Raw genomic sequence first — 60,948 nt, 5'->3', positions numbered from 1 at the left:
AGGACCCGCAGGTTGCTCCCTGTGGTAGCAGCAAAAAGCCCCCCAAATGTCTGTCCTGGGGTACAGACAGGTGAGGCAGCCCCGTCACTGCGCAGACACCCACGGGACTCGTCACCAGAGCCACTATCGGCTTGGCAATTAAGGACGTGGGAGAGGAGCCCACGTCACGCAAGCACTCATGTCTACCCTGGACAAAGAAATAAACATTGGCTGTTTTTCTCCCCATTTAAATAGCTAAAAGCACCGCTAACAGTTTATTTCTTTGCGTCCAGCCTGTACTAAGTTTAAAGAAAGAAGCAGCTTCTGTTGAGGAGGTGGAAGATGCTGTCAGCAGAAACACCGTGCCTAGAATGCGAGCAGGGAAGACAGCGATGCTGCGAAATAAAGCTTTTACAGCCGCTTCATATCAGTTGGCCCGGGCTCCAAGGGTCAGACACCCAGCTGGAAGATTGAATTTCCTCCTTGATAGCCTTGCCCAGCTCAATCTTGCCATCCTGACTTGGCTCCAGAGAAAGCCTCTTATTAAAGGCACAGAGAAGCAATAGCTTCTCGGCCAAAAACTAGGAGTTAAAGCAATCTAGTGAAAAAAAAAAAACTGTGCTTGGGAACAAGAACGTTTCAGAAGATTGCTTTTATTTCTCATTGTCACTCGTGTCTTGGCAAAGGGCCTCTACAGAGGCAAAAGAGTCTCAGCACTGAGGTAGGACATAGCTCAAACACCATCCCCAGAAGCTGGAGATCATAGCCTTGACTCACCCTAAAGGCATCGCAGAAAGGGCACCAGGTAAGAGGACAAGGAGGATTTTTGCTCTAGGGTTAGTTTGTCACATAGCCCAGGAGCCACTGGCTTTGGCTAGCATTTGACAACTGATTCTGGACCTTGAATGGAAGAAGACATACTCTGCCTTTGAATAATGAGGCTTGCAGAGAGAAAACCCACCCTGCCTATAGGGACTCTGTCATAGCAGTGGGGTTGCTTCTTGATTCCCATCCCTCTTTCCACCCTGCAGGCCCTACTTGCACGCTCTGCCTTGCTGGGATGGGAAGCTCAGCCATTCATCCAGCACCAGGAGAAGATGGGGATTGATTTCACAAGCTGGTGGACACACTGAGGACGTCACAGTTACATGTGGGCACATTTTATTCTCTGGATGCACTTGCGCATTGTTTCTGCTCAACAGCCAAAGCTTTATTGATTCAAAACCATTTCCCTTCTCCCCCACCCCCAGCATGTTTTATTTATTTATTATTATTATTTTTTTAATTTTTGTATATGTACCCCTTTTCCCACCCCTCAACTGCTCGTCCACTTCTGATTTGAGTAATATCTCTGCTTGGAGTCTGTTTTCTCAGAAGAAGCTAACTGACAATTCATTCAAATTTTTTTTTTTCTCCCAAGAACCATATAAATTACATGCAAAACATTGTACATAGAGATTAATATCAAAATGCAATACAGATCAGGTGCACTTTAAGCTGGACTCTAGGATATGGCAAACACACCAGGGTACATATTGCTTTGAAACCACCATTTTTTTTAATGTCATGCATACCACATAATATTCAGTCTTTTGTTTTGTATTTTTTCTGTTTTTTATACAAAAATACCAGTGCTTATTATACTAGTTACTGGAAAAGAAAAAAAAAATCAGATCTGTGTGCCCTCTTCAAATCAAAATTTTGTTGTGAGAGCACTGGATAAATATATATACACACACAAATGTTGGTTTAATACTGTATATATATATATATATATATATATATTTTAAGGGGAGGAAATAAACTAAAGGCAGTTTTAGCCATGGGCTTCTTTGAAGGAAATTTGATTTTTTTTTATTTTTTTTTTTCTGTTGAGCAGGAAGATATCAGAGACAGGCCAGAGAGACCAGCCAGCCTCAGTAGCAGGGGGCAGCCTAGGCAAAGAGATGCTGGAGAGGAACAGCTATGTGCCAAGAATGATGCTGGCACTGCCCCCCAACCTCCCTGGCTGGGGCAGGACCAGAGGAGCATCCCCCTCATCATCATGCACCACTGCTCGGGAGATTTGGGGCTGCAGGAGTGCAGTTTACAGGTTGCGTGCTCCAGGGGCTGATGAACTTGTAGGAGCTGGACACGGGTGAGGAACATTGCGGGTACAAGCATCCTTCCCCCCGAGAGGTACAGAAGCCTGCAGGGATTATTCTTTGAGGTCCCTGCAGTTATGCAAGGGCTATGGAGGGCAACAGGAGCTGGCAACAGCATTGTGGAGGCGTGCTTCTTGGATTCGGGATGGGGATTTCCCATTAACCCCAACATCTTGTCACCACAAGAAGCATTTCTGAAGGGGCTCAGCACTACAGGACGTCTACTCCTTGGCTGGGGAAAGCCAAAGGCTGCCCATGCTAAAAGGTGGTTTAGTTTTTTTCCTTCTTGAGATTGTTTTAATTTCTTTTATTTTAAGCTTATTGCACAAAACCTTTGAAAATTAAGTATAATCCCTGTGCAAATCAAAGAAAACCTAATCACAGAATGCAAATGCCTAAAAATGCCTGTTCAGCAATGCACACAGGACGTGATGTAATGTCTTTGGTACCAACCTGCCAATTTATTTCACAGAAAACCACCACCACCAGAGACCCTACTGTTATTAAGAACTGGATGCAAAATTATGTTCAGAGTGTTTTAATAACAAAGCATTCCAAGGCAAGTTAACACAGATCACAGGGTATGACTTCGGTTCCTGTCTGGCATGGCACTCTCCCCCGTGCACACTCGTGGCAGTTCAAACAAAGCAAAAAATAAAAATAAAAAATAAAAAAAAATCTCCCCCTCTTTCAAGGCATGTTGCAGAGAGTCCCCAGAAGTTCATGCTGCCGACCATGCCTCTCCACGTAGAGCACCAATCTCCCCCAAACTGTTTTTATAATGTCCTCAATAACTTAACCCAATAGTCAGCTGCTGCCAGTATATCACTGAAACTAAATAGAAAAAAAAAAAATACTTTACAGAAAAGATGTATGCACAATAAACGCTTATATTTTAAGCAACCAGCCATACCAACATAATTTATATAAAAAAACATTTGTCTTGTCCAACTAACGTCTAGTAGAAAGATGGCTGCTCAGAGAAAAGGAAGCTGACTGGCAGCCGGTCGCCGATACACGGAATTTGTTACCTGTCACCAAACTGCCGTCACGCGTCGTCGCGGACGCGGGACTCGAGATTTTATTTATTTTATTTTTTTTTCTTTAAACAAAATACATATGGCTGACGTAAAAATATCAGTTTTTGATCTAAAGAAAACTATATATATATTTTTTTTTTGCATAATATTTATATATAATTATTTTCCCCCTCCTAAACATGGAAACTAGAACAACAAAAATAGATCAGCTAATGAACAACCAGACCCTTGCGGCAACCCACCAGTCACAGATTTCTGGGAGCGACTTTAAGAGCCTCCAAAGTTGGCTTTTTGTTGTTTTTCATTGGTTTAAGGTTGTTTTTTGTTTTTGTTTTTTTAAGCAGGTTTGAGGTAATAAAAAAAATATCAAAAGGAAAAAAAACAAAACAGTGCCCCCCCCAAGTATTTAATAAATATTTATGTAAGCTTGTAAGAACATCATATTTTAATATTTTTTTTCTTTTTTCTTTTTTTTTTTTTTTTGCAAGTATTTAAAATAGAAAAAAAAAAAAAGTGATCTTTTGAGCTATGTCCCCAAACCCCACGGCCACCCCTCTCTTACACCACTGGTGCACCCCCAGGCAAGCAGCACCCCCCTGTCCTGCCCCTGCCCAAGGCATTTTTTTTGGCTCGCGTGCAGGAGGAAGGGGAGGCCAGCGATGGGTTTTTGTCTGCGCGGGCAGGGGCCTCGAGGTGCCTCGAGACTTGAATTTGCAATTGAGAGGGGGGCAGTGGTGGCAATTTCTCCTTGCTGTTGGCAGTGTACGGAGCCCAGCCTTCACCCTCCCCTTGCCAGCACCGGGGAGGGACGGGTGGGTCGGTGCTGGGCTGGGCAACGAAACAAAGACACTTGGTTTTTGCTGTTGTCGTTTAAGGAACACTTATTTCTTGGCAAAGTACTGGGCCCTCGCGTGGCAGGCGGTGCTGCAGGCAGTGCTCGGAGAAGGCACGGGAGATTCTGCTGTGCGTTCTTAAAGGAAAGGAAAAAAGAAGAAACCAGCCAGCCCCCCCCCCTCTCGTGGGCACCTCTGCTTACGGGGACAGAGGCCGGGCAAAGACGACATCGTACAGCCAGTTATGATCGGGTTCTCTCTGCTTCCAACCAACCCAAACCCAACAGGACGAGGGACAGAAGGCTGCAGAGCTGTTTCCAGCCCTAACCACCCAAAGCCACTAACCAGGGGTGAACCCATGGGGGAAAAAAAAAACTAAGCCTGAGCAAAGCCAACTCCTGCCTCCTGCTCTGCCCCCTTCTTGGCTTTGCAAGAGGGTCGGGGCAGAGCCAACGTGCCCAGCACCCCGGGACCTCTGCTCAGACCCCGAGGCTCTCACCCTGGGGAGAAACAGGTACAGGAGATCGAGGCGAGGCAGGATGCGGGGTGAAGAGATGATCTTCAAAAAAAATAATAATAATAAAATGAAAATAAAGCAGCAAATGAGGCGTGCAGCACCCCTGGGAGCCCTGCGGCCAGCCAGCCAGCCTGCCAGCTCCGCAAGGGAGCCCCTTCCCTGGCAATCACGGGTTCTCCCATGGGCCGTGGAGACCCCCTCCCTTCCAGGGGCCAAGCAGACAGCCTGATTTGTCCCTTCCATCAGCCAAAAGCTGGCCCAGCCGTAGCAGCAATAACCTGCTGCTCATCCTCCTACCGCTTGGGAAGGGATGCGCGGAGCTGGTGGGCGCCGCTGGAGCATCCTCGGGGGCTCCTCGGCACTTCGCTGCAGCTTGGCACTCCGAGGCTGGAGGATTATTTAGCCCAGCTGAGCACACAAGCCAGAACAGGAAGAAAAAAAAAATAATAAACACAAAAAAACCCTCTGCTCCCAACAGCAGGGGCTGCTAAAGCTTTCCAGGGCTCTTGCCAAAAGTTTCACAGCCGCTCGCGAGCAGAAGAGATGCGTTTCGTAGGATTCCCCAGGAAAGAGCCCTGCTGCTCACCACCACCGTTCTTCACCCCCTTTACACTGCCAGCTCACCTGCACCTAACTTGGTAGAAAAAAATAAAAATAAAACCAGAATCTTTCCTGGCCAGCAAGGTTCCAGCCGAGTCCCTTTCACTCCTTGTCTACCCGTCACTGCTTTGGAAACAGAGAGAATCGTGTGCGCACGCAGAGGAGGAGCTGTAAAGGCTAGGTACCATTTTTTTCAAGGTGGAAGACTGGTGTACATCCCTGCATCTATCAACCTGCGAGTAAACACCTTCCTCCTGGCTGTTTGTTTGCTTTTTTATTATTTTTTTTTCTTTTCAACTTGTCGCACTACAGTGCTAACTCCCCCGCTTCCCGCTGTGAAGTTCCTTGGGGGCAAATCCCACAAGCAAAGAACAAACCCCAACATTAGAAGAAAACCTTAAAAACCACAAGTGGAAAAAAAAAATAAAAAGTCAGAAGTGCAGCCCACAGCCCTCGGGCAGGGAGCGTGCATGTAAGACTACAACAATTTGAACTTTTCTTTGAACATGCATTTTCTCAAAGTGAAAACCCCCCTCACGGACGCATGGAGCCCAACTCCTGGAGAGGAAAATGACCTGGCTGTTTCACTTGGGCGAGTACCACTGAAAAATCAGGGATGAAGATGCACAAAATTTTGGCGTAGCCCCTCTCCCGACACCCAGCATTGTGGTACTCCGGTTCCCACAGCTAAATAATCGTTAAAAAAAAATAATAAGAAAAAAAAAAAACACAAAACCCCCCAAAATGATATACGTATGAGCAGTTTGACACGAAGTGACCGCAGTGTGTGATCAGTTACTGGTGCCAACATCACACAGGGCGCGGGGCGAAGGTGGAGGAGGAGGAGGAGGAGGAGGAGGGGGTCGAAGTTCTAAGGTCAAACCGATGTCTCCAAGCTGTGTAAGGGGCTTTCGGGCTCCGGGAAGGTGACCTCGGTTTGATCGCTGTCCACTGCATTGTTATTTCTGTTGAGGGCTGTCGATCCACCCAGGCTATCCCCACCTCGCTTTTTGAGTCCGTCGGTCTCGGGGTCGTCTTCGGCACTGTCAAGGAATGGTGTTCGAGGCTCGTCTTCCTCCAGGATGAACTCCGGGTGAGTCATGAAGTTATGGATGGAGCTTCTGGACTCGGGTTTCTCGAGGCCTTCGTACAAGGAGCTACGGAACGCATTCACCACTTTGATCTGCCGGGAGGCGAGGGCGCAGAGCGTGGGGGGGAGGACAAAAAAAAGAGGGGTTAGTAGTGGCTACGAGAGGCCCGAGCTCCCAGGAGAAACTAAAAAAAAATAAAAGACGATGAAACAAAAAAGGACGACAACAACAACAACGTCACCACCACTGAACACACAGCTAAGTCAAAATGAGAGATCTATGGTGAACTAGGAGGGCCAACATGGATCAGACTCAGGCACTAGGTGTGTGATGGGGAATCAACCGACTATGGGGCGACTTCAGAAGCTGCAAGAAAAGACATAAAAAAAAATAAAAATAAAATAAAATAAAAAAACAGATCACTTCGAATGAATGGAAGCCAAAATGCATTAGTTGTCATTACGTGTGCGCACGCGTATCTGTGTGTATCAACGAGGACAAAAAAAAAAGTGGAACTACGACTCAAAAAAAAGAGGTGGGTTAGACAAAGAGTGGGATCGCTTCAAGGCAAAAACTCTACCGTGGGAGCAACGCGTGTGCTTGCTTCGCTTTTTTAGTCCTACAGAAAGGAACGGGCTTTAAAAAGGCGTCACCGGCTTTTCAAGCCCACGTGCAGCAGCAGGTCCAGGTGGGTGCCACGAGCAGCAGAACGGGCCCCAGCCAAGCATGCAGGAAGGAAGCCAAATGCCCACGAGCTTCCCCGCACTGCTGCCACCCGCATCCCGGGCTGGAGCTCTGTGTCCTGCCCTGCAACGTGCCCGAGGACCCGGCGGTTCCCAAAGGCAGCTGTTTCGGTGGATGCTCTGCACGGAAAACAACCCCAAACCTTGCCAGGACCTCTCGCTGCTCCCGTGAGCAGCCAGGGGGGCTGTCAGCACTGCCAAAAGCCAGGCTCGGGGCACGGCAAGCGGGAGATCCAGAGCCCAGGTTGGGCAGCCAGGCTGCGGCCGTGCCGCCTGCGTAGCACCAGGAGGGAGAAATCTGGAAGCCAGCCGGGACGGAGGCCACCGTGGGATCCGCTGCTCCTCCAGAAACCCAGCCTTGGAAAAAAAAAAAAAACCTCTTCCAGCCCTCCCTCTGTAGCTGGGTCGCAGCCGTTGGGTCGGATGGGTGCCGAGGGGGCAGAAGGCAGCGATGCTCGGGGCTGATGTCGCCCCCAGGCAGCAGCGTGCAGGGGCTGGGGTGCATGGGGCGAGCAGCGCGGGCACAGAAGTGCTCCAGCCCCCCGCGGGTGACTCGGGGCTGCCGTCACTGGAAGATGTCAAAAGGCATCACCGAACGAGAGCGTTGCCATCTGCGGGCTTTCCAAGCGGAGCTGACAAACCGAGCTGAAGGCTTCCAAGCCTGGAAGGACCTGGTGAAGTCGCAGGGCTTTGCCTTTTGCTGCAAAGCCGGGAGCTGCCCAGCACGGAGCGCTCTCCAAAGCATCTCTTGGGTCACTCCGCTGCATCTTCCGCTGATCTTCCCTGCTGCCTCTCCCCAGAGGGCCCCATCAGCTCACACCAGCACCCTCCGGGCTCGTGGCACCCTCCCAGCCACCAGGGAACTGCCTTGAAGTCGGTAACACCTCCCTGGAGCAGCAGCAGCCCTGCTCTGTCCGTCTCCTGCCCCACGGAAGGAGCCCTGGTAGCCACAGGCCACCTCCACCTGCTCTCCATACACGTCCCCTGCCTGCTCTCACGGTGGCACTGTTGGCTCTGAAGCTCGGGCACAAAGAGGAGAGCCACAGGTCGCATCGATGGGATGCTCTCCGCAGCCTCCCCACCACTCAGCCGGCAGCCGAGGGAGCAGAGAGCGCAGGGCTGCCAGGAGAATGATTCAAGGATCCTCTTATAAGCTGTTGAGGCTGAAAATACTCGTGTGTGCTGCCACTTCTTCGGGAACGGGCTGCAGAGCTGGTGAACAGAGGCACCCCTTGTCCCGGGGAGCTGAGCCGGGTTAAGCAGTCGGCCTTGGTTGGATGCTAGGAGGGAAATCGCCACGCGGCACAGCCAGCGAGGGCCTCCTGGGGTCTGTGGTCTCAGCACAAACAGCACCCCCAGAAGCAAAGCAGAGAAGTTACTCCGAGATGAGTCCTGTGCCTGAAACCCTGGGGATTTTACCTGCAGGATGCTCCAGGGCTCCCCTCCCATGGGGGTGCCCTTCTGAGCCCGCTCTGGGTCAGTGCGGCAGTGCCACCCCATGCTGGGGTGTCCCAGGGGTGCAGCACACCTTCTGGGAACAAAGCAGCCAGCTCCAGCACCCACACGAGCTGTGTGGGACACCCCCGAGGAGATAAGGGTAGCTCTGTGATGCTGGAGCACCAGCTGGCTGCGGGAAGGGAAGGTTGGCGTGGCTGGGAACGGGAATTCGCAGCTGCTTCCTGCACTAGGATCTCCCGCAGCAAGATCCTGGATAAATCCAGGATTTAGGGTGAGTGCACAGGACAAGACAGACCACTGAGCACTGCCTCGTGGTGATGGCGGTGACCTGTCACTTCGTCTGCATCCCAAGAGCAGCAACAACTGCCCAAAGCACCGACTGCTCAGAGGCAGCGTGCAGAACCACCCGAACCACACGCAGCCACAGCCTGAGCAGGATAAGGGGAGCCCTGGTGCCCCACGACGAGGTGGCGAGCCCAGTACAAGCTCCAGCAGAGCAAGGAGCAGCCTCTCAGACACCCTCCAACACCACTTCAAGCGCTGGCGAGCCCGGACCCTGCCTACCACATCACTGCCTGCTGCTCCACAACAGCGTCTGCTCCACCTCTCCCCAGATATTTTGATTTAAGCAGCTCCCTCAAACCGATGCACAATCAATTCAGGTGTCCCCTCATCAAAGGAGCTTGGTGTAACCTCTGAGCTTGGAATAAATCCTCGTTTTACACCAGCACTGCGAAGAGCTGGGCAAAAGCCACTGCCCAAAAGGGAGGTGGGAATTGGGTCCTCTGCACGATGCCAGCATCGGCTCCGCCACCGACCCAGGGCTTGCTGGGCCCAGCTGCCTCAAACCAGGTCCCAAAGTCCCAAAGAGGCACGGGTTTAGCTCTGCTGACCACCTCCTGGAGCCAGTCCTGAGATTTCCCTCTCCTCCGACGCCCCCCAGCCCCACACACGAGGCTGCCAAGGTCCAGCCCCGGGGAGCTCAGCCGGGAGGCAGCGGGATGCCGACAATCTGCGGGGAGGGAAGAGGAGCGCAGAGGGAGGGCAGGAAAGCAGCAGAGGGCGTAGAGAAAAGTCCAGATAGAGAACAGGGGGAAGGCTCAGCAGCCTGGGTTAGCCTTTGGTAAGGTCGGTTGTTGCCTGGAAGGACACGTGCCATCCGAGTTATCCACCCACCCCCCGCTGCAGAGCCCGGGGGGGAGCATCAATCCGCAGACTGCAAAGAAATCTGCATTTGGATTTTCTCCCCCCAACCCTCCCCTGCCCTGAGACCCCCCCTCTAAGGGGTTTTCTGCCGAACAGAGTCCCGGCGGTGCAGAGCTGCAGTCAGGAACAGGAGGCAGCTGCAGAGCTGCAGGAGCACGGGGGGGTTGAACACCGCCAAACTCAGGCATCGGTGGCGGCTGAACAGAGAGAAAACAAAAAATCACCCCAAATTCCCTCTTCTCTCCCACGCTGCGTAACCAGCGGGGACCGGGAGCTATTCAAAAAAGTCGCCGAGGGTATTGCTTTAGTAAGAGAACGAGGAAAATGACTGTGCAATAAAAAAAAAGCCAATTATCCGGGAAAGACACGCTACCTACTCCCAGCCTGGCACAGCCCTGCGGAGAGAACCCGGCTCCCGTGCTCGTGAGCCACCTCTGCTGCTCACAGGGAACAGGGAGAGGGCACCACATCGCAGGGCTGGGATCAGGGCTCGGGGCTTTGATCAGCTCGGGGCTGGGACCCCAAAGGGGTCCTGCTGGGCCCAGCCACGTTTTCTGTCTCCGTTTGCATGCGCAAAGTGGCGGGCGCAGAAAGGAGCGGCCAGCCGGGCCCCGCCGAGCTGCTGCGCGGGGCAGCGATGCTCCGGGGACACCGGGGGGACAAAGGGAGCCCCCTCCGTGGTGTCCCCGCAGAGCTGTGACCTCTTCGGTGTGCTCCTTGCCACGGCAGCGTTGGATTTACGCGGAGCTGTGGCGCGTGCGCTCCGGCGCCGTCCTGCCCGGGGCTTGCTGCAGCCTCGAGGCAGGGCTCTGGGGGGGTCCCCAGGGTGCGCAGCGAGACCCCAGCCTCGGCACGGGGACCTCAGCCCTGTCCCAAACGGCATGCAGGTTAACCCACAGCACACGGGGGCTGCTTGCTTCCAAGCCAGCTCCGATCCGGGGGGCTCGGCCGCAGCTGAGCCGCGGTGACCGCACTGCCGAACCCCCCCGATCGTGGCAGGAGCCCACAAACCTCTCCTGGCACTCGTGCAAAAAAAGGCAGGGAGCATGCAGGCGGCCCCTGGCCGCAGCCCAGCCGGCCCTCAGGAGCGTGCTGACTGCTGTGGGAAGGGTCCGAGAGGTTGCTTTGCTCTCAAAAGGGATTTTAGGGTTTCGGTAAAGCAACTTCTCCACCAGCCCCCCGGGGACACAGCGCTCCCTTCTCACAGCAAGGCTCTGAGCTGCTGAGAAAGGCTCTTTCAACAAGAACCCCCCCAAATTTTGCACCCCTCGGGAGGGCGGACCCATAGGTCAATCCTGCAAAGGAGGAGAAGAGGTGAAAGAGGAGGAAGCAACGAGGAATGGGGTGGGGACGGACCTGAAGGTACCATCGGCTCGTTCAAGGTGCAACGGCGTAAAAAATCCAATTTGTTTTTTAAAGGCTCTCCCGCCCCATCCTTCACTTTAGAGATCAGCGCGTCAGTCAAGGGCCAGAGGGAGAGAGAACAGGCTGGGGGAGGCTGTGCAGGTGCTCGCTGTGGTTATTAGAAGTCATGCATTGTAATAGACTATCACTCACTGCCCGCAGGAGGAGATGCAGCAGCAGCAGCAACAGCAGAAGTGGTGGGAGTGGAATTGACGGAGGAAAGAGCTACATGGGTTGGGCTAGAAACATTTTTTACATCGTGGTGCTGGCTCACGATGGAAGGCTGTCTCCTGAGGGCTCCCTGCAAAGAGGAGGCGCCGGTCTGGAATGTGTAAACTACGTCCATCTGCAAAGAATCAGAGAGTGAGATAGCGTCGCCCCGGGCAGAGACAGGGAGAGGGGTCGGGGACAGAGGGGAGCGGGGTTCGGGCAGGCACACAGGGACAGGAAGGAAGAAGGAGGGATGGAGAAGGGGGAAGGAAGGAGGAGAGCCCCCCGCCCACGCTCCCGCAAACCCGCAGGGGTTCGGTGGGTGGCTGGGAGCAGAGGGGAGGCGGGCTCCGGCCCCGGCAGGTGCGAGAGGTGCGGGGTCGATCCCCAAAAGTGCGGGGTTTGTCCCAGCACCGAGAGAGGTGCGGTGGGGTGGGGAGCACCCCGGGTTACCCCGACAGTCTGCAGGAGGAGCAGAGAGAGGCAGAGGGCAGGCAGAAGTGGGAGCTGGCAGCCGGCGGGCTGGAAACTGCACTGGGAGAGCGTTTGGGGTCCCCTCAGCCCTACGGGGCCGCGGCGGGCACCCAGGGTTGGGGCTGTGCCCGAAGGCATCGCAGCCTCCCAGCCAGGGCTGCAGAGGGCTCAGGGGGGAGCTGGCAGGGAAACAGCGAGGCAGCACCCCCAGGGGGGCTGCGGGCACCCTCCAGGGACCGAGCAGGGTCGCTGCCACCCCAAAAACTCTTTCCCCCGGGCTGTGCCCAGCCCCACAGCTCCCCTGGGGAAGGGCCAGGGTAAATCACCCCGGAGATGCTTCGCGTCCTGCTTCGCTCCTTGCCCAGCCCGACCTCCATCCCCAGCGGGGTGCTCGGCCCCGGCACACCTCGAGGAACGGCCCCGCACTCCTCCTTCAGCCCCGCTGACCGGGGGGCACGAGCCCGTGCGATGCTCGGGTGTGACCTGCTGCTGCTCTGCCCAAATTCAGGGCACCGCGGCCACGAGAGAGATGCTGAAGCAGCACCAGGACTCGCCAACAGCCGCAACGTCCAGGAGCATTTTTTTTTCCCCCCACATATTCTAATAGCCACAGCTCGTGGGAGCCACCACGGCTACAGGAGGGAGACCCCAGAGCCTGCGGGTCCGCGTTCGTACCTACCAGCACACCTGGATTGCCCCCCAAAGCCCGCGGCTCCCCGGGGAGCCAGCTGGGGGGAGCAGGCAGCTCAGCCCCCACCTCGAGATCCTCAAGGTGGTGTATCCCAGAGGAGAAGCCAACACGGCACAAGGCAGCTGCCCTGCTAGCTCTGGTCCCCGTGCCCGGGGCATTTTGGGTGGCCCGAGTTGTTTTAGGGCTGAAGAAAGAGGAATGAAGGGCGATGCAGCCCTGCGTGCCCGCAGAGATGGGACTTAAACAGCTTTGTGCCAAGGGGCAGCTCTGCCCCAGGCCTCGAGGGGAAAAAGGGAGCTCTCCCTGCCTCGAGCTGCCAACCATCCGGGTGGAAAAAACAAAAAACAAAACACCCTTTGGGGAAAAAAACAACTGGTGTAAAAAAAAATCACACATCTTAACCAATCCTCGTCCTTGCGCCTCTGCGGCAGGGCTGAGAGCACCAGGCAAGGAGCCAGGGGAGCTGGCAGGGAGGGATGGCAAAAGCCCCCGCGGGCAGAGGGAGGTGATGCTTGCTCACAGCAGGGGGATCTGCTGGGAAGCTGGCAGCACCCAGCACGGCCAGGAGAACCGAGGGGAACCTGAGCTCCAAGATTTGGGGGAGCTCAGAGACTGCAGCTGGCTCTTGAGAGCCCTGGCAGCCTCCTGGCATGGGGTGCAAGCCTTCCCCAGGCAGCTCAGGCTCTGCCCAAGCCCGATGAGAGCTTGCATGACTCTGGAGCAAGAGCCAGCCCTGCTGCAAGCCCCCCGAGCAGGGCAGGAAGGCGCTGGGTGCGCCACGATGCAGCCCCATGGGGCCGATCCCCAGCAGGCTCCAGCGCTGACCCGCTGCTGAGCGAGGTGCCTGCAGGCAGGGGGCTGCAGGACGCCCCCATCTGTGTAAGAACAGCCCCCCGTACCTCCCCCTACCCCAAGCCATCCCAGCAGGCCAGGCCGTCCCGGTTTGCCAAAAACCAGGGCAGACCCCAAAAAGGCACAGGTGGTGGGAGGAGTCTAGCCCAGGAGGCGATGGCATCCTCCGAGCAGCAGCCGTCGCCTCTTTCCAGAGGGAGCCCCTGGAGAGAAAGAAAGAGAAAGAGAGAAAGAGAGAGAAGAAAGCCCCCCGAGGAGCCCCCGCCCCGCAGTACCTGCGTCTGTATCCTGTTGAGACCCCTGAACCACAGGATCTGCCCCCGCCGCAGCTCCATCTCCGCGTGGTCGATCTCATCCACGTCCTCGGGCAGCTCCTCCTCCGGGATCTCCTCCTTGGTGATGCCGTGGCCGGCTTCCTTCAGGAACTTCAGGTGGCTGGTCGGGACGGTGCAGATCAGCTGGGAGGGGGGAGAGCAGAGAGAGCAGGGCTCAGCCCGCAGGCTGGGGCAGCACGGAGCCCCCAGCCAGCAGCGTTCCCCCGGGGAGCAGCCCTGCAGCGAGCTGCCAGGACTCAGCGCGGAGATGCCAGCCCCAGGACAAGCAGGGTGGGAACAAGGAGTCTTATCACACCGAGGAGGAGGAGAAGGATGCTGGTTTTAGGATGGAGCATCATCTCCTGCCCCAGTGCTGAATAAATGCTGGGGGGAAGCAGGGCGGTGAGGCAGAGAGAAAGGAAAGGCAGAGGGAAAGGCCAGCAGGCTGGGCTGGGATCCCGTCCAGGCACGGAGGAACGGGGTGGATTGATTTTTTACAGAGGCTGGCTCTTACCTGGCCCCAGAGGAGCTCTCCCACTCCGATAAAAATACACCAGAACCACTGGCTCAGGGTGAGCCCAGAGCAGCTGAAGGGCTTCCCACCGAACTCCACAATGATGATCTGCGGCACAGGGGAGAACAAGTCACACGCCGGGAGCTCAGAGGGCTGCAACGTTCAGCCACGGGTAGAAAAGGTCCTCCAGAACCCCACAAATCCCCTTCCCGGGGATGAAAACTGGGGCAAGGACCTCGTATCTACGCTAGCAAAGACACCAGAGGTGTGCTGCCAGCCCTGGCACCTCCCGACACACTCTAGACCCTAGACGCCAGGTTGTGTCACCAAGAAGCTGCTAGAGAATAAGGGGATAGAAGGGGAATAAGGGGGCTACGGGGAGGGACAGCAGCACCCATGGGTCCTCCCAGCCCCCCCCACCCTTCCCCTTTCCTTAAATCTGACCCCACGGCCTCACCTGGGCTGCAAAAGTCCCCAGCACCACCGTGCAGAAGATGGGGTTGCGATAGATGGCCTCGAAGACGTTCCTCTCCCCGTGGATCTTGCGCGCGTTGATCTCGTTGAAGAGCTGCATCATGACGAAGGTGTTGAAGACGATGGTGTAGTGCTCGGTGGGCGGCGAGTGGAGCGGGGCGTTGCGGCCGCTGTCGATGTCAAACAGCTTCTCCCCTAAGCAGGCGAGGGGTTTTCGGGGTGGGGGCGGGCAAGGAAAAGAAGATGAGATCCCGTTCCTTACCTCTGCTCGGCCTCAACAGAATTAGGATCCCAGTTCTCAGCGTAAAACCTCTGTCATCACCCGTCTGCTTCCCATCCCGTCAGCTCCGTGGTGGCCAACGTGGGGTCCCCAACACCACCACCGAGGGTGCGGTGGCTGCCCGCCCTTTTTATCCCCACCCCAGTTTGCTCGGGGTCTCGAAGCTCACCCACAAAAAGCAGCGTGAAAATGATGGTGAGCTGGTAGACGGCGTGCCCCAGGATGTTCTTCATCATGGTGCGGGAGATGAGCGGCTTGTTGCGGCCGTAGGGCTTGCGGAGCAGCAAGGACTCGGAGGGGGGCTCGGTGGCCAGGGCTAAGGAGGCAAAGGTGTCCATGATCAGGTTCACCCACAGCATCTGCACGGCCTTCAGGGGGGAGTCCTGCAGGGAGAGGAGGGAGAAACGTGTCACACCACCAAAACCTGCCCCGTTTTCGGGCCTTTTTGCTCCCCGTGCCCGGCCCGGCAGCCCCGTACCTGCGTGATGCAGGCGCCCGTGAAAGCCACGATGACGGCCACCACGTTGACGGTCAGCTGGAACTGCAGGAACTTGGAGATGCTGTCGTAGACGTTGCGGCCCCACATCACCGCCTTGACGATGCTGGTGAAGTTGTCGTCCGTCAGGATGATGTCCGAAGCCTCCTTGGCCACGTCGGTGCCTGCGATGCCCTTGAGGGCCGGGGAGGAAGCGGCAGGGATGAGGCACGGGGCCAACTCTGTGTGCTCCATCTGCCCGGCTCCACGATGCTGCTTCTTCCCCAAAAACAGCCCCGAGAGAAGACCCCACCGCAGCCAGGAGCTGGTGCCAGCCCTGCCTTTTGCTCCCAGTCCTTGCTCCATGCAGCAAACCGAGCGTGGAGGCTCCTGAGCAGCACAGCCTTCAGGGACAGGCACGGCTCAGCTCCAAACTGGGGCTCTGGGTCAGTGCAGCGTGTCACCCTGAGCTGTCAGTGCTCCTGATGGGTGACACTGCAGCAAGCAGCCCCACAGCCCCCCAAAAGTCACTGCAGTGTCTCAACACGGTGAGATTTGCTCTGTAGGAGCTGGGCACGCTGCATTTCTTACTGCCCGTACAGGGAGGCGCTCGCTTGGCACTGCGCACACCCAGTGGTGCCCTGCAAGGAGCCCTTTCCCTGACCTCGAGAAGCTTCCTGGAGGTTTGCAAAACCTGCCTGAGAGGGGAACCCCCGGCTTGTGCAGGGCAGGAGCTTCAAAGGGAAGCTGCACGGAGTCACAGCGAGCTCCAGGGCACTGCTGGACCTCCCAGCTCAGCACCCTGGGCCACTGTGGGCAGGACCCTGGTGCTCCACAAGCACTGTGTCACCTTGAGTTTGCCACCATCCCCACAGCTGGGGCAGAGAAGCCAGGCTACTGGAGGATTGTTTTCCAGCAATTGTTCGCTAAAGTCCTAGAAACTTCCTGAGAGTTCAATCAAACCTCCCTAGACGGTTTCTTCTTCTTTTCTAAGCTACCAAGGAAGATTTGGAAGAGTTTCATCACTCCCCAGGTAATTCGAGTGTTCAGAACAACCAAGCAGGACGTCAGTTTCTCTGCCCAGAAAGCAAAACCACCCCCGAAGCAGGGAGCACCCAGTGGCGATCCCACTGCAGTCCCTACCATGGCAAACCCAACGTCGGCTTTCTTCAGCGCTGGGCCATCGTTGGTCCCATCCCCGGTGACGGCCACGACCTGCCTCTGGTCACCGACGGTGCTGTCGATGATTCCTGCATGGGGGACAAGCAGAGTGGGGAAAGTCAGCTCCAAGGGCAGCCTCCAGCACTGGTTACGCTGCAAAATCACCCAGGCAGGGCAGACCGAGAGGCTTTGGGGAAGGGAGGCAGCCACAGGGGGCTGCTGTGCACCCACCTTTGACGAGCGTGTGCTTATCCGTCGGGGAGGAGCGGGCCAGCACGCGCAGCTTGGGCCAGATCTTGTCCAGCTGCTCCTGTTCCACCTGCAGGACACGGATGTGAGCAGGGCAGGGACCCCCAGACCCCCCTTTTCTGCCCCACCAGAGAGCACCAACCCCAAAACCCCTCGCCTCGAGGCACCCCGCTTCCCCCGAGAGGCCCCCCGAGGAGCCCACCTCGCCCTTCTCGTTGCGGATGAGCCGGTTGAACTCCTTCCCCTCCAGGCACAAGAAGTCCTCCCCCGGCAGCAGGATGCCGCACTTGGTGGCGATGGCGCGGGCGGTGTTGATGTTGTCCCCTGTCACCATGCGGACGGTGATGCCCGCGCGCTGGCACTTCAGGATGGCATCGGGCACCTGGGGACGAGCACAGAAAGAGGGTGGGCGGGCAGGGCAGGGCCACGCAGCCCCTCTGCTGCTGTCCCCAAGTGTCCCCCCCTCCCCAAATGGATCCGGGCAGGGTCTCGGTGCAGCCACGAGCCATTTAACAGCCACCTGATGCTCAGCTGGGTGCTCAGCTTGGGGACCAGCTGCCGAACCTAAAGCTGCCCCCCACGAAACCAGCTGAGCTGTTTATCCCTGGGGGTACGGAGAAGCCCCCAGGGACCAGAGCATCCCTCAGAGCAGCTCCCCGGGCAGGGTAACCTCATTGCTCTCTCCACATCATGCTGTGGAGCCGGGTGCCAAGGCACGGCCAAGACAATCCGTCAAAACGGGGGGCATCCCCCCTCCCAAACAACCCCACACTGCTCCGGCAGCACGTTGCTGCCCTAATGGGTTTATCTATTACGGAGCAGTGGGGGAAGAGGATATTAGTGAGGAATTAGCAAATCGAATCACAGCCTCCAGAGCCGGCGCAGACGGGGCATCTGTAATGCAATTCCCAGGCCCAGATACTTGAACATCTAATAAGGAAAGATGCAAGCAAGGCAGGAGCGCGGGGGCAAGCTCCGAAATGTAATCAAGAGGCAGGTAGCGGAGGGTTTATTGCATTAGGCCAGCTGCCTGCCCGGCACCCCCGTGGCAGATGGGGGCAGCGAGATGCAAGGAGGAGGGAGAAAAATTGGCTAGATCAGTCCTGCCCTCTCCAACACCCTCGTCACTCCTGCCTGGCATCAACATGGATTGCACATGGAAGGAGTCAGGCTTGTGCACAGACCCCTGCACCCGTAAAGGAGCAGGGTTTGGGGGAAGCAGGATGCCACCAGGTCCTTCTGTTCGGGTGTGGGAGGGAAATGCCAGCACGCAGCATCCTGGGGCAATTCGGGGATGGACGTGCAGGAGATGCTCGTGCTTCCCTCTGGGCCTCACGATCCTGAGGGACATGGAAAAGGGCTCCTAGCCCAGGAATGGGGCTGGGAGAAGGACAGTGAGGGAGCTTTGGTACCTCTGGCCGCACAGGGTCCTCTATCCCGACCACGGCGATGCAGGTCAGCTCGGACAGGATCTCGTTCTCGCTGTCCCAGTCGGGCTCGGCATCGGCGGGGAAGTCGCGGAAGGCCAGGCAGATGGTCCGCAGCCCGTGGCACGCCATGGGCTCGATCACCTTCTTCACCATCTCGTCCCGGTCCTTTGACTTGAACACCCGGGGGTCACCGTTCTTGTCCAGGATCCTGGTGCACCTACGTGGGACCAGGACAAGAGGGTGAGGGAGATGGGCAGTGGCACGTTGCCCTGCTCGGTGATCCCCCTCCCTGCCACCCATTGTCTCTGCCTGTAAAATGGGCGCATCCCCCAACCCAGGGCAGCCTACAGCTCTACCAAAACCACGCTACCAAGACCCCAAGACCCAACATTTCACCCACAGCACCTCCAGCTCAGCCCCTTCCTCCACGGTCCACAAGAGCTGGGACTTTTCACCCTCAACACCCTCCCCCACAAAAAGCTCCATGGCGCACTGAGAGCCCGAAGCCCCCCGGGGCTGGTGGGACTGGGAGAGGACCCGAAAAGCAAGGAGGGGCCGGTTACTTGCGGAGGATGATCTCGGAGGCTCCCTTGCTGTACATGCGGAAGCCGCCGTTGCCGTTCTTCAGCACCGTGCTCATGGACTTGCGCACCGAGTTGAAGGTGTAGACCTTGTAGAGCTTCTCCTCCGGCACCTCGTTGCGCACCGCCTGGTAATCCTGCTTCAGGTCCAGCACGAAACCCAGCAGGGCGCACTCCGTCTTGTTCCCCACTTGTCGGGGTAGCCCCCCTTCCTTCTCTGGGGGCTGGAGGGGAAGAAAGGGAAAGAAAACACAACGTCAAACCTGGGTACGGCAGGATGGGAGCTGTAGGGTTGGCCAACAGTGCTGGGAAGTCAAGGCTTCGGCTCTCCAAGAGCCTGCTCACCAGGATTTTGGACGTGTAGGCAGAGTTGATGGCGACACCGTTGACGATGAGGTCCAGGATCTTGGGCAGGATGGCTTCGGGGTCGGGGATCTGGCGGTAGTGGGTGTCCCCCACGTAGGCCTGCACCACGGTCATGCGGTTCATGGTGAGCGTGCCCGTCTTGTCCGAGCAGATGGCGGTGGCGTTCCCCATGGTCTCGCACGCGTCGAGGTGTCTCACCAGGTTGTTGTCCTTCATCATTTTCTGCAGCAGGCAGCAGAGCCGGCGAGGTTAGAGCCAGAAGACCGAATTTCCCCCATAAAGCCCTCTACATCCCACCCCAGAGGTCTCACCTTCACGGAGTAGGCCAGGGAGATGGTGACGGCCAGCGGGAGCCCCTCAGGCACGGCCACCACCAACACGGTGACGCCGATGATGAAGAACTTGACGAAGTACTGGATGTAAATGGGGGTGCACTCCGCCAGCCAGGGCCGGCCCTGCACCCCGAAGGTGTCGATGACGAAGTACAGCACCAAGATGATGACCGTGATGGCCGACATGATCAGCCCTGGGGGAAAAAAGGGGCAGAGCAGGAGGTGAGGGGACACAGGGGAGGCAGGGGACGGCCCCTTCTCACCCCAAAATTTCCAGGGAGAGCTGCTCACCTGCCTTCCCGATCTGGACCGCCAGGCGCGTCAGCTTCCCTTGCAGCACAGACTTCTCCTTCTTGGGCACCTTCACCTTCTTCTTCTCCTTCTCCTCGTTTTCCACCCCTTCCTGGCTCTTCAGGGGTTGGATCTCTAAGGCCACACCATCCTGAGTTTTAGCTACAGCCCCAGGGCAAAATAAGACACCACGTGTGAGTAGGAGAGAGACCAGAAGACCTGCAGGACACCACTGAGAAAGATGGTGGTGGGAGAGAGAGAGAGAGAGAGAAAACCCAGAGCACAAAACCATTCCCTACGACACACACCATTCCCTACGACACACACATCCGAGCACATGGAAACCTCGTGGCCTGGGGCCCTGTCGCCTCCCTGTCGCTCAGTCTTTGCCATCTACCTCTCGCCCCAGCCCCACGGATGAAGGGTCCTTGGAGCTGATGGTGGCCAGGGGCCAGGCAGGACCATTTCTCATGGTTTTGCTGCACAAAACCCCTTGGCCAGGCCATGGGCAGGAGGTCTCCAATCCCTCCACGGGCTGCTTTGTGCCCTGTAGCACACGGGGAGCACGTTGGGCTGGCCCCATAGCAGCTCCCATGCACTGGCAGACCCTGTCCCAGCGGGGACAAGCTTGGGAAGTGGCTTCCCTCTGCTCTGAGCCCCTCTTCGGTGCCTTAACGCCTTTTTAATGCCCTTTGGGGGCTCAGCAGGAATCCTTTCACAGGGGAGCTGGAGGGGTGAGATGGAAGGGGACGGTTAGGCGGTCGGATGGAGTTTGAAGAGGAGTGAGCCAGCTCCCGTAACCCAGCCCTGAGCCGTCCGTCACGGTTTTAGGACACGTTTTTAGGACCCAAGACAGCTGTTACAGCTTGGCCCGACTCCCTGCCCTCATCCAGCTGAGGGTCTGGAGACCCAGGTCGGCTGGGAGTTGTGGAGCAGGATGGGGAGAGAAGAAGATGCCAACCCCTGCGAGGCTGCTGGGGCTGGGGGCGCAGCGGGGGCCCCCCAAGTGTCCCAGGACCTGTCCCCTCAATGGTCCGAGACAGCCCCGAGCTGCCCCGTGTCTGCCACCTCCTTATGCCAGCCCCCGACACGGACAGAACAAGCACCCGGACACAGTCTGACGGGAAGGAGGGCAACTCAAACTGCTGAGAGGAGAGAGAGAGAGAGAGAGAGAAAGAGAGAGAAAGAGGTGGAGAGAGAGGTGCAGAAATGGGCTTCCTCCACAGCCTGCAAAGAACAGGGTGAGAAACACTGGCGAGAGACGCTCACGGAGTCGAGGCCATGGGAGGAGAGGGTGCAACCGTCCCGCGGGCCGGGTCCCAGGGGGTGGCTTATCCCGGGAGGACGCGATGCGCCCACCTCTCTCCCCGAGCCGTGCCCAACCACAAAGCCCGCAGCAGGGCAGCTCCTGGGAGGCACGAAGGTTCAGAGCCACCAGGTCACGCCAACGTGGACACGGATGCTCTGCCAATGATCCGGGCTGCTGGGAAGAGCCCCGTCCTCCCTGCACGAAGACTTTTTGGCCACGGGGAAGCCAGCCTGCATTGTCCCCGCCGCGCCCAGTGCCGCGAGGCCCTGCCGGAGCCACGGGACCGTTGCACCCTCTCCCAGGACAACGAGGCGAGAGTCCCGCCGGAGCAGCAAAGAGCACAGACTCATGAGAAGAAGGAAGGAAGGAAGGAAGGAAGGAGGAATGCTCGGTAGTTAGTGTGGTGCTGGTTCAAAGGATGGAGAGGCTGGTTACCTTTGTTGCGATTTTCGGGGGCTCCGGTTTTTTTACCTGTTCAAAGAGAGAAAGGGTGCAGGGCTGAGCACACGGAGCCGCAGCCGGTGAGGGGACAGGATGGGACGGGCCAGCCCCGCTCCGAGGGGCCGCACGCTGCTCCGGCAGCATCCGTGCAGGGGGCTCAGCACCACTGCTGTCACCCTTGGGTGCCAAGTGTGGGACCCCAGCCAGCTGGCCTCACTGGAGGCCATCCTGCGCCCCAGCACGAGGAGGGTCTGGAGCTCCCCAGCTCCCCCAGCACCCCATCCCCATATGTCAAGCACCCCCTACAACTCCCACCAGCACCCCACGGGGTGCTGGGGTGTCTCAGGCCTTTGGGCAGAAGCCACAAGCAGAGCTCGATGGGTGCCCAGCATGTGCTGAGCGCTCCAGCCCCCCTGCTGCCACCAGATCCAACGGGGACGCACAGACTTACCCCCCCTACAATGGGCAGCACTACAAGGGGTAGAGCCCCACATGTCTGTGGTGGGCACTGTCCCCATATCGGGATCCCCAGCGTGCCTCCACAACACCAGAAGCCCTGTGCTTCTGTAATTTATACAAGCAGAGCGTGATAAAGGGATTTACACACCACACCTGGTTTCTCCTCTCCCCCAGGTACCACAATGAAGCTCTCCCTTCCTCAATTTTACTCCCAAACCAAGGGCTGCAAGGCCCCAGCACGTGGCACGGAGCTGGGTTTGCTGTGGGGCTGAGTGCCAGAGCTTGGGGACAAGGAAAACCCCAAGCACTGTGCCCGGGTCCCAGGCAAGCTGCTGCTCAGCTCCGCCAGCAGCCGCTCCCCACGCTCCCACCTCCGAGCTGGGCTGAACCTCAGCTTCCCCAGCCCGACTCACACCAACGCTGGCTTTGAAGCCTTTGTGGCTGAGGAGGGCTGGCACGGAGCAGCGAGACGTGAGAGCAGGAAAGCATTCGAGTCCCAGCATGATCGGGAACAGCTCAGCCTGCCCGGCTGCTCTCCTCTCCTCCACCCAGCAGGGCGCAAACCCCTCCTCGCCCTCTTCTTCCATCCCCTGTGCTTCCATCTCCTGCCCAGGGAGCTCAGCAGAGATCTTCAGCCAAGTTTCCAAGGCTCTGGACAGGCTGCTGACACCCTGCGGGCACTCACCTTCCCACCACGGGGTGGCAACGAGCACCGTGCCACTTTGGGGCAGCACTGGCGGCCCTTTTCCCCGTGACCCCACAACCCTCCAACTGCAGGCTGCAGCTGGCAGGAGAAGAGAGCTGGAGCTGTGACCAAAAAGAGCTGGAGAGCCGAGGTCTGGGTGCATGAGGGGCTTTCCCCTCGCAGCACGTCCCACGCTGTCCCAACAGCTTGCCATACTGCCCGGGTCAGGCACACTAAAGCCCAACCGCATCCCTTCGGTGGTTTGTTGGGCACTGGTGGATGCTCCCCAGGGGAGGGAGAAAGGCAATAGGAGGGAGGAAGTGGGTTCAGTAATCTCCTTACCTTTCTTCACCTTCTTCTCCTCATCTCCTTCTCCTGCCCCCAAGAGAGTGAAGATGATTCCCGTCTGGGAGTTGATCCCCACGGCGGTCACCACCATCCGCCCAGAGCCCTCCATCACGTGGGTACCTGGCACGCAGGGAGGCACAGTGAAGCAGGACACCAGCACGGGGCTCCATCGCCCCCAAAACACCAGGACCAGGCAGAGACCCCTTCCCCATGGCAGCACAAAGCCCCCACACCAGCCGGGGTTTTCTCCCTGGGGCATCTCCCCCCAGGGCTGCCAGCCCCAGCAGCAATGGGGCGCCTGGGACATGGGATCTGCCCAGATGGGGACACACTGGAAAGGTCCCCGTGCCGTTCCCATGTCTCTCATGGTTGCCAAAGAGATGGTCAGGATCCCGTCCCGATCAATTCAGCAATTCGCAGTGTGATGCCAACAGGTTTGGGACTTCGAACCATGCCAAAACCTCAGGCTTTTTGCTCTGGTGCCAACACGAGTTGGGTTTTCTGCCCAGAAGCCTCACCTGACAGCAGCATGGGGTCTTTATCGAGAGACTTCTTGACCTGGTCAGACTCCCCGGTCAGCGAGCTCTCATCTATTTTCAGGTCATTCCCTTGGATCAGGATCCCATCTGCTGGCAAGAGGTCACCTAGGAGAGGAGCAAAGACAGGGGTCGGTCCCAGCCCGGCCAGCCACAGCTTGCCCTGTGTCTCAGGAGGACTCAGGTGTTAGCAAAAGGACTCAAAATTCAGTCTCAGACCAAGCTTAGAGGTAGGAGAAGCAAAGGGAGAGTATTCAAGAGTGACATCTAATGGCTCTAAAATATTCACATGCAAAGCATTAGTTTTGAGGTCTTTCAATTGCATGGTGCTTCCTCATATTTGATTTGATGGAATCAACACCACGCCTTCCCAAAGCCTCAATACACCAAACTGTTACACAAACATCCACCTGCAGAGGTGGGAAAAAGCTCTATGTGAAAATAAACACCACACAGGAAAAAAAACACAACTCATTCCTGATGGGAGCTGCAGGGAACAAGTGAGCCAGGAGCAGGACCTCCTCTAGCCCGAGGGCTACATCATTTAGGTCTTCCCAAAGACACCTCGCTAGGGAGATGCTCACCAACAAGGACACGGTTGTGGGTTGTTTGGGGCCAGCAGATTGCTGAAACAAGTCCCTAATGTGGGCTGGCGAGCGGTGAGCGGAGCCCCGTCACCCAAACGGAGCATCTCCCATCGTCTGAGAGGAACGACCGCGCCGCCCGCGCCCCTCACTCACCGTATTTGATCTGCGCGATGTCTCCCACCACGATCTCGGCCACGGGGATCTGAATCACCTGCCCCTTGCGGATGACCGTGAACTTCTGCTCCTGCTCGATGCGGCTCTGGAGGCCCCGGAATTGCTTCTCCTTGCTCCAGTCGTTGAAGGCGGTCACCAGCACCACGATGATGACCGAGAACAAGATGGCCGCCCCTTCGATCCAGCCGGCCTGCGACTCGCCCTCGTCCTCCACGCCGCCCGACGACTGCCCGCACACTGCATTTTGGGGGAAAAAATAAAACCTTTTGTACAACAGAATGCTTGGTGGCTTCTGAGAAACATTCACAGAGGACAGCCGGGGTGCTCCCTGAGGTTCAGAGGGGAAATGAGGGGACATTTCTCCTCAGACAGAGCGGGCAGGTGTTGGGACGGGTTGCCCAGGGAGGTGGTGGAGTCACCGTCCCTGGGGGGGCTCCAGGAGAGGTTGGGGCTGGTGCTTGGGGACACGGCTCAGTGGGGACAGTGGTGGCAGGGCAGGGGGTGGTTGATCTTGGAGGGCTTCTCCAACCTTAATGATCCCAGGATCACTCACAAGAGCACTGGTTTGGGGGAGTTACCAAAGGACACCTTGTCCCAAAGCAAAGAAGCAGCCACATGGGATTTGGGAAGCCACCAGGCCATACAGACCCCCTACCCCATGAGCGTCCCTTGGGGAACAGGGAGGAGCAGGGAGAAGCCACCATCAAAGGGGACAGCAGGAGCAGCACGGCTCCGAGGCACCACCAGCATGGGGGGACCCACAAGGGGGAGATTTCATCCCAAAACCCATCAGGGACTCACGTTCATTGTCACCGCCCGGGGGGTGGTAGAAGGACAGGCCCAGGGAGATTATGGCTGCTATTTCCAAGATGATCAGCGTGACGTCCTGCAGTGCCTCCCACACTAACTGCAGGAACGTCTTGGCCTTCTTGGGGGGAATGAAGTTCTGGCCGAACACCTGCCTCCTCTTCTCCAGGTCGGTCGGGTTCCCGGACAGACCTGGGGATGGGACGCCGAGAAATGAGACCGAGCCACAGCGCTGCCTCCACGTCCCCACCGAACGGCTCCAGTGCTGCAGAGGGGCGCAGAGCCCAGATTTTGCTCCTGCCACCCCTCATGGCGAGGGACACGAGGGACACCCGGGGCGGGCACGGAGCCGCCGCTCCCCGGTGCCGCAGTTAATGCCAGTTGGCGCTGGCCGGCTTGTTTACACGCTGCAGCAAATTAACCGTAAATCTGGCACCGCCAGCGGCGCTCGGAGCTGTCAGAGCCACCTGATGCCTCTCTGCTGCCAGCTCAGGGAAGGGGAAGCAGCGGGGAGCAACACAGGAACGTCTCCGGCCCCCCCAGAGGACACCGAGACCCTCAGTGGATGGGGGACGGTGCGACCTGGGGGCTGCTCCTGCATTGAGATGGGTGGTGGGAGCTAGGGAAGGAATAGGACAGCCCGGATCTATCGGGGGAATCGGGTTTTGGGGGGGCTGAACCCCTTCCTGTGGGTTGCAGGGGGTGGGGGAGCGCAGCAGCCTCCCAGCAGGCGGCAATGGGGCGAGCACTCGGCCCCGCTGCCTCCCCGTGCACTAAAGAGCTGCAGTGGGGGGGGGGACGAGGCGAGAGCAGCCCCCCCAGCCCAGCACCACCTTAATGCAGCCCTGCACCAAGCCCCTGCGTTTTCCACCTTAAGAGCAGCCCGGGGCTGCTGCCAGCTCCCGAAATGCACCGGGCAGGGGCTGTAACGCCCGGCCCTGGGGCACCCATGGGTGCCTGGAGCAGCCTGGCAGCGCCACGGCCCCACCCCGGGGGCCACTTCCCCACAGGGCAGCCCGGCTGGAGGCAGCAGCAGGATGCGCCCCGCTTCCCCCCGCCCTGACGAAACCCCGCAGAGCAGCCCGTGCATCCCCACCCAGCCCTAATCCCGGGATCTCCCGGCCCCCGTGGCCTCCCCGAGATGGAAAATCTCGCTCAGCATCGCTCAGCCTGACTCACGCCGGCGTCACGGCACGGGATGCCACCGAGGGCGCACACGTGGCTCCTCCAAACCCACCTGGGAGCACCTCCAGGATCTATCCCCCCCCCCTCTAATTACCCCTGCCTCTCATGGGGTGATGAGGGTGGGGTGGGTTTTAGTTTATCTGGAGGGGTTGCAGAGGGCAAGAGGCCAGCAGCTGACTGCTTCTCGCTGGGGCCACAGCGGGGTCTGGATGGGACCTCGTAGGGGGGCAGCAGGTGAAGAATTTGGGGGTGGAGGCCACAAAGTACAGCAGGAGGACAGCCGTACTTCTCCAGCCTGAAACAGGGACCCCAGGGTGAACCTCCCCGCCTGGCCTCCACCTCTCTGCGGAGGCTTCTCCTACGACCCCCCCACCACTCACCCATTACCCTCCTTTTTAGGATCTAGATCTTTGGTTAGGGGAGATGCTGGAGAGCCCCCTGCCAAAATCACTTGTGCAAGGGGAGATCTCACCCTATGAGGTGGAAGCCCCCAGGTTGCACATCCTGCCCTAAAACCTGGCCAGGGCGTCCCACCCGGTCATTATTGGGGCTGGGTGTAGCGCCGGGCTCGCAGCTCCCTTCTTTTGGGGTTTCCCTCGCTGGGCACTATCACACCCCACATCAGGCTCCTTGTGGAGCACGGAGAGGCAAACCCAGCACGGCAGGAGCCGAGCAGTGCTTTGGGCTTTCACTTTTCCTAATAATAGCCCAGCTCATAGGAAATAACCTCTCTCTGCTCTCTGGGCTCAGTAGGACGGGGTTTGGGATTTGGGTCACCTCCAAATCAACAGCTGTATGCAGAGCAGGGGCTCAGGCCTGAATTGATCCCAAATCGGGGCCAAACGGTGTCCTTTCAGTACTTGAGCTCCCAGATCAGGGCAGGTTTGGGTTTGCTTCCCTCCCCGCCCCGCTCCCCTCCCGCCCCCAAAAGCGCGCTCACCTTTTGGCACGGCCAAGCGCATTGTTTTGCGGTCAGGACTTGGTATTTCCACCGGGACTCCCCCCCCTTCTCTAATGACATCCCGGGATTGTCTCCCCTTCCCGGTCCCGCTCACAGCTGGGAAACGCGCTAACCCCAGCGACAACGGGGCCGAGGGGCAGCCACGTCCCCATCCCACGTCCCCATCCCGGTGCTGGGAACAAGGGGTTTCTCCCCCCGTGCCCCTTTTAGCACCACGGAGGGGACGCATCGCTGTGCAGAGACAGCCAACGAAGCCCCATGCTGAGAGTCACAGCACCTGGCCCTACTTGCTTATGGGGGGGCTCCAAAAATGCCACCCCTGCAAACGGGGAGGAGAGGTCACGTCCTTCCAGCCAAGCCCCCCAAAACATCAGCCAGCACCCCAAAAAGAGAGCACCAAACTGGCCACCGCTCAAACCTCTGATGCTCAGCAGGACCCAAACCCAGGCTTCCAGCTCACACTGAAGAAGCCCTAAAACTACGGGGCCGTGGGCACCTCCCCGTCCCCATCAGCGCTTTGGGGATGTTCTGCCTGTCCTTTGGCCAGGATGCCCGCACCACACGCAAGATCCCCACACCACCAGCTGCCGCCCAACCTTCACACCCCCTTCCCCCACATCCCATGCGAATTATCCAACAGGGGAGAGGTTGGGGCAGCAGCAGGGCTGGGAGAGGAGCCCCACACCCCCTCACACCCCACCAGCCCCCCTATTTCCACCCAGAGGCACGGAACCACATCCCCAGGACCCACATAGGACACCCAGCACGACGGAACCGCGCTTGGAGCTCCGCCACGAGCGACTGGAGCCCGACAGCTCCAGCCACGAGCTCCCAAAAACGTCCCAGCTCCCCGCTTACCTTCGACGGGCGACGTCTTCAGCCTCTTGCAGACGTTGTGCACGCCGCCGTAGGAGTCGTTGAGCCGGGCGACCGCCTCGGCGCTCCGCAGCTCCATGAGGTTCCTGAGCTCCCCCACGGAGCACCCGAAATCCCCCTCATGGTTGCCTTCGGTGAAGGAGTTCCCGGGGTGGTGATCGGCCACGTTGTTCGTCATCTCGCCCCGGCCGGGCAGCGGCGCCGAGGGGCGCCGGGACGCAAGGGCCAGCCACGAGGCTGTGGATTTTTGGGGAGGGAGCTGGGGACGGCCCGGCGGGGGTCCCTGGGGGGCTGCCCGGGTGCAGCAGTGCCTCTAGCCGAGCCCTTCTCCTCCGGATGCAGGTGTAAACAGGATGCGCATGTTACCGCGGAGGCAACCTTAGCAACGCCCGGCGTGCATCTCCCGCGGCAGGAGGAAGGCTCCCTGGATACCACAGCAACTGGAGCTGGGGGAAAAAAAAAATAATAAATAAATAAATAAAAAAAAAAGGATGGGAAGAGGAGGAGGGCGTCATCGGGGGGGGTCCGCGGCCGGACGCACGCAGCCCCCGCGGGATGGGTACGGGGAGGAAGAGGAGGCGGCGTGGTTGGGAGGCGCGCGGCGGCACCGCGGGCTCACCCGGCTGTGCTAAAGAAAATAGCAAAAAAAAACCACAGCTCTGCCCCAAAACCCTAAGGTTTGGCTTTTCTGGAGAAAAAAAAAAATAAAAAAATAAAAAAAATGGTGAAAGCTGAGCTCGGCCCAGCCCGTAGGGCAGGAAGGGCGGCCAGGTGGTTCTCCGCTCAGCCCACAGCTGGCCGGCCCCGAAAATGCTCCCATTGAGCTGGGGTTAAAAATACAGCTCGGCAGTGGAAAACAGCTGCTTCCGCCCCGCCGGCCCGGGGAGGCAGCGCCTGGTAACGGCGCTGGCAACAGGTAAGCAAAAAAGCATCCCGAGGCAGCCGACAGAAGGGGGCTCGCGGCACCCAGCAGGCTTCTGAGCGCCGAGAGATCCGTCAGGAAAGTGCTAAACCCCGCGGGTTTCTATGAAATAAAGGGTTTTTTGCGTTAATGGCACCTGCTCGGCTCTCCCTCCATGCTCTGCTCGAGCTCTCGCAGCGCAGCCTGCGAGGAGCCGGATCCCCCAACATCCCCAAATGCTGCCAGCCCCACTGCAAGGGTGGGAGAACCCCCCAAAAAAATCTATGGGATCAGGCAGAGATGTGAGTATCCCCCTTCCCCAGGGCTTAGGGTCCCACGGCAGCACCAGGAGCAGGAGGGAGCAGTGCTGGTGGCCACTGGGGACACGGAGGGACACGGAGGGATTGAAGGACTGGGGAGCTGAGGACTCCCTGTGCCAGAGGCACCACGCACCAGCCAGAGGTGGAAATGGGATGGGGACGCTGCCGTCCCCATACGGAGCCTTGCCTCTGCCCCCTGACCCCACAAAGCAGGGAGCGAGCTGGACCAGCAGCATCCTTGACGGCGGATGCAATTAAGCAGGCTCCTGCTGATCAACAGGAAAAAAAAAAAAGATAATTCCCCCCCACCTCGGTGCGCTAATTTTCCCCCTCTTTCACCGTCACTGATGTCTTCTGAAGGGAGCCGAGAGGCGAAGAGAAAGGTGGCTAATTAATATGGTGATGGCCTAGCCCGTAATTAGCCCTGAAAGAGCCACGGGGCACCCATCGTTACCTGCCCGGGGGGGCGGCGAGCTCCTGCCCGCTGCAACCCCAGCCCCAAGACTCGCTCTGGTGACCAAGGAGAACGCAGGGACCTGGCGGGGGGGTGCTCTTTGAGCACCCCCTGGTCCCAGCTTGGGGACAGAGCACGGTCCCATGTCCCAGACCCGTTCCTGGCCCATTTCTGCCCCATCCTGCTGGCACGGGACAGGCTCCTTGGCTGGGCAGGCTCGGTCCCTGGCAAGCGGAGAGCTGCGCTGAAGCCTCGCTAAGACCTAGCACTAATGAGTGCCTAACGACTCCCGCAGCATTCAGCAGCCTGTCCTAGCTCACTAATTAGTTTCCCGAGCCTCCAGGCACTGCGGAGGGAGACGGGGGGCTCTCCGAAGGCCCCCGTGGGGACAGCGAGGGAGGCAGAGGTTACGGGGCTCTGTGCACCCCGCAGAGCGACAACCACAACCAGGGACACAAGCAGGGAGCCCGAAGGAGCAGCCAGCAGCCGTGTCACCTCCCGCTGTCCCCACGCAGACAAGGACCTCGGCGGTGGCAGCGGGCAAGGACGCGGCTCCCGGCGCGCGGCGGCACGCGGGGAGGACGGGGCAGGGAGCGGAGGGAGCAGGCGGGGAGGAGGCAGCGGCTGCCAGGGAGCCGTGAAGCCGATGCAGTGCTGCAGACGAACCTGCCCGGAATAATAAAACGGCTGCATTACACCTCCGGCCCGGCCTGCCTGCGCCGGGGCCAGCACGGCCTTGGGTGCGCGCCGGCGTGACCGTCCCGCGCCGCGGTGGCCACCGGTGTGAGCAGAGGAGCCCTCCCGGCCCTAAACACGAGGGGAAAAGGGAAGCAGGGTGCTCAGAGAGGGACAAGGATGTAGGGTTTGGATCCCGTCCCGCAGGCACCGGTGGTGTGAGCAGCCTAGGCGGTGCTCCCAGCCCCCTAAAAAAATCACACGGCGCATCCGCGGCGATGCTGCTCACGTGCCGGGGGCTCGCGGCTTCCCTCCCCGGGGAGAAAAAGCCAAGCTGGAGGGAAAATCAGCCGGGCACGTCCTGCGTGACACCTCCAAAGCAAGCCCCGAGAGGGCTCGCTGCGACACCTGCTCGGGCAGCTGTTGCAGGGCCGACCGAGAGCAGCACGCACACGGGGATGCGCCTGCAAACCCGCTCGGGAACCCCAATTCCCCAGCAGCAGCCCTGGAGTTGCCGCGCCACGGGATGCCACCACGGGTTCCCAGCTCTCCTGGGACTCCACCGCGTCCCCGCGCTGCAGATTGAGGCGAATCCTCCCTGTTTTGGAGCAGGCAGACAGCGAGCCCAGCGCCATGCACCTGGCAGCCGACCCGACCAAGCTCAGCTGTTGGTTTTTATTTTTTTTTTTAGTTAAACCCACAAATAACGGAGAAATCAGCGCCCCCGGCTCAGCACCCTCCCGCTCTCCTCTGCATTTTGCTCCAGAAAGCCCCAAAAATCTCCCTTCCGTGGGAAAGAAAACCAAACCCATTTGCCTCCCAGGGGTGAGCAGAGCCACAAACCCCAGCCCGGCCGGGCAGGATGAGGCCCCCGAGCAAACCTCAGCCCCTTTGATGGGGTTCCTGCCCCCCACCCCAAGCACCTGCCCTGCTGCCCCGGCCCCGAGCCATGCCACGGGGGCCGTCTCCTCCCCAGCTTTCGGCTGCTGGAGGTTGCCATGGCAAAGCCAATGGAAAGCTGTGCCAGGGATGCTGCTTACGGTGCCAAATGGGGAGCAAAAAAGGAAAAAAATATGATATTTTTTTAAAAAAAGCATCCAGGAACTGCTCTCCCCAGCTCTGCTCCCACCACGCGCGGACCCTGTTGAGCCAAGGAGCTGCTGGAGAGGAGAAAAGTCGGTGGGAGAGGGGTGAGGGGTGGGCTCTGCCGGGCTGCAGCCCCTCGTGGTGGGGATGGAGCAGGAGCAGGAGCTCGGGGAGTGCGCTGGGAGCCCCGCACACAGGGACAGACAACGGGGACACTCAGCAGGCAGCTCCGTGCGACGCACCCTGCCTGCCTCCAACAGATCCTAAAGCTCAGGGCTGGAGCTGCTCTTGGCCAGCATAGGGGGGGGCTCGGGGAGGGCACAACCCCCCCAACCCCGCCTGACTCCCACCGTGGGGCCCCCCTGGCCAAATCGCCGTGCCCTGGGCAAGCAGCAGCCCCCCCGGGCATTTCTCTGCCCCCCCCAAAAAACACTTGGAGCAGCCCCGCAGCCCCGTGCCCACCCCACACCGTCCCCATTTCCCCCCTCCCCAAGAAGGAAGCGGGGGGCCGGGGGAGCCCCAGGGCAGGGGCGCGGGGCCCCTCCCCGCACACTCACCAAATCGCAATGTGCAGATGGCAGCGGCACGGCTCGGCTCGGCTCCTCGTTCCCAGCAACACCCATGGGGAGCCTTCCCCTCGCCCAGCGCCGCGCTTAACCCCTCCGGCACCGGCAGCACCGGACACCCACGAGGAAACCGGAGCGGCTCCGGGCGAGATCTTGCCCCCGGTGCATTCCCTCTCCTCGGGGGGAGAGGCTCCTAAATCGCCGAGCTGGCTCGTGGCTGCAAACGGCACGCTCCAGGGGCACGGGGCACGGATCCCAAAGGGGATCCATGCAGCCCCCAGAGGATTTGCACCCTCTCGGGACCGAGGGATTCAGCCCAGGGTCAGGGCTCCCAGCAGGCAGCCAAGGTCACGGCGTGGGAAGCTGAGCCCTCCGCCCTGATGCCACGGAGAGAGGCCAAACACCGTGCGATGGGGTTAGAGAAGAGGATGAAAAAAAACCCAAAAACACCCCTGGGCAGAGCCCGCCAGGCTCGCACTCACCCATCACCCGGGCAGCTCCATCGCTGCGCCAGCGCCCACGCAACGAGGGCACAGGACCCGCTCCGACCGCTCCTGCTCCCCAATAACACCGGGATCGGGCTCTCCTCGCTCCTTCCCCGGAGCTGGGGGTGCCCCAACATCACCCCCCCTGCCACGGGGCACCCCAACGGGATGTCACCTCCCTGCTGTCACCTCCCTGCTGCCACCTCCCACCGCAGCATCCGCTTCCTTCGCCGAGGAGCCCCAGGGGAGGGGACGGTGACATTCGATGGCTGCGGGGCACCCGCCAGCAGGAAACCCCCCCAGGGCCACCCAACCTGCAGCTGCCTGACGCGTGGGAGGCTCTGGGCACCCCAGGGTGCTCGCACGGGGATGTCCCCGGCAGCTGGGGAAACGCAAGAGCCTAAAGGCAGGGGAGAGCCCGGCCGTTTGGGGAGACCCCGATGATTTGGGGAGACCCCTTGTGCCCTTCGCACCCAGGGGGAGGAAGCCCCCAGGCTTCATCTTGTAGGAAGGGGGGGACCTGAGCACGTCAAATCCCCAATTCCCACACGGAGCAGGCTCCCACACAACCACCACGCACGCACCAGGACGATGCCAAGTGCCTGGGTAGGGGATTTGGATGGGTCGGGGCTCACGTCCCCAAAAGCCACCAACCCCTGGGGGTTCACATGTGAGCCACCAGCTGCTCCCCACTTCCACAGAGCCCAGATCCCCTCCCACACCCAGCCCAGACAGAGCTGACCCCAACCCCATCACCCCCACCCAGACACCCACAAATCCGCACGGATTTGGGGGCGACGGAAAGGGCGCAGCACCCGCGGGGGACACAAACCACGCAACCATGACCCCGGTGGATGCAGCAGCAGTGTCCCACCTGAGCAGCCTCACACCATCACACATCCTCCTCCTCCTCAGCCTCCCACAGGGCTGCAGGGACCGAAAAGCAGCACGCTGGAGGGATGGGACAGTGCCTGAGCCACGAGGTTAAGACCCAAGGGGAAGGAGAAGGGCGCAGGCGAGGGGGCAGCGAGGTGCAACCTGCTGCAGGAGCGCAGCCGCTTGGTGCATGCCCCCGCAGGGAGCACGAGCAGCTGGCAGCAGCCCACTAATTACAGCTGCTGCTCACATTTGCTCCTATTTCGCCTCTTGTTCACCAAGGCAGGAAAACTGGTTTGTTGCACGCCCAAGGCACCCATCGCCTCTTGCAAAAGAAGCGGCGAAGAGGCAGGAGAGCACCGGACGCGCTGCGGCACCGCAGGACAAGCTTGGACGCAGCTCCCCCCCCCAGCACAGCGCCCCAAAATCCAAAATCCCAGCCCCGGAGCCGGCCCCGGGGTTCCCACATGGGGCATCCATGTGCCGAAGCCACCGGCGCGTGGCCGGAGCAGGAGCCTCTGAGCTGGGGGCTCAGGAATCTGCCCGCGCCCCCGGGCTTCCCCTCGCCACCAAGGGCAGAGGAATTTCAGGGGGGTGGAAAAAAAAAAAAAAAAAAAGAAAGAAAGAAAGAAAAAAAAACCTCGGAGGGAGTCTCCAGGCGAGCTGTCAAGGGGAATGTTTCCATCTAAGGCCTTGGTATTTCTCTCCCGGCGCCTGCACTAAATCACCCGGGCTCCTCTCATTATTCTTTTGTGCTTTACAAGGTAGCGCAGCCGTCGGGCAGGGGGAGGAATGCAGGAGGAGGCACGAGGCGAGCCCCAGCCTCTGCTGCACAAAAATACCTGGAGCCCCCTCGGGCCGGGCGCCTTCAGAGGGTGCCGCAGCCCCAGGTGCATCCAAGGGAGGGGAGATGCTGGGGCTGGGGGCCACAAGGGGCTGAGATGTGGGAGCTGGTGGTGCCCGACCTCGCCGCGTGGTGCAGAGCCCCAGCCTTCATCCCCTGCTCCTCCCAGCTCAGCACTGGGAAACTGGTTCCTCCTGCCCCAGCATCGCAGGCACCACGGGCGGTGATAAGGCAGCAGCCGGCCAACTATTGGGCAACTGGGCAACTTCACTCAAGCTTTTTTTTATATATTTTTTTCCCTCCCCTTCTCCTCCGAACCCAGTTGGATCCGCTGGGCAATTCCCCTCGTGGCGAGGGGAGCAGGGAGCACAGCTCTGCCCCGTCCTGGCACCCCGCAGCACCTCCGTTCTCAGGGCTCCATCTCTGCTCCCCCACAGCCATGGATCCGCCGCCCCGCAGACCTGGCCCTGGGTTTTTGGGTCACCCCACATCCCTCGGCCTCCAGGGAACCTGCAAAGCCCACGGGGATGCTCGGAGGCCGGGCTCTCGAAGCGCTGATGCAGGGAGCATCGCTCGGAAGCGGACATCAGCACCGGCTGGGCTGGAGGAGACACGCTTTGGAGGAAAGGGCACAGGCCACGAGGACGGGGTTAAAGCACAACACAAGACAGGGGGAGCCCAGAGCCCTTCCCTAAGGGACGGGGTGCTCCCTGCCCCGCAGCTGTTTGTAGGGGCAGCGGCAACCCCAAACCTTGGCACCGCAACCAGAACCAGGCTCCTGGACCAGCTCCATCCCCGCTGTCCCCCCTGTTTCGCCCTGCTTCCCATCAGATTTGGCCCAAATACCCATTTGGCCCAAACACCCATCAGATGTGGCCACCAGGCACACATCTGAGCCAGCCTGCACCGAGTCCCGGGCTCCCTTCGGCTCCCCCACCCAGCCTGGGGACGCCACAGGTTTGGGAACTTGCTGGGCTCTGACTGCCACAGCCCCACAAACCAGAGCTCCCCGTGGCTTCAACACGCCTCATTCCCAGGAACAGCACCCCTGCGTGCAGGAAGGGATTAATTACGGCCCGTTAATCAGCATGGCAACGTCCTGGACGGGGCTGGACCTTGCCCCCCTGCACCATACAGGGGTGGGGAAACTGAGGCAGCGAGGTGCCGGGGGGGCTGCAGCCCTCCGCCAGCCCCCAGCCGGGAGGAGATCCCGGCAGTCCCGACTCCCACCTTTCCGCACCCTCTTCAGGGAGAGGAGAAACAGCTCGGCTTAAAATAAAATGAAGTAGCAGGCAGGCACCGACCCACGGAGACCGAGGGCGTCTCGCAGGCAAAACAACACCCGGAGAAGCAGAGAGCGAGCGGCCGGGGCGCATGGGTACAGCCACGGTATTTTTAGCAGGATTACACAGGGAGAGGGGATTCCTACCCTGAACATCCCCGGGGGCTTAAAATAGGCCCCGCCACTTCCTCCAGCAGCAGCCGGGAGGAGCATCGGCTGCGTTTGCTGTCACCCGTGGGGTTGGCGAGCGCCCCACCGGCCCTATACACCCCAGAACCCACAGGGGACGTCCACAGCCGGGCTTCCCTTTGGGATGGGTTTGTTTCCCTCCCCTGCATGTAGCTGGGGGCTCTGTATCACCAGGGGGGTGAGGCTGAGCCCCCTGTCCCACCGCAGGGTGTCCCTGGGGAGCGATGCTGGCGGCGGGTGTGCAGCACTAACCTCTCCGCCGGCGCGACGAGCCGCTTCCTCGGCGAAAAGAGAGAGCACGTGCAAAGAAAATAAGAAACAGCGATCAAATCCCTCCTGGTCACAGCAAGGGAAACTGAGGCAGGGGGCGCAGAGCGTGTTTGACACCTGGACTGGATGCCCAGGGTCTCCCCAAAGCGTGGGTGCAGCCCAGTAGAGGGGAACCCCGATGAGCCCGGCCACCCCAGTGCTGGAGGGCAGCAGGGACGGCACCACAGGCACGTCCCCAAGCTGGGTGCCCGACCCCGAGGCCAGCAGCAGGGACACGGCCGAGGGGACGCTGCCACACGGGCTGGGGACAGGGTGGCTGTCCCCTCTGCTCCCAATGGTGTCGGCTCCAGCTCACATCACGGGTCACTTCTCCCACCCATGCTCGCGGGTTTCCCTCGCGCTGCGTCACCGGGACGTCCGGGCTTCTCCACTCGGAGCTCCAAACAAACAGCGGGGATTTGGGGAGGAGAAAAGGGAAAGGTAAGCAACCAGGCTGGGGGGTGGGGGGGAGCTGGAAGCCCCCTCCTCGCCCCAAAAGGGTTAAAAAAGCAAAGGCAGCAGAAGCGTGCCTGCGATAGGAAAAACACCCGCGCTCCCAGGGCGAGCGCGCCGGCTGCTCGCCGCTTCCCTTCCCGACATGCCCCGCTCCTGGGAAAGTGTAGGCTGTTTTCCATATATAACTGCAAACTGTTCCATGCAGTAAGAAGTCTAATTAAAGGGAGGGAGGGAGAGAGGGAGCGACGCAGAAGACCAAAAGGCAATATTTATACGAGGGAAGAAAGCCCTGCATCCCCGGCACCAAATTAGACCCTCGCCGAGCGAAGCCCGTGATATCATCGGGAGATCAAATCTGGGCAGAGCGGCGGCTTTGCAGAAGAGGCAAATCAGAGCCTGGAAAATATGTACCAATAAATAAGAGAGGAGAGCCAGATGGGCCAAGAGAGCACGGGGAGGGGCAGGGGAAGGACTAGCTAATCCGAGCCAGTTGCTCAGGATAATGCAAAATATCGCGGGAGCGCGCGCGCACGCCCCGGCCCCGCCAGGCTCCCCCACGGCCCGGGGCTGGAGAAGCAACTCTTTAAGCAAATAGCAGCAATCTGCATAAAAAAAAATAAGAAGTAATAAAGCCACACGTGAGGGAACCGGGAGGGAAATGGCAGCGAGGAGAGGGGCTCGCTGGCGCAGTGCTGGAGCCGAACAACGGGGTTGGGATGGAGAGGCAAGGGGGCACCCACCCCACGCACAGGGTGAGCCACGCAGCACCCAGCCCTCACCCCACTGCTGCCCCCGGGCAATCCCACAGCCAAAATCCACCACCCTCAATGCCTCGGGACACCCCCTTGTCCTGCATCTCCAGGGCAGGGGGGGATGTGAGGAGAGCACACGGGGCCGAGCAGGGAAAGCGCACACTGGGGCCGTTCTTTGAAGCCTCTTTGTTAGAGCTGCACTTCCCACAAGTGCCAGCCGCAGCCCCAAGGTAACCCGCAGGCAGCTAACACGTTCCCCAGTTATTAGGTCCTCTGCCTACGCCAGGTGTCGATGCATCTGAAAGCCATTAACGTGCTTTAATTAAAGCGCCGATAGATTGAAGAGTCGCCCAGGCTGAGCCCTGGTGGAGAGGCTCGCTCCGGGCTGCGCTGCTCTGTGCCAGCCCCAAAATCACCACCGGGTGCCAGCAGCTGGGGGCAGCCCCCCCTCGGTGTCCCCAAAGCGGACGGGACCCATGGCCCTGTCCCCCAGCACGTGCCCTTGTGCCTGGCCCCATCTAGACCCAGCGCCCTCCTTGTGCTGCGCCCCAAGCCCCCCACGCTCCCTCCTGCTGTCCTTCAGGCACCGCCCCAGTGGCTTCCAGTTGCACCAGTAACCCAGAGGCACTGGGATAGCTCTTCCCTCAGGGGTCAGCATGAAGTTGCCAGCAAGGCTCCTGCTGCCCACGGGTGTCCCCCAAGCTTGGGGGTGCCTCCCAGCCCCACTGGCACTCGCCCACCTCCTGGGTTTTGCCACCACACGCACCTTTCGTGCCCACAAATTGCAACCCCACGGTGATGGAAGCAGCCTGCAGCTCACCCCATTAAAACCCTGCCTTCAACCCACAGCAACACCAAAAACCAACCAGCCTGGGGCAACTCCACCTGGGGGCAGCGACCCTCGCAGCAGAGCCAGGCACGACACTCAGGGCACCCCCTTGCCACAGCCACCCCATTAAATGGGGGTGCAGCACCCCAAGCCCTACATTGAGCCGTGCCCCACCTGGCACAGACCCAGCTGCCCTAAAACAGCCAAGCAGCGCTCCCTGCCCTCCAAACAAACTGCCTCTGAGCCACGAGGTCACCCGAGGTGACAGTGGGACGGTCACCGCTTTGCGCTCAGGGGACCCGCGGGCAGCGCGGCCGCGGCAGCCCTGGCCTCGCAGAAGCGTGCATACAGGTGGGTATCGAAGCTCCAGGGCTAATCCGGGGATAATAGCGGCTTTAGCAGCGATAGGGCAGGAGATTACTGCAGCGATCGGGGCGTCGAGGGCGCTCTGCTGCCAGAGGATCTGCCTGGAATAAAGCGAGCGGATGGTGCTGAGCCGGCTGCTGGCTCCCCGCTCGCCGCCACCGAGCCGAGCAGCACAGCACCGGGGTGAGCGAGGCTTCCTCGTCCTCCCCACTGACCTCCTGCTGCGGGGCAGAGAGGTTTGGGGAAGCCCTGCCCTCTCCTCCAGGTCCCTGCTTCCTGAACCCATCCCTCGAGCAGGGCAGGAGCGCAGCAAGGCTCCTGCGCACGCCGCAGGGCTGGGAAAACAGCGAGGCTGCAGGCAGCTGCGGCCAGAGGAGTGGCAGGAGGAAGGGAGGATCCCTTCATTGTCCTTTCCAAAGGGAAAAGGGACAGTCCCCTGAGCGCAGTGCCAGCCAGGGCAGGAAACACCGCAAGCCTCCGGGCGGCATCTGCCCGGGGAGAGAGCAGCAGAGACCCCGCACGCGCCCCCCCCCTTGCGCCGCAGGCGCGCGAGCTGCAGCGCCTTGCACGGATTTGATGCATTTCACGTCCAACTGCAGGAGCGAGAGGATTCCCCCGGCTGCTGCCCTGCAGAGAAACATGCAGATGCTGCAGGGGAGAGAAAAACAAGGAAACGCCGCCTGCTCCACCCCGAGCAGGCAGCTGAATGCGGGCGCAGGACGGCGGCGCGAGGTGAAGCCTGGCGCACGGCAGCCGAGCGCGTCTGCAGATGGCAGGCAGGGACGGGGAGAGAGGAAAAACAACGGCGAGAAGGGACGCAATGAATTAAAGGAGATTAAAGGCAGCGGGTCAGGAGATAGCACTACAGCCTCAACACACCAGAATCCAGCAGTGAGTGGAGGCAGAAGGCGATGCTGAAGGATTTGGGCTCACCAGAGCCCGGCCCAGGGCAGCACCCAACCCTCCAGCACCCACCGGGTACCCGAGCGGCCACCTCTGTAGCACCCTGGCTGAGCCTCCCCCAAAAAAATCCACCTGCAGAACACGGCTCCAGCCTCCTTCCCCCAGCAGGCAAAGCAGCCTCTCCTCCGGGAGCAGTGCTCAGCTGCGTTTTGGCACCCAGAGCACACCCGAGTGATTCCAGCCGCCCATGGGAAGAGCAGCCCGCAGGCTCAACCCCCCTGCGGAGCTGAACGGCGCTCCCAGGGCTGGTCCTCGGGGGGCACAGCGCATCCCCTGGGATGTGGGAGCGGGTAGCGGGCTGAGGTTAGGTTTCTCCCCAAGGGAAGGGGGATTTCTCCTTCCCCAAGGAGCTCGCTCGGGGCGGCACGGTGCTCTCCGAGGAAACTGCCCGAGCGCTCAGCCGGTTCGGCCCTTTTTGGTTTTGGATAATCCACTTGGGGTCAGCTCCACGAGCAATTCGTCACTCGGGAAAAGGCTCCGCTTCGCCCCTCCTCCCTCAAATAAAACTCAAAAGACATCATTTAGCCGAGCCCAGCCTGGACGACTAAAAATAGCCAGCACTAGTCACCCTGGAAAACGCGGGCTGGGCACTTTCACACTTCAGCAGCGTGGCCGTGGGGACGCGGGTGTCTCGGGTCACGGGAGCTCTCCCCGCGGTGTCACTGGCTCGGGGAGCAGCCCGGCCCCTCAGCACCCCACAGCTCCCGGCCCCTGCGCTTTCCCCAGGCGGCGTCGGGCAGGATGCGGTGACTCAGAGCCACGTCTGCACGAGGACACCCAGGAAAGAGGAGCAGGAGCCGCGCTTTCAGTTTTTCCACAGCCAAGCCGGGTTTACGGTCCCGGCTCCCCGCGGCTGATTCACTCCCCAGTTTCCCCAGTGCCCCCAGGCAGAGGCAGCCAGGTCCCTCCGCCCGGACGCGGGATAAATCCCGGCACTGAGTAACGCGTCCCAGCGGGCTGCTGCTGCTGCAGCTTTCCTCCTCTCCTGGCACGAGGGACGTGACCCTCGCCAGGCACAGCTCTGCCTTCCCGCAGCCCCCCTGGGGCTCCTCTGCCATCAGGATATCTCACCCCTTATTTTTTTTGTCGCTGGTACTCACGGGGTTTTTCCAAATAAATTTGTGGCTCCTCCTGGGTGGGTTCTGCGCAGGTGGCACCCAGAACCAGGAGCTTCCCAAACATCCCCTGCCCCAAACGGCCCCTCCAGCACATCACACCCGCATCCGTCCCCCTCCCACGTCACCCCGAGCTCGGCTTTCACAGCAAACCTCACGGCTGGGGCTTCCGAAAGCAGCCGAGGCAGAAGCTGCCTGCGGGCCTGAGCCATCTTCTCGCGTGTCCTCGCGTCCCTTGGCTGCCCGCGGCGGTGACAGCCTGACGGATGGCACGCGGATGGGAGCGGCGCTGCCACCGCCGGGTAAAAAGCATCCGCACAGCCCAGCCCGAGCTCTGCCCGCAGCAGCCGAGCGTTTCGCCAGCCTGGGGTTACTTTCAAGTGGCTTGCAAGAAGGTGGGAAGGAAGAGATAAAAAGCCGGAGCGCCGCGCTGCTGAGTCTCTGGGAGGGCCGGGGCGAAAAACGGAGCATCGGCGCCTCTGAGCTCGGCGACTCGCAGGAATAAGATGATAAAAAGCCACACACAAGGGAGGGTGAACACCACGGCCGGGGAAAGCCAAGGGAAAGGAAAGGGACAACGGAGCCCGAGCTGCCCAGCGGGGTCCTGAATTAGCACCTTAGGAAGCGGCGCTGCAAATCGGCCGCCTTCTGCCCGAAATCTGAGCCCGGACCTGAAAAGCCGAGCGGGGGATCCGCTGCTCAAAGAGCAAAGGTCGCGGCGAGCCCCGGCCAGACCCCAGCGGGGCCGAGCTCTCAGCAGCCCCCCCGGGCCGAGCAGCCTCAGCACCTCCAGCTTATTTTTAGCCCGGGGAGCGCAGGAGCCGCGAGCGAGCGGCGCTTTCGGGTCCCGGCCCCGGCCCCGGGGGAGGCTTTGGGGTTGCCACCGCTGCAGCGATCCCCTCGGGTCTCAGCCCTCCCCACCGCCCCCCCCCGTCACCAGACACAGCCCCCGGCACGGAGCACAGCCCCAAGCCTTCCTCCTGCTCGCGGGGAGGAGGAGGAGGAGGATGCTGGGGTCAGGACCCCGCGGCACAAGGCTCCGGCTTGTTCCCAGCTCCCTGCGGGACGGCGCCGCGGCGGGCAGGGCTGACCTTAACGCACCCGAGACAAAGAGGAGCCGGCGGCGGCCTCGACGGCGGAGAAATCGGGGGGGACACGGGGTGCAGACCCCCCTCCCCGGGCCGCCTGGCCGGGGGCAGCAGCAGCAGCAGGCCCTGGGAAGCGCCGCGCTCGGCTCCCGTCGGCGAGCGGGAGGGATCGGGATCGGATTCCTCCCTCCCCATCCCCTGCCGGCCAAACTCTTCCGGGTAGGGCTCCGACGCGCTGCCCAGGCACCCCAGCGCCTCGCTGCGTCCTGCAGACCCCGGTGGCTTCGGCAGAGGGGGGGAAAAAAACACACGTTAATCGCCTTAAAATAAATAAAAAGGCCTCGGATTTGCACGGCACCGACACGGCGGGCGCAGCCTGGGGACGCCGGAGCGCCCGGCTGCTTCGGGTTTTGGTGCCCGGCTGCCGACTCATCCCTGCCATGGAAGCCAAAGTTTCCCCGGCAGCACAAAGCAGAGGGGACAGGCGGCCAAATCCTGCACCCACCGAGGAGTCCCCGCGTATCCCAGCCTGGGTGGGGGGCGCAGATGGGACAGGTCCCCCATGGGGGCAGCCTGGAAGCGCTCCGTGGCCCCGTATGCCCACGCCAGGGTCCCCCCAGGGCCCTCTCCACGTGCCGGAGCACCCCGCGCCCCAATCCCCAGCCCCACACCTCGGCTCCCCCAGGTAAAACCCAGAGCCAGGAGCTCCCAGGCAGGAGGGCACCGCGCTCAGCTCTTACTCACGGGGAGCTGTCGGAGGATCTGGGTTGCTTAATTAGCGCTTTAATGAGTCCCCATCCCGGCGAGTGACACGCCAGCCGCTCGTCATGCGCTCCGCACGTCTCCTGCCTTTGCTTTCTTCCTTTCCCTACCCAGGGTTAGCGCTGCTGCCTTCTTCTTTTTTTTCTTTTTTTTTTTTTTTTTTCCTTTCCCTCCCCTTTTCTAATGAACAAATCGAGGGGCAGGATTTATAAGTCCGCGGAAACTCTATTATCCCTCCGCATTAAAGCCAAAAGCGACTAATTAAAACATCAAAGTCGGACGGTTCGTTAGCTGAGGCTCGGGAAGCCCTGGCGGGGAGCGGGGCTCCCACGGCCGCACCGTGGACCTGCACCAGGGGACACGAGGGGGGGAGGACAGGGCGCCACCACCCCCACGTCCCTCCCCTCCAGCCGGTCACTGCGCTCCCCCCCTTGTCACAGGAGGGAGGATTTGGCACGGAATGAGGGTTTTGCACAGAGGGAGGATTTTTTTTTTCCCCCAGGGAGAGCGGCCCCTTCCCCTCCCACTGCACCCAAAGCTGGGAGCTGCATCCCCCGGGAGCATCTCCAGCACCACGGGACGGGTCCTCGGTCCCTCCTGCCCACGACACAAGGGTGACGGGGACGGGCTCGGTTCCTCAGCTCACCCAGGCCGATTTCTTTCCTCTTCCCCCACTTCTCCACGTCCCAGCCTCACGCCGCATCCCCGAGCCCGCTTGGCTCCCATCCCAGCAGCCTCCGGCGAGACGAAGGGATTTGGGGACGCCGGAGGGGGTGACACCTCTCGGCACACGCCGTGGCCACCCCTCCACACCCCATCGAGGCACCGCGGTGTCCCCCCGGCACTGAGAGCAGCAGCGATTTGCCAAGCACAGCGCAGCCTCCCCCCGCCGGGGAGGGGCCCGGGTGCCCTGGAGAGGGAGCAGAAGGTAGATAAGGGGAGCAAGATAAAGGGAGCAGCAGATAAGGGGAGCAGCTGGTAGATAAGGGGGGCAGGAGATAAGGGGAACCGCCGCTCGCCCTACAGCCGCCGCTCGGCGCCGGGCTCCTCGCGTCCCCCCAGATCCCTGCAGGCTCCTTCCCTGGAGCTGCAACGGGTGCTGGCGACTGCCGTGGGCAAACTCATGGCCTAGCAAGGGTAAATATATATTATATATTTATAAAAAAAATAAAAGGAGGTGAGCAGGGAGCGTGCAGGGAACCCGCAGCCACGGCGCGGGCAGGGAAGGTGCCGGCAGCTCCCCGGGGCAGAGCCAGAAAAGGCCCTGGGGAAGGGGGGAACTCCGCGCAGGGCTCCACCCCGGTGCTTTCTGCTGCACAACAATGGTGTGGGGGAGCAGCAGTCCCTCCCTGCTCTTACTCACCCTTCCCCGGGACCTGCGGTCGCCCCACGGCCGCTCCCAGCTCCGTGGGCACGGCGCAGGGCAGGACGCGCGGCACCGGCACCGGCATCCCCGGCGCTGCAGGAGCCAGAGCCACGGCACGCCAGGCAGCCAGCGCAGGGAATTCCCTCCGTCACCGTCTCAACCCCATAAAAAAAACACCCAAAAAACAGGCGGTGACGCCGCCCTGCACCCTCTCAAGCCTCTACCTGCAGCTCTGGCAGCATCGCCCCGGCGAGCTCGTCTCCCCGGGGAAGGTGCCAGCACCAAGCTGGGGGCTCGAAAGCGTCCCCGGCGCGGCACCCATGGCCCCGCTGCGGGCGAGGGTGGGTCGGGGAAGGAACCTGAGCCCCGAGGGGCTGGGCACGGTGCTGGGCACGGCGCTCCGGGGCTGCTGGAGGAATGGGGAAGCTCCGCGGGGCCGCTCGGGTGCCCTGCCCAGGGCGAAGGCAGCCAGCACGGGCACCTCCTCCATCACGGCGGGGCCGCGCCAGCTTTGGCACGGGGCAGGAAAAGCACGGATCTGAGAGCAGAGGCGACGGCTGCGGGGAAGCAAAGGGCACGAGGATGTTGGGAGGCCTCCAGGACCCCCCCCCCCGGCTCTCTCCATTCATCCCCGGAGAGCACGAGCTGCGGTTTGGGGGGGGACACCCTGTCCCTGCCACCCTGAGGGGTCTGGGGTGGCAATTCCTGGGGCTGGGCACCCAGGGGCTGCCCGCAGGACAAAGCCTTGCGGCAGGGGGGGGAGCAGAGGGAATTGGGGGGGGGCGTTTGCTCCTCCTGCTCCCCACAAAATAATTCAGGTGCCTTTCGGCGCTCCGGGAAGCACAGGATTGAGGTCGAGGGCACTGTCTGGAGCCGTGCAGCCAGCACAAACCCAGCGTGCCGGACATGCAAACAGCAGCACCGCAGCCATGTGGGGTGGGGGGCACGGAGCAGTGCCCCCCCAGCACCCACACCTCCACCCCGCCGGGCACAAACAGGCTGCGAGGAGGCTTCGGGGTTTGCAAAGCGAGCCCCCACCCAAGCTCAGGTCTCCAGAGATAAGAGGACAATAACCTATTGTCCCTCCTCCCGCGCCCTTCCCAGCACCCAGCTCGCCTCTAGCAATGGGGGGGGGCCCACCCAGCCCCACGCCGCCACCCCAGGACCCCCCCCAACCCCAGGGGGTCGTGCCCAGGGGGGTGCCGTGCGCCCATGGGGGGATGCTGGGGGGGACGGAGCACTGCGGATCCAGGACCTCGCTGCAGACAAGGGGCAGGAGCCAGACCCGCCAACCACGGGGGGCCACAGCCTCACCGCTTTTCATTTTTCCCCTTTTTTTCCCCCATTTTTCCCTGCCCCCCCCCCCTCCCCTCTCCCCACTCCTCCGCTCCTGCTGTGGATGCGATCGTCCGCCTCGGGCAAGCAGCCCCCAAGGGAAAGGGATTGATTTATTATTTTTTTTTCTTTTTTTTGGGGGGGGACACGACACGACAGCCCCCCCTGCATCGTCCTTGGGCTGCCGCAAGGCGCTGCCCCCCCCCCCCCCCCCCCCCAGCCCTGCGCTGCCTCTGCCCATCCCTCCGGCCCCGCTGCCAAGCTGCGGCGTGCCCAGGGCTGGAGGCAGTGGCCGCATCCTGCCCCCCCCCCCATTTTGTGCCCCCACCACCCTTTTTGTACCCTCCAATCCCCCCGCCACGGCCACACGCAGCCCCAAACCCTGACACCCCCCCCAAAAAAAATAGGGGCGAGCAACAAGTTGCAGGACGCAGGCAAGGCTCCTTCAACACCCCCCCCCCAAAAACAGGGTGCACCCCCCATTAGGACCCTCCCCCCTCCCCATAGACCCCCCCAGAGACCCTCACCCCCCCCCCCAAAGACCCTGACACCCCCCCAAGGACCCTCCCCCATTTGGGGTCGCGCAGCGCCGAGGCTGGGGGATGCGCATCGCCCCCGGGGGGGGGGGGGATAAGGGACCAAGACACAGCCCCCCCCTCTATTTTAGCACCCCCCCTCCTCATTTTAGCCCCCCCACACCCCATTTTAGCCCCCCCATCCCACCTGCTGCGCTGCGCCCCCCCCCCCGGCTCCGTCCCTTCCTCCCCGGAGACTTGGAGACGGGGAGGGGGGGCTCAAAAAGGGGGGGGTCCCTCCCCTCCTACGGGGTGGGGGCAGCAACTGCGACCCCCCCAGACTCTTCCCCCATCGTACAACACCCCAAAAAAACAATAATAATAAAAACAACCCCCCCCCCCCCCAAAAAAAAAATAAACCCAAACTCACCGGCTCTGCGCCCAGCCCCGGCTACCGGCGGAGCCCCCCCGGGAGGCCATGGGAGGAGGAGGAGGAGGAGGAAGAGGAGGAGGAAGGCGGCGAGCTCCGGGGCTAGCGGGAGAAACTGCTTGTCATGGCAACCCCCCCAATCCCCCCCCCCGAGCCGTGCCGAGCCGAGCCGGGCTGGCCCCCGCCCGCCGGGGGAGGGGCCCTCTTAAGGTGGCGGCCGCTTAAGGGGGACGGGGAGGGGCACCCGGGGGTCCTCGCCCCCCCCTCGTCCCTTCCCTGGGGTGTGCACCCCCCCCCGGACCCCCTCCGTGCAACCCCCCCCCCGGGGTGGGGGGGATGTGCAGCGCCCTTGGTGGCCACCACCGTGGTCCCCCCTCCCCTTCCCCATTCATTGGGGTCCCCCCCCCAACCCCATTTATTGGGGTCCCCCCCACTTTGTGCTGTACCCCCCCCGGGAGGTGTAATGCATGGAGAACCCCTGCAATGTGCCCCCCCTTCTCGGGCAGCGCACGCCCCCCACCACCCTGTGCCCCCCCCCCCCGGCACTGGGGGTGCAAAAGGGTTTTGGCACCCCAAGGCTCTGGGAAGCACCCGCCCGGTGTAGCCCCCCCGGCTTGGGTTGTGGGGGCACCCCCAAGCCCTATGGGACCCCCCCCCCCGCAGTGGCTGCACCCCCCTGGGGGGCGTGGGTTGAGCCCCATGGAGGTGAGGTGCGTGCGCCCCCAAAGCAGTGGGGACCCCCCCACCCGCAGCGGGGGTGTCCCAAACTGGGGGGGGTGCCCCAAAGCAGGGTGTGTACCCCAAAATGGAGTGGGTGCCCCAAAATGGAGTGGGTGCCCCAAAACGGGGTGTGGACCCCAAAGCAGGGGGGGTACCCCCGTGCCCAAAACCCTCCCCGCTCCGGGCACGGGGATCTCCGGAGCACCACCAACCGTGATAAAAAATTTAGGGTTCCTCAGGGGCACTGAATTTTGTCCTCCCTGAGCTGCCCCGTGCCCATCGGGGTGTGCGCAGCCCCACAAAACACGGGGGGCAGCCCCAAAAAAATAGGGTGCAGCCCCCCTGCCGTCCCCAAGGCCACCAGGTGCCGGTGTCACCCAGGAGGGCGCACGCACTCCTTGAGCTGCAGAGGCTCGAGCACAAACCACGGCCCCCTCGCCCTGGCAGACCCAACCCTCACCCCTTTATTTTTTGGGGGGAGAAACAAGGGGAAAACACGCACGTGGTGGCACCAGGCGGCATCGCAGCGGCCCTGGTGCAACGCTGGGTGTCGGCAGCCTTCCCTCAGCACTAATCCTGTTGTTTGGGCACGCAACCCAGTTCAAGTTAAACCAGTGTAACACCTGCGTGCGCCCAAGCCCTGGTTTAACGCTCGTAACATTTTTTTCCCCCCCTTTGAGGGCCTGCACCTCGATAATTTTGCGCTCGGAGTGGTGCCGGGGGAGGGTAACCCAAGGGTCCCGCACGCGCAGCTCCCAGCAAACGCTTTGGGCTCTTTGCTGGGGGTTCCTCCCCAGCCTCGTGGAGCTGTGAAGCCAAATGTGTGCTGCTAAAATGTCTCCGCTGGGTGCTGGGTGTCCCCCAGGTGAGCAGAGCCCCTGCGCGCCGTCCTTGTCCCCATCCTTGTCCCCTGGCTCAGCGGGGCCGGGGAGCAGGCACCGGCGCTTTCCCTGCACCGACCCCATGGGGCGTCCCCCCAGCTCGGTGCTTGGCCAGGCAGGGAAGCCGGGGAGCTCCCTCGCAGCACCCAGCACCCTGCAGCACCCAGACTGCCGATATTTGGTGGTGGCCCCCCCCCGGCATCTTCCTGGGGAGTTAAACCCTCGTGGTGAGTCCTTCTTAGGGGACCTGGGGCTCTCAGGACAAGAGCGCGCCGCCTGTCACCAAGCGCACTCGGGCATCTTCCATCTCTGAGCACGGTTTGTCCACCGCAGAGCAGCAAAAAGGAAGCAGCGTGGGTTTAAGCCAATGTCCTGCTCCCCCCCCAAAAAAAAAAAAAATAAAATTAAGCATGGTGCGCTGAGCACCTCAGGTCTGGGTGACCGCAGAGCAGCTCGAAAAAGAGCTGAGGGTGCAGAGGGCAGACGGTGCTGCCAGCGGGCCGGGCGCTGAGCTGCTGTTGAGACCTAAGGGCCTTCTAAAACAGGGTTTTCGGAGCTTGGAAGGAGCCTCCGACCATCTGGATTTGGGCTCCTGAAAGGAAATCGGCCTTCCTGCCTGGGGGAGCCTGTTGTTAGCGGGGCAAGGCGCCTGCCCAAAAACACCACCGATTCGCAGCCTCTTTGGGCTCCGGCTGAGACGGGGTGGGGAAGGCAGCTCCCTCCGGCCCGGCCCCAGGTGCTGGCCGGTGGAAGAAGCGGCCAAAATCCAGCAGAAAAAAAAGCGACCACAGCAAACACGGAGGCTGAAAGCCCCTTTCCATTTCACATTGAAGGAGAAGCACACGGGGGAAGGCCGGGCCCTGGCAGGAGCGCGAGCGCCTCGCCGCCGGCTCCTGCTCGCAGCGGCCCCGCTCGCTGCAGCCAAGCAGGGCTCTGGGGCAAGGTACTTGCAAGGTTCCTATGGGGAATGTTTTGGTGTTTTGGGGTCACGCAGGCCCTGGGCTGGTGCTGAGCTAATCCTGCTGTGAAGACGTGTCCGCACGCTTGCTGGGATGGTGCCTGCGCTGCGCTCCGCTCCCCGGTGCTGCCCCTCTTTGTCACCTCCTGCTCCCCCTGTCCCGCAGCCCCTCGGGATAAAGGAATAAATACAGTGCCCAGAGCGTGCTACGTGTCCCAGAGGGGCGGCAGCTCAGCCCGGGGGGGGTGGCAGGATGGATGCCCCGTGCCCTGCTGCCTCCCCGTGCAATGTCCCCGGGGAGCAAATTGCTGCGCCGGGGGCAGCCGCAGCGCAGGGGCTGGGAAGGCGAAGGCACCGGAGGCTTTGCCACCTCTGGAGAGGTGACACGGGGGTGTCCCCGCGCTGCTTGGCTGGGCACAGCCGATGCTCTGCGTTTCTGCAGCCGGGCGAGGAGGGAGAAGGAGGCAAAGCTGCAGTCCGCAGCCCCTCTGCTTGTCACCAGCTCCGAGGGGGACGCCGGATCCTGCCGGCGAGCCCCTGCAGGGCCGCTCCCTGCGTTGTGCTTGTGCCTTTGGCCTCCCTGCTCCTCTTGGACGGCGGCTGGAGATTCAGATATTCATTTGTTCCCTCTCCTTTGCCCAGAACGAGCTCCGGCCACGTGTGCCGGGCTGGCGGGGCCGGCTGCGCACCCGGGCACGCGGCCGCGGGAGTGCATCAGGTTTCAGGACCCGGTCGTCCTAAATCCTGCAGGAGCCCCGCTGTGATGGGAGCCTCGGCTGTTATCTGGATCCTGGTATCTTTTTTCTGTGCCGTATGGGACCGCGGTACTCCGGCCGGGTGCTGTGTGAGCAAAGCAGAAAGCGATCCCATGCCCGAGCGGTGCTCGGCCTGAAGGAGACCAACAACGTAAAATAAAAAACACCCTGAAACGTAAAACATCATCCCGACGGGTTCTCCCGTAAAAAAATTGGGCTTAAGTGATGATTTCCCTTTAAAAAGAGCACGAAACTTCACAATAATTTGTCTTTAATGTCTCCCAGGCTGGGAACTTGTAGGTGGAGTTTTAGCCCAAAATGAATTGAATCAGCCAAGTTGTATCAGCCAAGTTACAAACCCATCAAAACCCGAGGCCAGATCCTGATCTCATCGCCGCGGGTACAAATCCAGCGTGGCTGCGCTGGAGTCGACGGGGAAGATTTTGTCACCGTGCCGGGGCGCAGAGAGCAGGATTGGACCCCAGGGTTTCTCATGGAAACACTGACTGAGCCTTGAGCACAAGGCAGAGCCGGGCGTCTGTGAAATCTCTCTCCATTCAGGGCTAAATATAGGGAGAGAGAGAGAGAGGAGAGAGAGAGGGAGCGATTCAACTTTCTGTGCTCACGGATAAATAAACCCCAAGCCAGGAGATGCCAGGAGCTGCCGGGGGTCCGGCCGCCCCCGCGGCCCCATCCTGCAGGAGGCAGAGCCGGCGGCGATGCTGCCAGGAGGTGCCTGCTGCGGTGCTGGGCTGGGGCAGAAGAGGCTTTGGCTGCCTCTGCTTCCCTTTTTTTCCTCTCTCGGCCCAGCCCTGAGCGTTGCTGGGCTCCGGTGCCCAAGTTTTGCAAGGTTTGTGCCCAAAACTCGTGCCCAGCCCGCTCGGTGCTGCCGGGAAGGGTCCCATCCTGCACCCAGCTTTGCCCCTTGCTGGGTTTGTCTCACCTGGGACTGAGCTTTCTTCTTGCTCCCTGGCAGCTCCCCAGAGCCTCGCAGCCCCAGAAAAATCCCCGAGCTGCCCTGCCACGTTATTGCTAATAAACCTCTCCTAGACCGTTCCTGCTATCTTTTACTCTACCAGCCCCGTTAATTCCTAATTAAGCAGCTACTTCATCGGGAGGGGGGCTGAAAATAAAAAGTGAAAGTGGGACAGGAGGGATTTGGGCCCAGTTTTGCTTTATGAGCGTAATTAGGAGACAAAATTGCTCATTCACCCAAGGAATTCATCACCAAACTGCTCCGGAGCTGCCAGACACGTGGGGTTTTCCCTGGGCACCCGGTGACTGCCGTGCCTTTCCTCTCCCCATCCTTGTACGTTCCCATTTGGAGCCAGAGCCACAGCAGGCTCGAAATCTATCAAAACCCCAATATTTGTGCCAGCCGAGGAAGGGCTGCTCCTTCCCAGACACCCATGGGCAGGGTGAGGCTGGTACCGTGGTTAGAGGCACGCCAAAGCCCCCCAGGAGCTCTGGGTGCTCCCACTCCTTCCCTCTCCTTGCAGCACCCCGTGGTTAGGGCAACACAAATGCCACCCCTTGAGATCTTGGGGACACCCCAGGCCCTTTCTCGAGGGATTTGGAGGGAGACGGCGAGATCCTCAGCTCCACCTCAAAATGAACATTTTTCCCCCCCCCCTTCCCCGGTTCCGACCTCCTTCCGTTCATCACATCGAGGAGGAACCTCGTACTCGGTGTTTGCAGCACGCTAACACCTCCGGGACCTCAGTGGGACTGAGGAAAGTCCCTGCTGCCGGGAGTGACAAGGCGGTGGGTAGTGCTGAAAGGGAGGAGGGAGAAGTGACAACGCCGGGGGGGGGCCGCTCGCGCCGCCGTCACCCGCAAGCTGTCGGTGGGGAGGCGGAGGGGCCCCGGGATCCCGAGTCCTACTTCGGTGCCTTCCTTCCAGAAACGCCAGGAACGGCCAGGATGGCACGGGGGGCACCAGGTGCTGTGCCCCACGGCGCCCGGAGGAGCAGGATGTCACCGTGTCACCGCAGGGCTCTGTCCCAGGGGGTCCCCCCCCTCCAGCGGTGCCTTCGCGCCCTCTCGCAGCGCCCTGGTGATGGAGCAGGGCCAGGAGCAGGAGTGAAGGCGCAGGGATGCGTCTCCTCCTCCCTGCTTCACAGCACGAACACAGCTCCAACATGCAGTGTGCAGAAATGCCAGGCCTCCCTAACCCGTGTCACCCCCCGGGGCAGTCCAACCCGGAGGCATCCCTGGTATTTTGCTGGTGTCCCTGGTATTTTGCTGGTGTCGCTGCCTCCGGGGCAAGAGGAAGATGCTGGTGGCCACGGGGGGCTGGAGCAGGGCAAAAGCAGGGTGAGCTCAGCCCCTGCAAAACCCCAGCCGTGAGCAGGGAGAGGTGGCGAAGGCGGGCAGCAAAAGTACGAGATGAAAAGGTGACCTCTCCGAGAAACAGGGGGAAGGAAAGCATCAACACTGCCAGCCGCGGGAAAACAACAAGCAGCGACTGTTTGATTTGAATAATAACCATCAATAATACATCGCTAAGAAGCTGCAGATGACTGCAATTAAAAGAAAAAAAAAAAAAAAAAGCAAAAAAAAAAAAAGCATTGCGTTCCCTGAGCAAAATCTAAATTATTCCTCACAGCTTGTCCGCGCGCTGCGTTATATTAAAATGAAGCAGTTCCTGGTGCGGCGTGGCTCAGCGGAGCCCGGGAGCCCGGGTGGAAGGCATAAAAGAAGAAAAAAAAAGGCAAGGAGAAAGAAGAAGAGCCCTAATGTAGAAGGTTATAAATATTTTACAGCCGAGGAGGAGTGGGGAGCCACCGATATAGATGCGATTGCGGGCGTCCGTGGTGGGAGGGAGGAATTAATCACAGAAACAGAGGAGAAAGTTTTCTCCAGGAGCCCATGCGCACACCCACGGGCAGAGCAGCTTGGGTGGGGGGGCTCCTGGGTGCTGGGTGCTGGGGTCTCAGGGTGCTGGGCAGCGTGGGGGCTGCTCCAGAGGGTGCAAAGACGACTTGGTGCTGATGCCTGCCGCTGCCAGGCACGGCGGGCAGGGTGCTGGGGCCAGGATGGGCACTGCGCTACGTCTGCCTTTCGATTCCTCTGCAAACATGGAGTGAAAACATTCCCTATAAAATCAAATAAAAAGATGAAACCCTGCAGGTGGGGCTGGGAACGACCCCGTGCAGGTGCAGTGCTTTTTCGGGTGCTGTTTGGGGTCTCTGCTCCGTGTGCCCACGGGTGACAACCCCGCTATGTGCACCCTGCACCCTGCGGAGCCGCGGCGCTGAGCAAACAGCAGCCACCCCTCCTGGAGCTATCCAAACACGGGCTCTGCTGTCCAAACACAGCTCCCAGAGCCAGGTGCCGGGCTGGTTGCACCACTCCCCATCCCCATCCCTGCTGGCAGAGGGAAAGGAGCAGGGCTCCGAGCACCAGCACAGTGCAAACACCTGCAGACGTCGTCCTGGGTGCTGCTGTCTCCTGGCAGACACCAAAAGCTTCCCGGGGGAGGCTGGGGCTCCAAACCAGCCGGCCGTGCAGCTGGAGCCCTTCCCCACCCTACACAAACGGCTCCTTTCCCCGAAGCCCTGCGATAGCAGCGTGGGACACTGCTGCTTATCAGACACCGTGGCGTGCAGCAGGAGCAGGGGAGGCCTCCCAAGGCCAAGATGTTTTCTTTTTTCTTTCTTTTTTTTATTTTTTTTCATTTTTTTTTTCTTCTGTCTAGCTCTCAGCTAGGGCTTCCCAGGCACCCCAAGCATTTTGCAGTGCCAGGGACACCTCCATCCCCCCTGCCCACAGCCTGCAGGCAGCACAGGACGCCCGTTCCCAGCTCCAAGCTTTGTCTCCACCTTCCCTTTCTGTCCCAGCTTGGTCCCGGGTGCAAGCAGAGCACTGCTCGTTTGCACGAGGTAGCCCCAAGCCCTGGGCCACCAGCCCCAGCCGTTCTCCTCCCCTGTCCCCAGCAGCACTGATTGGAAAAGCTCAGCGGCACCTGCTGGGAGCCTCTGCAGGTATTAAAACCTCTGCGCCTAAAAGCGCCTCTTTAAAAATTAAAGCCTCAGTGAGAAAGAAATGAGTCGTGACGGGGAGAGATGAAGCTCTCGGCGTCTGCACATCGCTGAAGGAAGGAGCGCCGGTGCCAGCGCCGAACGGAGTCACCGTCCCTGATGCCCTGGCCAAAGGGATGGAGATGAAGTGATTTTGAGCAACTGCTTCGTCCTGATGCTGAGCCCCATCCAAGCAGGGCAGTCGCAGCCCAGCCTTCTGCCACGGCCCCATGGAGACCCCGAGGGTCCCCAGGAGGACCCCAAGGGCTGTGCTCCCCCAGCAGACCCCACTTGGCCACCAAAGCTTTCTGCAAAGCACAAGACCCCACGGGCAGAGTGCGCAGGGGTTACCTCAAACCCCAAAAGCTGACAAACCCGGTACTGCAATGCCAACGGGCTGCTGGAATAGCTTCTGCTGCAAATATGGCACAGCCGGATCCCTTCTGCGAGACGTGCATGTGTCGCACATCGCCGGTGACGCCAGCAACTTATTTCCCCGCTGACTGCTGAGACGGCTGCTCAGCTCCCTCTCAGCCGTGACGTGGGAACCTGCCCTTAATTTCCAGTGGCACCAATATGCTTGCTTCCCCCCCACACCCCTCCCTGCCAGCCCCAGTTTGCTCGGTGGGGGATGTGGCAGGCAGTGCTGCAGCCCCCCGAGGGGTGCTGGGGGCCCCTGAGCCCAAAGCTGGCACACGGCAGCCTCCCGGGGAACCAAACCCAGCAGCTGATGGTGAACCCAGGCCGTGCGTGACATGTCACATCAGTAAAAGACACGGATGCTTGCCTCGAGAGAGGAGCTCCAAGCAAAAGAAAAAATAAATAAATCGCTATTTATTTTTTCCCTATTGCAAAAAAAAAATAAAATAAAATGCTTTGGGGAGAGAAGCCAACAGGGCGCACAGGCAGGAGGGTGAGCGCGCACTCGTCCCTGACCCTGAGCGTGCTCCTGTGCCGTGCCCAGGGGATGTTGCAGCGGGGAGGACAACTGCAGGCATCTTTTCCTTGCTGGCTAAGGGCGCACGCACCCAGGCTGGGCACGGGGGACGCGCAGCAGCAGAGGCAGAGCTTCGGTGCTTGGGGCAGGGCCGGGTGCGCGCTGGCCTGACTCAGTGCTGCAGCTGCCAGGGCTGTGCGCTCTGTGGTCTGGCAGCAGCGGGGCTTTGTGCACTTATTTGTAAATACATTAAGCCCTGGGTTTGCAGAGAAAAGCAAGAGCCAAGTGCCTGCACGGGAGCGTAACCTTTGGGAGCAGACTTTGCTCTGCTCTTTACCAGCTCGGCAGAATTGTTCTGCTCCGCCGAGCTGGAAATTGGCTGCAGATATCATCACCCGGGCATCAGGTTTGAAGAATAGACTCTCCTTTCAGTCATTAGCTGTGGGCAACAATGCGAGAGGACGGGGAGGAGGTAAATGACTGGGACTGGCGTGGCTCAGTTCTCCTCCGTGCAATCCCAAAGGAGGGACAGGAACGAGGCAGAGAGAGGTCTGCAGCAGGGCTGGAGGGATGACAACAATCTCACACAGTGCTGAGCAGCAGCTGGGACAGCTTGAGCCCTCTTATCCTTTGTCCTGCTCCTTCCCTGACTAATTTCCTTCCTTCCCTTCCCCTCCTTTGTGCTGCCCTCCTGCACCCCATCCCTGCCCCGCGGCCAGCCCCAGGGCGAGAGGAGCGTTTTTTTCCTCCCCTGGCCGACCAGAGCGGTGATGGGGAATGTGAAATCCTGGAACAAACCAAAAAGAGACAGGGCTGAGATTACTTCCCCTGGCAGCTGCCGAGGTCACAGTCCCGTTTTTGCAGAAGTCGGATGCTTTTGTCACTCCTCACAAGCAGCAGTGGGCGAGGGAGCCAGCTGCTAGTGGCGTGGCTCTGCCCCAAAGGGAAGCGGCAGCGCCGGGGCTGGAGCAGGGCATGGCACCGGCAGCGTGATGTGTCCCCGATGACTAACTCACTCCTAACACACCCTCTGCTTTCGGAGGCCGTGGCAGGAACCACTATCAGAAAGCAGAAGCTGGTTCCTTCCCTCTCGCTTCCCACTAAGATTTTCCAGTGACCCATCGTTCTGCAGCGCTAACGGAAAGCTGCCCGGCCCCTGGCCTCTCCTTGCCTTGGGTGGTTGCTTGGGTTTTGTTTCAGCTGTGTCTCAGCATCGTCTGTCCCCAGCTGAACACCCCGGCAGGACAAGAACCGCCTCTGGCATTGCTCTGTTGCCTGAGACCTGCTGGGTTTTGCTCCGAGCATGCAGCAGCACGGGTGACCTGCAAGGACAAGCACACATTTATCACACCCGGCGTGGGCACGGGTCACCGGGGCGCGTACAGCTCCTGGCGAAGGGGAGCTGCTGCTGCACACAGTGAGATACCAGCCACAGCCTGCTGCCACACCTGGGGCTGCTCCAGCATTTCTGGGCTCAGCTCTGCAGGGACGGGCTCCAGAGAGGCTGCAAAGAGCCAGCAGGGAGCAGGGGAAAGACCCAGCGAGCCCCCGCTCCCCTGGGATTTATTTGTGTAAGCCAGGAGTGGCAGTGCCAGTAAAAGCTCTCACCCGAGGGGACGGACAGTCTGCAGCACCCATCTGAGGGCCAAAGCACCCAAACAGCTGCTGGGGGGCCCAGGTACCCCCCAGTGCTCCCCCTCTCAGCTACACACACCAGTGAGCTGAACGCAGCATCGAGGGCACCGTACCTCAGGCCATGCCCTGCCCAGGGGGCAGAAGGCACTGGTCCAAGAACGGGCAGAAAATCCAGGTACTCAAGCACATTTTGGGATTCCCAGCTATGCTGCATCCCCCTGTCCTTGCTCTCTGGCAGGAAAATGACTCCGAGCCAGGCTGGGTCCAGGCACGCTCCAACGCTGCTGTCATGAGCCACGACAGCACCTGCAGCTCCTCCACGCACTGCCTCGGCCTTAATCAACTCCTCAATTATCAATTTAAAAGCCCCGCAGACCGTAATCCCCTGCATGTACCCCACTAGAGGCAGCCAACAGCCAAAGGGCTCTCCTAGTGCTCGTTCCCTAAATCTGCTCCTAATTAGGAGTGGACTTACCCCTGCGATTAATTGCCGGAGTCATTCATTAGTGACTGGATATCGCAGCTGATCTGCTTGGAGCAGGAGGCAGCAGAGGGGCTCATCAACACCTAATGAACGGGGTGAGTGGCAAAACAGTGGCTAAAGGCTCTGTACCTGGCCGGGGGACAGCAGAGGCTGGCGGTTTCCAGCAGAAAGCTCCTGGCTTTGGGACAAGTCGGGGGGTTGGGTTCTTGCACGGAGCTGGGAGATGCTGCAGAGGCGATGCTCACGGTGCTGCCAGCCCCGGGGCTGTCGCTGCAGACCAAGGAGCTCTGGAACCGGTCCCTTACCCGGCACAGGGTGAGCATCCCCGCTTACCCCCAGTACTGGGGTGCAGAAAACCCCCTTTATCCCCGGATTTCCACCCAACACAGCGTTTTCCCCATGCCCTTGGCACACCACAGACCTCGGAGATCACGCAGCTCAGCTTGTGTCCAGCATGGGACACCCCCTCCGTGCCTCGTGGCAGGGGACAGCAGGGTGACAGAGGCACACGAGGAGGGCACGGGCCCTTTCCTAACCCACCCCAAGCAGGTTATGCTCTGCCGTGCCTCAGTTTCCCCAGCCCCCTCCACCCACACCGCAGGGTGCGCACGGAGCCCGCTGCCCGGAGGCCCTGCCGGGCGCTATTCTTAGCTTGGAGGGAAGTGAAAGCATTTCTGTGCCTCGGCATTTCGTTTTCCCTCCTAACACCAGCTTCATGGAAGCCAGTTAACCCCCCGGTGTAACGCCCCAGCCGGGGAACCACCAACCTGCAGGTGGAAAAGCCACGGGGCCAAACACCCCCCTGCGCCCTCACCATTTGCCCCAAATATTGGTGGCCCCACTCACCCAGGGCTGGTGGCAGCTCAGGGCAAGAATGTGTTTAAATCTTTCTTTTTCCCCAGCAGCTTTGTCTTTTTTTCCAGCAGTTTTACCACGCTGGGGGTGTTTTGGTGATGGGCGAGCTCTGCTGGGGACGGAGCACTCCCTCCCTGCCTTTTGCTGCCGGAGCAGCTGCACAGTTTCAGTCGGAGATGCTTGGGGAAAAAAAATAAAAAATGCATTTAGGGACAGAGGAGTTAAGCTGCATTCTGGGCTAATGGCTGGTGAAATTGCATTAGAAAAAAAAAAAAAAAAAAAAGGAACAAAACAAACCCTTGAAGGTTGAAGACTGTAAACAGCAGGGGAAACTAGGACGCGAGGCTGGAGGAGAAGCTGCTTGCTGCAGGTTGCGGGCGAGCCGCGGGTGACTCATGCAGGTGACGGCCGATTGCTCCCAGGGCTCTCGGGTCTGCTTTGGATCAAGGCTGAGCTGGGCTCTGGGACCACGCTGGGTGGCTCCTGGCCCTGCTCTTCGGAGGGATGGATTTTATTTAAGGCTTCGAGCAGCTTCGAGCCTCCTAAGACCACCTTTATCTCCCCCCGGCAGCTTTCTGATGTCCAAATGCTTCCTGGGCAGGAGGGGCTGAGGTGATGGCCTGGGGGCAAATGGGCTCAGTGGTCCTTCACTGCATCCCTCCAGCTGTCCCTTGGCCCGGAGGAGGGCTGCTTTCTGCTCCTGCCTCACAGCTGGTGAGGCAGCAGGGTCTGGACACCCCTCCAGCCCCCGGCTGCGCCCCCCGGAGATGGGGAGCTGGAGGGAGGGAGGGAGGGAGGTGGGTCAGCAAATGCTGCGAGCAACGCAATGAATAAATCATTCGGGCAGCTGGGCATCAGGCAGGCAGATGTGGGCAGGGCAAGGGGTGTGGAGGGACAGAGACAAGAGCACGGACAGACAGACAGCAGAAGGGTGGCAGCGCAGGATGCGGCTCTCCAAGGTGCCCACACACGGGAGGCAGCCGCAGATGGAGGGGAGGAGGATGGCAGCACGAAGGGGGCACGCGTACCTGTGCTGCCTCCGGAGGAGAAAAACCACCTGATGAATAGCACCGAGGACTAATTACAAGGAACAGACGCTCTTGTGCCAGGCTCCCTGCGGCCGGGGGAGCGCGGGCTGCTGCAGCCCTGCCCTGGCCTCGTGCCCCCGCCAGCCCCGAGGCCACGGTGACATTAACCCGCTCCTCCGCCAGCGTCAGCCGGCCACGTCAGCCGCCTCCTAATCAGCCCCAGCATTTCCGAGCATCCCAGGGGCTGCCGGAGCAGATCCTTGCAGCCGGAGGCGAGCAGGAGCGCAGCCAGCACCCAAACAAAGGCGGCACCCGGGGCTCGCGGCAGCTCCATGTCTGGGTGCTGCCCCCCTGTGCGCCCCCAAATCTGCCCTGTCCCCCCCACACCCCGTGTAGAGGATGGCTTCTAGCAACTGCTGCCTTCCCGGCACGTCTGAGCTCTGCTGCTCCCCCCGGGGAGCTGGGACGCTGCCACGAGCTGCGGCGGGCAGTCGGAGGAGCCAAGCTGGTGCATGGCCCAAAGCCTCCGCTCGCAGAGCCCTGGGATTAGGGGGGATTTCTCTTGCCTTCTCCTCGCCTCCTTTCACAGCCTGCGTTTCCCCGGGGGCAGCAGGTCCCCGGCTGGGGCAGGCACCTGCCCTGCCAGACCCCGAGGGCAGCGCTCCCGTCCCTCGATGCCCGCGGCGCAGCGGCCACCCCCCGGCTCATTTTCCATGGCACGGGGCCACCCCGGGCCAGCCCCGCGTGCCTCTCGGGGGAACTTGGCAGCAGGTGCCCGCTCCTCGCCGCCTTAATCCCGCTCCCTGCCACCAGCCAAGGGCTGACGGGAATGAACCCCCCCCGGCCACCCGCTCGCCACATGCCTTTCCATAAGGGGAGCGAACCTGCCGGCGCCACGCGCTGCCCAACGAGGTGCCGCTTGCTCCCGGCTTGCTTCCAGCCCTCGTTGCACCAGGGGCCAGGCAGGGGATGGATGGCGAATGCTCCTGGTGAGCCTGAACCCCCAAATCCCCCGGGCACCCCTGGCAGGGTGCTGGTGACACAGCCCCATCCTCCCCAGGGGTGCAGCACCTGCGCTCTCCATCCCAAATTTGTCGGTAGAGGCCAAGCCGTTGGTCACGGCGCCGGGCAAGCAGGAGTGCAGGGAGACCATTAAATAAATTAGTTGATGAGGGTGTTAATTAGAGATGAGGAGGCTCTGGGAGGGTGGCAGGGAGGAGCTGGCTGACCCCCAACGCGCCGACCCTGCTGCGGTGGGGACACAGCGGGGACAACCCGGGGTGGCTGAGCCCCCCGCCTGCCGCAGCGGGTCCCGGCTGCCTCTTCACCCGTCAGCAGGGCTGCCCCCATGAAGACAGCAGCGTTCAGAGCATCACTTCCCATAGCCGTCTGTTTTCCCCTCCTGCCATGGAGACAGCCTCCTTATATAAACCCTGTTAAGTAGGACGGCCTTTTATATCTCTTTCTCCCATCTCCGCCGGTGGCTGTGGAGGCTCCAGGCCTCCGAGCCATCCAGGCTGCTTGGCAGTAGAGGAGAAAAGCCATCGGGGTGCGTGCGGCCGGGCTGTCCTCGTGCCCGGCCCCACAGCTCCTCGCCGTGGCCGTGCAGCACTGGAGGGGACCGTGCCCAAAGCCTCCACCAGCCACCGACGCTGCTTGGGTGCATCCAACCCCAGGGGTGGCTTGGAGCAGGGAGCTGGGAGCGAGGGATGGGGAATTAATTAATGGAAGCGGCTGAGTTGGTGTAATGCCCTCCCTGAGACAGGAGCGGGTGCAAACGGAAGGGGTGGAGGTGAGGCTGTGGCACCGGAGGACCCCATTTCTTGCAGCCCCCTCCCTGCCCTGGCTGGCTGCCCACAGGACCACGGCATCCCCCCAATTCACCATCCCTTACGGCTGTCCCTGGCTGGAGCATCTCCTCCCTGTTGCCTTTCCTCCAGCCCTCTCAGCCATCTAAAACGATGGCTTCAACAAGGGTAAATTTTTGATGAACAAGCTATTAAATATTTGTGGCCGTTGCATGCGCTTTCAATTATTCAGCACGAAAACGCAGGTGAGGTGTAGGCAGAGGCCGTGGCAGCGAAGGACACGGCAGCCCCGGGGGACCCTGCTGGGCTGGGCATGGCCAGGGAGCCTGGGCAGAGGCAGCTCCAAGCCTCCAGCAGGGAGAAACCTCCGGGGATAAAGCCCCCGTGCCAGCGAAATCATTTCGCGGGGAGCATTTGTGCTATTTCGGGCTGTGCTCCACGATCAACGTGAGTGCAGCCGGGAGGATTGTGGCTGGAGCAGCCGGTGGGGAAGGAGCAGGGATCCCGGGAGCAGCAGAGAGCTGGATTTCCAGCTCCGAGGCGTGCGAGTACATCGGGTCTGCCTGCGACACTGCAGGGCTCCCGAAATGGCAGGCACACGCTTGAAAATGGCAATGGGAAACAAAGCGATATTTCACAGGAACCCCTCCTGTGACAATTTTCGTTCTGGGACAAGCCAGGAGTAACACCTGCAGGGCTGGGATGCCGACCCCTCGCTGCTGAGGCCCCACGGTTTTTGTGCCATTGCCCCCGCTGGGGGAGCACCGGGGAGGTCCCCCCGAGGCGCGAGCCGGCACAGCCTCAGGACGCCGGCAGCTCTGCTG

The 60,948-nt window shown here is 60.7% G+C and overlaps 1 protein-coding gene and 1 long non-coding RNA gene across 10 annotated transcripts; both read right to left on the bottom strand.

Moving 5' to 3' along the window:
* Window positions 1-2,645: 2,645 nt before the first annotated feature.
* On the bottom strand, window positions 2,646-46,171 carry ATP2B4 (ATPase plasma membrane Ca2+ transporting 4). Of its 9 annotated transcripts, none has more exons than XM_084497720.1 (22): window positions 46,042-46,171; window positions 28,060-28,523; window positions 25,050-25,247; window positions 24,228-24,485; window positions 23,470-23,595; window positions 22,946-23,071; window positions 21,454-21,489; window positions 19,710-19,871; window positions 19,398-19,612; window positions 19,066-19,308; window positions 18,703-18,944; window positions 18,122-18,356; window positions 16,912-17,091; window positions 16,692-16,779; window positions 16,443-16,549; window positions 15,303-15,494; window positions 14,994-15,207; window positions 14,528-14,739; window positions 14,071-14,178; window positions 13,518-13,700; window positions 11,272-11,361; window positions 2,646-6,296 (listed from the first exon to the last, which is right to left on the bottom strand). In XM_084497720.1, the coding sequence occupies exons 2-22, from the start codon at window positions 28,253-28,255 to the stop codon at window positions 5,991-5,993; spliced, it is 3,717 nt and encodes a 1,238-aa protein (XP_084353846.1). In that variant the 5' UTR covers window positions 28,256-28,523; window positions 46,042-46,171; the 3' UTR covers window positions 2,646-5,990. The 9 variants fall into 9 exon arrangements, with proteins under 9 accessions (XP_084353846.1, XP_084353851.1, XP_084353849.1 ...); XM_084497725.1 differs by having other exon boundaries at window positions 19,710-19,844; XM_084497723.1 differs by lacking the exon at window positions 46,042-46,171 and adding an exon at window positions 42,378-42,396.
* An 8,785-nt stretch (window positions 46,172-54,956) lies between these two features.
* LOC311423568 lies at window positions 54,957-56,357 on the bottom strand. The gene is made up of 2 exons (XR_014685742.1): window positions 56,063-56,357; window positions 54,957-55,636 (listed from the first exon to the last, which is right to left on the bottom strand). It is a non-coding gene; the product is annotated as an uncharacterized lncRNA (long non-coding RNA).
* Window positions 56,358-60,948: the final 4,591 nt, after the last annotated feature.

The sequence above is a fragment of the Aythya ferina genome (genome assembly GCF_964211825.1).
Source record: "Aythya ferina genome assembly, chromosome: 25".
Classification (NCBI taxonomy): domain Eukaryota; kingdom Metazoa; phylum Chordata; class Aves; order Anseriformes; family Anatidae; genus Aythya; species Aythya ferina.
Note: the sequence above shows the minus strand (reverse complement) of the source record. Positions and strands in the feature narration are given on the sequence as shown.

What these genes read in the sequence shown, in the direction of transcription:
- ATP2B4 (XM_084497720.1), bottom strand. Translation starts at nt 28,255, where the DNA reads ATGACGAACAACGTGGCCGATCACCACCCCGGGAACTCCTTCACCGAA. An exon ending in TCCGCAACGAGAAGGGCGAG is followed by an intron (nt 16,780 to 16,911) that starts GTGGGCTCCTCG and finishes CGTGTCCTGCAG; the next exon opens with GTGGAACAGGAGCAGCTGGA. An exon ending in TTTCACGCTGCTTTTTGTGG is followed by an intron (nt 14,740 to 14,993) that starts GTGAGCTTCGAG and finishes TCGCCTGCTTAG; the next exon opens with GGGAGAAGCTGTTTGACATC.